The sequence below is a fragment of the Solanum verrucosum genome, unplaced genomic scaffold, assembly GCF_900185275.1.
Source record: "Solanum verrucosum unplaced genomic scaffold, falcon-dt-bn FXZP01000060.1, whole genome shotgun sequence".
Taxonomy (NCBI): Eukaryota; Viridiplantae; Streptophyta; class Magnoliopsida; order Solanales; family Solanaceae; genus Solanum; species Solanum verrucosum.
Genome location: NW_026020129.1, coordinates 5,281,674 through 5,353,762, shown reverse-complemented (window position 1 = coordinate 5,353,762; position 72,089 = coordinate 5,281,674). Strand labels below are relative to the sequence as shown.

General features: G+C 32.8%; 5 protein-coding genes across 8 annotated transcripts; 4 read left to right on the top strand and 1 right to left on the bottom strand.

The window, feature by feature from the left end:
• Nucleotides 1-15,257: 15,257 nt before the first annotated feature.
• LOC125826945 (uncharacterized protein At4g17910-like) lies at nucleotides 15,258-22,353 on the top strand. Its single transcript, XM_049506296.1, has 9 exons — nucleotides 15,258-15,439; nucleotides 16,200-16,273; nucleotides 16,978-17,065; nucleotides 19,941-20,067; nucleotides 20,152-20,244; nucleotides 21,502-21,631; nucleotides 21,741-21,792; nucleotides 21,890-21,934; nucleotides 22,129-22,353. Exons 2-9 carry the CDS (start codon nucleotides 16,200-16,202, stop codon nucleotides 22,264-22,266), a joined length of 747 nt encoding a protein of 248 aa, XP_049362253.1. The 5' UTR covers nucleotides 15,258-15,439; the 3' UTR covers nucleotides 22,267-22,353.
• Nucleotides 22,354-30,138: 7,785 nt separating this feature from the next.
• Nucleotides 30,139-31,814, top strand: LOC125826919 (nuatigenin 3-beta-glucosyltransferase-like). The gene has a single exon (XM_049506272.1). It carries the CDS (start codon nucleotides 30,167-30,169, stop codon nucleotides 31,634-31,636), a length of 1,470 nt encoding a protein of 489 aa, XP_049362229.1. The 5' UTR covers nucleotides 30,139-30,166; the 3' UTR covers nucleotides 31,637-31,814.
• An 11,725-nt stretch (nucleotides 31,815-43,539) lies between these two features.
• On the top strand, nucleotides 43,540-45,227 carry LOC125826918 (nuatigenin 3-beta-glucosyltransferase-like). Its single transcript, XM_049506270.1, has one exon. The coding sequence runs from the start codon at nucleotides 43,558-43,560 to the stop codon at nucleotides 45,025-45,027; it is 1,470 nt and encodes a 489-aa protein (XP_049362227.1). The 5' UTR covers nucleotides 43,540-43,557; the 3' UTR covers nucleotides 45,028-45,227.
• A 13,516-nt stretch (nucleotides 45,228-58,743) lies between these two features.
• Nucleotides 58,744-62,919, top strand: LOC125826953 (protein LOL1). 4 transcript variants are annotated; one of them, XM_049506307.1, is made up of 6 exons: nucleotides 58,744-58,880; nucleotides 59,142-59,297; nucleotides 59,738-59,851; nucleotides 60,825-60,938; nucleotides 61,043-61,152; nucleotides 62,613-62,919. In XM_049506307.1, exons 2-6 carry the CDS (start codon nucleotides 59,237-59,239, stop codon nucleotides 62,649-62,651), a joined length of 438 nt encoding a protein of 145 aa, XP_049362264.1. In that variant the 5' UTR covers nucleotides 58,744-58,880; nucleotides 59,142-59,236; the 3' UTR covers nucleotides 62,652-62,919. The 4 variants fall into 4 exon arrangements, with proteins under 4 accessions (XP_049362264.1, XP_049362261.1, XP_049362262.1 ...); XM_049506304.1 differs by having other exon boundaries at nucleotides 59,735-59,851; XM_049506305.1 differs by having other exon boundaries at nucleotides 58,757-58,964; nucleotides 59,735-59,851.
• A 2,355-nt stretch (nucleotides 62,920-65,274) lies between these two features.
• LOC125826951 (ferredoxin C 2, chloroplastic) lies at nucleotides 65,275-71,843 on the bottom strand. The gene is made up of 6 exons (XM_049506301.1): nucleotides 71,498-71,843; nucleotides 71,175-71,238; nucleotides 68,863-68,951; nucleotides 67,421-67,489; nucleotides 65,616-65,660; nucleotides 65,275-65,487 (listed from the first exon to the last, which is right to left on the bottom strand). The coding sequence occupies exons 1-6, from the start codon at nucleotides 71,759-71,761 to the stop codon at nucleotides 65,443-65,445; spliced, it is 576 nt and encodes a 191-aa protein (XP_049362258.1). The 5' UTR covers nucleotides 71,762-71,843; the 3' UTR covers nucleotides 65,275-65,442.
• Nucleotides 71,844-72,089: the final 246 nt, after the last annotated feature.

Sequence of the window (72,089 nt, the reverse complement as noted above, 5' to 3'; positions counted from 1 at the left end):
GTTAGGTAATTTTTCCAATATTTAATTGGGAAGAAAAAGAGAAGAGAAGGAGGTTCAGAATTTTCGTTGTGCTAAAATGAGATGAAGTCCCTCTATTTATAGAAAACAAAGAGTAGTGTGAACAAATGTTTATTGTGCCTTATCAAAAAGGTTACAACTATTTGGAAAAGTTGCAACCCTTCGGAAAGGGCACAACCTTTCATAAAAATCGCAACTCTTCATTAAAGTCGCAACTTTCCAAAAAAGTCACAACTTTTCATAAATGTCACAACTCTTTATTAAAGTCACAACTCTTCATAAAAGTCACAACTTTTCATAAAAGTCACAACTTGGCTAATTTTGTAAATAAATAAATTAAAAGAAAATTCTTGTTTGTGGTGGCGCCACGTAGGCAGGCCTAACTCTCTTTTATATATGATACTAGATGGGGGAGGCCCGTGGCAAGCACGGGCCCAATAGTCAAAATATTATACTTGTAAAAATATTAATACTAATGAATCAAGGGTGATAATTTTTGCAGAAGATGGATAATATCATATATTATATACTCTTAGAAATATTCTGAATATGTACAACAGACATCAGTATGATGCCGACTTGAACGATCTGCAAATACTAACTAATGTAATACAACCAAAATAATTACCCTTATTTAGAAGAGGGATGTAGAAGATGTTTCAGTTTTGATATATAAGATTAGCATGTCATTGTTTATCATATGTAGAGGATGCCGGAGTTCGCTTCTTAGTAGCTAATCTTCTTCATTCAAAAAACCATAGCATAGGAGTTGTTGGCACAACTCAAAAAAATTGCACCCAAACAAAAGAATCAAAAAGTAAGAAAAAAAGGGAGAATGCTCAAAGTTGTTAGGAACATTTTGCATTTACAGTTTATCATTCATATTCTATTGGTGTCGTAACTTCTGAACAATCCAATGTACCATGGAGAACATCAACTCACTATATGTTGTTCTTGAAAATTATTGAAAAGTGAATACACTAGAAATAGTCAACACAAGTTTCTGTTAAAGTCTATCAATTTCACTATTTACCCAAACAGAAGATTTAGATAGCGAAAAGTAAGTAATCATTTTAAGAATCAATTTCATCTTTATCTGCTTGAACAAGTCATGTTTTTGTGTAAACTACAAACACCTTTTAGAGTACACATTTGCTCAAGCCCTCTCTTGGGAAAATTGAGATAGAAGTTGTCACGCCCCGAGCCTACATCCTGGGCGGGACCGGCACCCGGAGACCATTTTTGACCCCAAGAGGACCCTTGGCCTGGCTTTCTTAACTCAGCGGAAACCTAACTCAAAAAAATAACTTAATGCAATGCAAGTTTACACAACAACTAAACTTATGAAAATCTAGCCACAAGGGCATCTCGAATCTCAAAATAGGATATTTACATATATACATAGATGAAAGACTCAAAAACTAGCTGACTGACTATCTATGAAGCCTCTAAATACTGAGATGGATATTGGGACAGACCCCGCAACACCCTAATGAAACAAAACTAAGAACACAAAATAATTGAGTCCTCCGGAATGCAAAGAGGCTCACCACTGATTCTGGAGTGCTCAGCTGGATCAACGACGTGCAGGATGTTGATCCGGGGTACCTGTATCTGCATCATAATAAGATGCAGGCCAACTGGCATCAGTACATGAAATGTACGAGTATGCGAGCTGGAAAGCTAAACCACGACTTAAGCTTGAAAGGAATACAAGAGAACACTTACCTTGACCCTGTACGACTCAAGAAATAACTTAACTGAACTCAATATATATATATATATATATATATATAAGGCAATAAGACACATGCAATAGATAATTAGCTTGTAAAACCATGTACACAACTTAGCTCGTTAGTGATAAAGCAATAATAAACTCAACTTTTCTTATTTAAAAGTAATACAACTTTTGTGGGAGGTTCTTTAACCGACAACCACCACTATGAGCCCTAGTGATGATACAACGTCTTACCTCACGTTGGCTGAGGACCATCCTATACCTTGCCGTGATATAGGACTTTACTTTTGCTTAGTGGATCCACTAGCCTAATCTTACGTGATCATCTAAAAAGAATGATACGTCAAGTCCCCATGTTGGCGCATGGTTCTTATGGAGAGTTGAGTTAATATGAACTCGCGTCCCCAATTCGGTGCTCAATACTACTCCCAAAATACTTTGGCTCATAAGTGCTTTAAAGACATCTTTCTTTAAATGAGATAATTACTCAAAACTTAGCCCAAAGGCTCTTTTGGAAAACATGGTTCCTTCCTTAAATGTAAAAACATTATAAACTTCTTTGGGAATACTTAGTTCCCTAATAACTTTTGAGAAAATGGACTCAACTTTAAACTCTTGACTTAACTTGAAACCCAAGACTCTTGCTCGACTTGAAACTTGAGACTCTTACTCAACTTGAAAATCTATACTCTTTGCTTGACTTGTAACTTGAACCTTAAAAGGACATTATAACGTTCAATAACGATTCTTGAAAAGCTTTAAAGACTTGCTTGGACCTACTTCTTAACTTTACTTGACTTGACTCTAACTTCACTTTGACTTTGATCCTAACTTGCCTCGGATTGAACTATGGATTCAAGGTATATGATCACATGTTTATGGATTAATTCGGGATGTCTAAATGTACCTTAGAGTGTGTCACACCCCAAAACCAGATGTGATGGCACGTGCCCAAACCCCACCGGACACGTCAGCCTAACACCCAAAAACCCGACGATATAGAATTTATAAAACAAGAATAAGATAGAAAGATAAGCGGAAGTCTTTAAATAAACTCAACATAACCCCAGAATTGGTTGTCACATGTACAAACCTCTAATACAGAATCTGAATAAAATATACAAGTCTCATAGTAAAGTTCTAGAATAGAACAGAACAATAAATATAGATAACTTGAGGGCACGTCTGGAATGAACCGCTACCTCTCAAGTAAGTCTGGAAGCTCTAATCTGAAGATGAGTAATAAGTCGGATCTGATAGAGCTGTCAACCTACACAATTGTGTAGAGGCAAGGGTGAGTACCAAAAGCAACAGGTACTCGCAAGTAACACTAAGCTAAGCTAAACTAGCAGCTACAAACAACTCCTTTCAATCCCAACCGAACCACCGAAACTTCATTCTAACAGCGAACCAACAACCTATACTACACAATTCATAATCAACAGATATATCTAACAGTGTCTCAACATCAATCTCATATCCTCATGTAAGAGCAAATAGATCATATATCACATGAAGAGGGGCAAATAGGAAAAATCCACACACCACAGACAAAGATGAAGTCAAATGCGATGCAAATGCAATAATGATGTCATGTAGTCGTGATGCATGTCTGTCCTAAGATACACATCTGTTGACGTAATCAGACCGCGCTGAATACTCAAATCAGAACCCATGGGGGCCACACATGGACCATGTATCACCGCCGGAACCAGATCCCATCGGCATCCAAATCGCTAGCCGGAGCTAGTCTCGACTGTGTCTCATATCCATCCGTCCTCATATCAGTGTCTCAGAACTCATGCAACAGATAGTTCATACTTGGGATGAATAATGAATATGCACATGTCATCAATCACAATCATATCACGATCACATCATAGTATTACACATTATCTGTCTCAATCACAACCATATCACGATCACATCATAGTATTACACATCATCTGTCTCAATCACAACCACATCATAGTATTACACATCGTCTGTATCAATCATAGCCTACTCATGCTCTTCTATCCCCTCAATATCAGTTATCACATGACTTATTCAACAAATTCAAGTCACATATAACACATTTAGCTCGTTTTATTCCCCATCTTTCAATTACAACAATTTCAATCAACAAATAAAACTCATCCTCAATCCCCATTACTCCCCAACACAATTAGGAAAGTAGTCATGTGTAGTCTAAGAGTTTAACAAAGTTTAGAAGCCACTTGCCTCAAAACACTTCAACTAGTAACTCAAATTTGAGTTTTACCCTTCCGAGCACGCTCCAAATCACCACAATCTATTCATAAATGGAATCTCACAATCAATACGAATCTAACAACACCAATATTGTGAAATTTGGAGAAAAGGGTAAAATGGTCAAAAAAATCTCGTTCCGAAAAATATTCTCGAAATCTGGAAATTTTTTGTGAAAAATGTTCCCCAAGAAATTTAGAATCCAATAGTGAAAACCGTTTCGAAAAAGGAGTTGAAATGAGTTCACAAACTCAAATTTTCTATTAAATTCGGATTAGGCAAAAACCCCCAAATTTTTCAGTTGAGATCTCAAATTTTGATGTTAAAATCCATAAATAATCGATGGAAATCAAAGATATAAGTTGGAAATAACTTACCTAATGAATTCCTTGCGAAAACCCACTTGAAATCACCTATTTTTGAGCTCTCAAAGTCTAAAAATGGAGAAATGGGTATTTTTCAAGTTGGGGGAAAATGACTACTGTTTTTGGCTTTTAAAAAAAGGGGAAGAAACTGCTGTTGCAGCTAAAATACACAGCAGCTGCACACAATTTTAAAACCAAAGTTTAAGTCCCCGTTGGACCCTCGGGATTCGTTCGGAATCTCGTGCACACAAACTAAATATGTACCCCCACTAAATTCGACGTTCCGGACTCAATGGAACCGTCGGAATTTGAATTCGAGGACTCCTTGACCCGAAATTCAATAAGATGCTAAGAAACTAGTTTAACGCCAAAAAAATTCGAAACTCAAACGGAGCGTCTAAAAATTCAACCAAGACTCATTCTAGACTTAGAATCGCCTCCTGAAACCAACGGTACTCTCGGAATTTCAATCTGAGCCTCGGAACCTCATATGTTGACCAAAGTCAACTCTTTATCAAAATTTCACAACTTTAGCAACTTAGGACCTCAATTCTTCGTTTCAACTCCAAATTCGACTCCGTAACTTCACACAGACCCGTTTCGACATTCTAAAACTGTCGGAATCGACGGAAATCCGATCCGAGTCCCGAAACTCCAAATGACTCGAAAAAGCACTTTTTAACCAACTTTAACTCATAAAAACTCAACTTCTCAAAAACTCAACTTTTTACCAACTTTTCCTCAAACCAACTTTACAACCACAAAACATGGGACTCGGGGCAACTACCGAAAGGGCAAAATAGTCATTTCCACGAAAAATTACCAAAATGACCTTTCGGGTCATTACAGAGTGTTGGAAACAACTAGGAACCATAGGTATAATACCTAGGAACATGCATGAAAAAGTAGGGGAGGAATGGGAAGACTTGGCGCTCTGAGAGGCGCGGAGCGCCAAACCCAAAACTTCAGAGAGGGCCTGCTGGCGTACTGAGTGGCGCGCCGCCCCAAGGGGGAAACTTCAGAACCCCCTTTGGGGCGCGCTGCCAGGCGCGACGCGCCAACCCCCTTGCCCAGAAACTCGACTTTTCTCCCTCTTTTCTTCAACTCTAAACCACCCTAACTTCAAGGGTTCCAATCCCAACCACTAAGGATCATAAAATCCCTCAACATACAAGAGATTTAACTTCAAACACACAACCAAATCATGTCCCACAACCAACAATAACTTCAACAACATAATCAACAACATCAACAACACAACCCAACAACTTCAACAACATATTCAATCTTTCTCAATAATGAAAATGAGCTTGGTGTGTGGGGGAAAGGATCAACCCACACTAAAGACTCACATACCTTGATAGGGATGACCCCCGACGAAAATCCACGATAATCTTGACGAAAACTCCTTGATCTCCTCTTCTTCTTTTCTTTTTTCTCTCTTCTTCTCTTCTTCACTCAAGAACCCTAACTCTAATTCTTTTAAAATGGGACAAAAAGGATCCACAATCAGCCTAACACAACAATATAACCTCAAAAGAAATAGCTAGGAAAAAGACCAAAATGCCCTTAAAATTTCCGGACGGATTCCCTGTGAACTGCCAACTTTCAAAGGGCATATCTTAGTCATACGAACTTAGAATCGAGCAAACTCGGTGGCGTTGGAAAGATCATTCTACAAGCTTCGCAACCATAATTGGAACTACTCCTATATCATTCTGAGCTAGGAGTTATTACTGCTCAAAGTTGGCCAAAAACTCCCTTTTTCCCATACTTAGCCAAATTTCCAGAATTTTAAATTCTTTCCAAAAATGACTATTTTCGATTTTTAAGCCTCTTCATAGTTATTTCAACTTACCGGATGTTACAGAAATGAGCCACAATCTCTATTAAAGTTAAATTCATAAGAAGGTGATTTATGGATAGATTTATTTTGGCTACCAGGAAGCCATCTTAAGATATTACAGATAGATTTTTTTTTCTTTTCCTCCTAAAGATCATGTACTTTATATTCTATTTGTTTTACAAAGCTCAACAAAGATGCTATTTAAATTACTGCACTTAGACATTGTAGCTTCTATATCTAACAAAACGATAAGAACCTTATAAGTTCAAGCAAATTAAAGATAATGATACAAAGGAACGGGTCAGACTTGCTTTGACATTATCCTTACCTCTAACATTAATAATTTGAGCGCCTGACTTAGATAAAAACATGTTATAGCTACGTTTTTATCCTTTCATTTCAGTTTACTACTCGTAACTTCAGATTTTCAATTCAATAAAGGAAAAGTTGAACAACAATTTTTTAAAGCAAAACCTATCCCACATGCATAATCACATAAAATGTGAAAACTTCTTCATAAAATATTATGTGTGTCAAAAATACAGATAATACCTCATTAAGGAAATGAATATTACCTAAATCATTTCCAAACATCATTAGTCTCCTACTGTATGATCATCCTCTCAATTCCAGAATTATAATTATGAATATGATAAACTATGGTGTTTTGGTATCGTCTGCGATTCTGCTAATATATTAGAAGTTGCAATTCAAACAATACAAAAATAACATAAAAAATTTAGATCATATTAAAAGCATAACTTCTATCTAAGAATAACTACTAAATACTAATACAACATCATCCAAAATAGAACACTATGGTTCCCTACAAATCTTAAAAGCTTGAAAAGGGTTTGAAATTGTACCTGAAGGCTTGAAATTAGAGAATCTGAAATCAATCATTTCCCTTGGTTTGACCTGCTTGTTGTTCTGTTTCTAGAAGTTGACTATTTTTCTCGGTCACTTACCTCACTCAGCAATACAATTGTTAAAGCGAGTAAGGATCCAAAAGTTCCAATTGGCGAGTGTATCAAACGTTTTTGAATCACAGAGGAGTCAAATAGTACTTATAGTATATATTAATACAAAGTCAAGGAAAATTACCAAGGATTTGGTAACTCTTCATCTTCCATGACACGGGAACAATTAGAGTAAATTCCTAAAGAAATGGTTCGACATATAAGTATGTCTACAAATAAAAAAAAGAGCATATATAAAATCTTTCCATCCATATCCACATTTTACATATAAAATAAAGATAATCACCAAAAAAGCAAAACTTACTTGATTGAAGTAGCACCGTATACATTCTTAATACCTTGCCCCTTTCTTTCATAATTAGTCAGCAAGGAAGTTAAAAGCATTTCATTAACATCCTAAAAATATATTATTTTAATATTAATTGGACAATCCGTTGTTGGTCATAATGTCTTTTGTGGATCTGGGGGATATGATTGACATGATTGTCAAAATGAAGCATCACAAGCTGCTAAATTATATATAAATGGACTCCAAAAATCTATTCGCAGATAAAATCATAACATCAAGTAGGCATTAGATAGTCAAAAGTAAGATATTTCAACTTACAAAATAAATTAAGCAAAGCTTGAAGAAACTGTTAAATTGGACCTCTGATCAAATAGAGAGAACTAACTGAAATGGGATAAGAAATGGATAAAACAATGTATTAAAAGAAGATTTCTTTGTTTGGTATGAAGTAATTTTATACAATACCCATTAAATGTTGTGGTGCTACAAAACAGAAGTATATGACTTCTTCAGTTGTCGTGCCATGCCGCCCCAATGCTATTTTTCTTCCATCACCTGAAACAAAACATAATTAGTTTAAAAGAATCCACATACCTTATATGTTATCCAAATTTCACTGTCATATGGCCCTGTAAAGTTGTATATAACCATTCACCTTTTTGAACCCACACTTTTGTAATCACCCTTTTAAAAATTACCTCTACTTCCACAATATATTTTCATAACGTGAGTAAATTATTTTTTTCCTTCATCTATTTATTTCTAAGGCTACTATTTTCTTGTCCAATGTGACATTGTCCCACTTTATTAGATGTATCGCCTTGTTCTCTCTGTTTCTTTGTCATTTTTCCACTTCTCATTATGTTTCTTTCATAAAACTTCTATGTCATATTTATAGCATGGGGGGAAGACATACATCAAATAAATACTACTATCAATTTGCCTTATATTTCTTTCCATAGTTTAAAATTATTATATCTCGCCTAAGTTAATATAGGATTAGGCAACATAATTAAAATGTCAATACCCAGTCTACTTGGCCAAAAAAGATAAATTCCGATTTAACAACAATGTCATCATATTGAATCATCACTTGAATCTGAATGGGAAATTCAGTAGACAAAACAATAAAGAGTTAAAATATGAAACTTATAGCACCACATGCTGCTACCATCAGTGCATTTCCTATAAATATGAAATGTCCAAAATAACATTGATACATAGCTTGTAATTTTATATCTCAAAAAAATGATAGAATTTACTCAAACAAATGGAGAAATATAATATGCGTCTTACAGTCAGCAGAGGGAATCATATCATTTGTATCATTCCTGACACAATCCAAATCGAAGGCATATTTTCATGCGGCCTGCAAGAAACAATAAAAAGAACATAGCAAAAAATCACTTTTACTTGATATATAATTGTGAAAAATAAATATCAATGCATAACATTAGAAGTGTTTTACAATCGTTTGTAACATTAATAATGCCATCCAACATGAGTCATACACTAACTTTCTTTTTCACATATATCCATCACCTCCTGGAGGAGCAAAAATAAGTAGTTTGGAAGACTATATTTCAAAAATTCGTATAGGTTCATGGGCATTATCTATTTCATTAACAGGGAATAACAAAAAATCATTCTGCGAGAAATGAGAAACAAAGAGTTGATGGTTAAAAGAACTCCTAAAGTGTCCTTATATTTTAGTTTCATTATTGAACTACACCGCCAACTATTTATCAAAACACCCATCAACCATCAAAAATTCACTTCTCCTATGTGAATCGATGATTGAATTTCAGGTAAGAAGCTTACACACACATGATAGTTTAGATAAAGTTTTCAAGCCTTCACACCAGAAACAAATAAGCAAAAAAGCAAAAATGACGAATTTTTCGAAGCGACAAATATGACTTCCCTGTTTTGAAATACCCAATTCCATTTGTTTCCAATATTCTTGTATAGTTGGTTGTGGAGATCAGCAAATCCACCCATTTGAGAAATTGTACATCTTTACAATATTTCAGCAATAAAGTTTAATACACATAATACCACAACTGATGTTGACGTTCAGTATGCATAAATTGACCCATATAAGGCAAACTCAATTTCACATCCTAGAATAAACTCAGTAAAACAAAGTAGGAGCTCTTCATACAATCAAGTGGTATTCGAACATAATCTAATGAAGCAAATCAAAGGCATGAGTTCTTCACTAGAGTTCCATGTAAGAGTTTGTAATAGTCACTTGTAACTCTTTATTTTTTAGGTTCTTTTTACAAAATTGCTCACAAGCGTGTAACGATCAGTTCGAACAAAGTTGTTGACTCTGATATGACAGGAACTCAATAGTAGATCTCTCACGTTTTCACTTTGTATATTAATCATCTAAACTCATTTAATAATTTTTACTCTCATAACTATCCACCAATTGAAATTGAGAGTACTGTCAATCCTCCTATATTTGCAAAATGGAAATTTAGGCAAGTGTTTTCCAAACATATGTATAAAAATACCAAAGGCTGCACCTGTCAGTACCGACTAGTGCAACTCTTTGTACATATTTGATTTACAATTGGCAAGCTTCACCATTTGTATTTTTATGAACATCAACCCCAACTTTTTGTAGTTCTATTCCACCTTAAAGCTATAAGCACTCAATCGATATTTTTTTAATGGCTGCTACACATTCAAATATGGAAGTTGGGTAGTTCTAAAACAAAAAAATCATTCTTACTTTGGGCCGCCCAGAGTTCACAATCAAATCAGACCTTAAGTTTGAATAACATAATATTACCTTGATGTTGTATAAACCACTAAGAAAATCCTTTTATTACATTTAACATATAATACAACAACTTAGTCTTCAAGAGCTCATGCTCTACCTATCCTTATGCTTCTTAATCTGGGGACATAAAAAGAGCGCATACTAAAAATGTTCTTCGTCTCACCTACATCTCATATACAAAATCGTCTCTCGTGAAATACAAAATAAATGTTTGTTTTACTTCTATTGAGGGACATGGAAAGAGTAAACATATTCAAAAAAATGTATGTGACAATAAATTAGCTAAAAATGTTTGCGAAAGATAATCACATACATTTTAGAGCTCATAGTTGGACCAAGCAAAACCTCCATTTTTTTCATCTATTTCATTGACAAACCTTCAAATGCAATAAGCAAAACAAGGAACTCATTAATGACCATGACAAAAAATTTTGATGAAAGAATATTATGCTACAAATAAAAGAGAAAACATGAAGTTGATATTTCTCTATAAGAAGCATATGACAGCACTCTTAACACAATATTATTATATTGCATACTCAAATTACTATTCCTATTTCACATATGATTAAAAAAAGGTTAGGAGTTAGTAGCTACTCTTGAGCAACAAACTCAAGATTAAAGAAAAGAGTTCGTTTCAGCGTTAAATTAATAGTCTTATAGGATTCTTCCATTACCCGGACATTTTATTACTCTCTCATTTCTCAAAAATTTTCTAGCGTCAACATTATTACTTATTTGCTACATTTCTTATGTTCATTTTTTTCTGGATTGATCAGATGAAAAATATTTTTAACATTATCAATTGTATCTAACTAATATGAACACATGAAACAAAAACTTTGACAAAGCATAATATCATATGACAGACTTCTAGAACTCAATCTAGTAACGAAATTTTCAATATTAAAGTTTCAGCTTTTATCCAAGAACAACTGCTAAAAATAAATGCAACACCAACATGACGGTCCATTGCCAAAAGTTTAAAGGTTCTTAAGAAAATGTGGAATGGTACCTTAAAGGACTTGGAAATTGGAGAGCCAGAAATCAACCTTTTCGCCTGATTCAACCTGCTTGTTATTTTGACTTTGTATTTAAATAATTTGTCTTTGAATACCACCTCAACTTACTATATTAGTAGCTGAATTTTTTCAAAAATGTAGTTCAAATAACAAAAAGATCAATACTGAAAACTTACCCTGAATTTTCAGCATTACGTTATCACTTCTAATTTCATGACAACATCAAAGAATTCGGCAACTCAAATTCTTTCTCAATATTTTTTGGGGAAAATACCATATGAAAAAAAGATATTATAAGGGAAAATGTCTATTCACCTAAGCCCACCATTCAACTTCATTAGCACCTTGAATCATCTGGCCAAAACAATCAACTCTTGTAACTAATCTCTCTTCATAACACACAAGTCTTACCTTCATGGGAAATTTCGTCAAACATGCCACCGCATCAAGCCATTAATTATCTGCAAAAAGTATCATATATTGATAAGAAAATACTACTAATATTTTAGTATTTTAGAGCTAGAAACTGCAAAATATTGAAAACAAAATTATGCATGTATTTCAAGAGGCATCTATAAGAACTCAAAAGAATCCAAGAAAAATTGTGAAAGACCTATAAATAAGATAAATCAGTAGAATAATAGGAAGCATAAACACAATAATGGAAAAAAAAGAGTAAAAATTCATAAGGGAAGAGGGCCAATACCACACAAGAATACTTACCAGGTAAACAATTGAAAGAACTTAAGAAGTTGGAGTGAGACTCTGAAGTAAAGTTTAACTCCGTTGAAGGTTTAAAATGGCTGTCAATGTTGTCAGGCAGAGAAGAAAGAGTAGAAGCAGAGGTGAGAGAGTGGATAAAGGGAATTTACTATTTTAACCCTACTCGTACAATTCAAATTTTGTTTGAAGTACACTGTACATTGCTTCTTGTACCTCATTTTGGTTCCCAACATGAGGAAAGGTTTCCAAATAATTGCTGAATTATCTTTTCAAACTACTTCCATAGGTGACCAAATATGTATATAGTGGAGTAAAAATCATTGTAGATTTGTTAAAATTGCCAATATTATGAAAAATAACTCAATACAATGAAAAACAATCAAGGATTGCAACTTGTGAATACAAATCAGAGACTTTACCATGTTTTGAAGTACACCATCTTCCAATTTCATTACATCAATAGCATCGTCTAATATCTCAAATTAGTTGAACAATGAACATCCCAACCTTTTTCTCAACCCCAAATTTCAAAGCCAAAATAAAAAGCACAATAAAACATAAGAGTTTAATAAATAATATACATTGTCAACGTAACATAAATAATTTTTTCATGTGGGTAGCACATTTTATCAAGAAGGTTAATGTAAATCTGCTAACCTGATAGTGCAAAAAATATTTACATTGATCATGTATAAAACTCAAATGTAAAGGTACATCATTTGCAATAAATGCATTATTTCATTTCGTGAGCATTCATAACCCAATACAACTAATGATGACCGCATATGGACAACTTAACTATTATGTGTTTTATTTTAATTTTGTTTTTGTGTTGTGATTCAGATGCTCCTCTTTCTACGTTCAGTATATTCCAGTTCCAAAAAAGGTGTGAAATAGCACAACATTGTATCATTTTTATCCTGTCATAACATTTTATTCATCTTTCTTATTAAGTTTTAGTTAATTGTTTTTTTTTTCTTCGGGTTTTTTCATTTTAGATGCTGTAAAGCTTGTATTTGAGCCCTAAATAGTTTGCCATCAGGCAAAATTGGAATGATACAGAAGAAAAAATTATGTATTCTCCTCCTTTTTATTAAGTATTTGTATTATTTTCTTACGATTAGCTAAATGTGACAAAGACCAAACTGTTTATATGGATATAGTTGGTTTGAAAACATTATTCGTTTACTTATTTATTTTTGTAATGAAGGTGTTTGGGTTAGCTTTGTTGCACTTTGACTAATCTACCAAGTACCTGTCACCTTCCACCACCACCGGTGAGGGACTGATTGGAAAAAAGAACCTAACTTTTCTTTCAATTTTTGTTTTGGTACTTGGTAGTTTATTTTTTTAATTTGGAGTCTGAGTATTTGTAGTCAGTTTGGAAAGAAAGAAGAGGAGAAGGTTATCATTTTGTTACATTTTGACTTATAGAAAGTAAAGAAAGGACTGTACAGTATTCTGAATTCATCATCCCACTTTGTTAATTTATGTTTTACATCAAATAATAGTTGAAGTCCTAGAATTTTATAGATCCATTTTTATTATCCTCCAAAAAAAACCTTCCATTGGTTCTTAATTTTTGGGCAGAAAAAGCTTAACTAAATCCACTGACAAGAAATAACTAAGTCAATGCAATTCTTCCGTCATGCAAAATACTTCTGGATAAGTTAGTAGTAGTAAAACAACAAATGTTGAAGAAGGGGAGGATCTGAACTAACTGAACCTCCTAGGCAAGATGTAATGAATGGTGTATTAGTGTGACTCCTACATGTTAACAGGTTATCAGTATGCTAAGCTACTACTATACTGAGGTCTATGAAAATTCTTTTTGAGGGTCTCTTGGTCTTTCAGAGGGTAAAGCTGAGGACATAATGTGGGACTAATGATTGGTTTGGGAAGAGTATGAAAACTTAAAGGAAGTAGACCGAACGTTCTAGAATTCCGTTTGGAGTAAAGTGAACGGGACTTGGGATATATTTGAAGCTATAAAACTGGGAGCTAGAGTTTTGGGATAATCTTTGGTCTATTTCTCACGTAAAAGGTTCTGAGTAAAACTAATTGACAATAAATGCACTTTATTGAGGAGATACTATCATTGAGACCTTTCTCAAGAGATCATGAAGAACTATTATAGTGGTATCATCCTACTTGCTGTCTAAATTTAATACTCATTGCACCTAAAATAGAAATTGCTAGACTTTCTCTTGTCCAAAAGAAGGTCCAGTTTTGAAGTTGGGCGTGAAACTCGTAATACTGTTAAGTGAAAAAAAAAGTTTTTCTTGGATATAACAACAGATACATTAGGCCTTTTTTCAAATTTATCAACAACTAAAATCTTTTGCTAATGTGTTGATCCTGTAGTGGTCAATGAACTTCCTGAAGACCCGTTTATTTTAGTCTGGTCACTGTTGCCCAAACTCAGAATTGCTTGATTAGTTGTATTGTTTGACGAAAGAAGTCCTAACACTTTGTTTGTGACGTTAGTTGTACTTTATTTCCATTTCCTTTTCTTGTTTCACCATTTTATGTGGCAAATAACTGTATTCACTTCACCCCTTTGTGAGGCATCTGATCCTAATTTTGCAGAGACCTTGTCAAAGAAAGATGATAACGTTAATGCAGTTGTTTGTAAGAAGAACATGGGATCATATCTTGCTTCAGGGACTCTTGATGTCCTCTGCATTGTATTTCCAGTCATTTTATGTTTAACTCTTAAGTGTTCTCTGTCCGTTCTATAATACCAACAATACTTGTGATTCATTTTAACAAGTTGAATAAATGGATGAAAAGATCTCTATTATATTAACATCTGAATGAAAAGGAAAGAGAAAGAAGATTTAGTTATAAACTGGTTGTCGTTTCTAGTCATTTGTTGATGAAGTAGTTGTTTCCTGCGTGCTAGATGATCTCAAGTTTTGAGAACTTGATTTAATGCTTGATATTCTTAATCAAATGAGTAACTATTCAATCTCAGATTCTGGCAGATTGGACATATACTAATGCAGTTGGGATGACCTAATTGGTGACATTCTTTATTTTAGCTAGAAGGTAATCTAATCATAGAATTCTACAGCTATTCCATGAAGCTGTTTACATGTATTTCATGTAGCTTATTGTATGTAACGGTATTTCATGTTCAATGCAGATCTGGATTTTCTGTTTCTCAGGAAGAGGGGGTCCGATCTCTTAGGACAAATATCTGCATACAGGGTTGCTATGGTATGCAGAATAACCATTATTTACATTATGCTTTCATCTACTTTTGTTTCCTTTTATTGCTGGAGTTACTATTTATGATTTTAGGTATGATTGCTGCAGAATTTTCTGGCATGCATATGTATTCTGGCTGTTGACTTCAAGATATTTCCTAGGAGATATGCTAAAACAGAGACCTACGGTACTGGCTTGGTAAACAACTATCTGTATTCTATTGCCATATTTGTGCTAATACCTTAATGTGTGCACTGAAGCGCCGGCTGAGCTATTGGGAACATCCCAATCTGCAGTTGCTCAGTTATAAGGCGAAACGGAAGTTCTAACGACCCTTTAACAACATTGTTGGCTAGGATTTAGGTTGTATCAGTTCAAAAATTTCTTAACGCAAAGTTTTCTTTGAGATGTAGAGATTAAGGATTGTGACAGTAAATAATTGTAATATTAAGGGTTATTTCTGGAAAGGAAACAAATGGAATATAAGAGATGATTTGATGGTATTGTTTTCTAGTTAACGAATGGAATAGAAGAGATGATTTATTGGTATTGTTTTCTAGAGTAGACCGGGGTTGTTCTATGTGATTGATTAGTATTACTGTGTGTACTCTCTTGTTGTTCCAAACACAGCAAAATTCCTTGTATAGTTCTTAAAATTACATTTTCTATCTCATTTTAGGCATTGACATGTTAAATAAATCCTAGGGTAGCTTTTTTCGCTAGCATATGCTTATTTGCAAGTTGTCATTATGAAAGTTCTTCTCTCTATTTTTCCTTCACTTTTATGTCGTCCTACTATAGTCAGTTCCATTGTATTGAGCTCAACTTCATTGATTCATCTTTTTGTTTAGGTTTTTCATCCTGGTTCTGTCAACTGACTACTTCTGATAAACCTTTTGCCGAAATGTAAACTGGAGTTAGAATTAGGTACCTTATGCTTACCTTGTGGTTGTATCAGATGGACATTGGAGTAGGTTCGTTTATTGTGGCAAATGCATTGGTTTCACGACAAGCACGTGGAATTGCAAAAACGTAAGTGATGATTCTCGATTTGAACTTTTATCATGACCATTGTTGAGATTTTACCTCTTGTAGATGACTGGATGGTGCTATATAGTTTGACTGACATGTTTCTCTTTAGGGGTCGTTTAGTAGGGTGTATATGAATAGTACTGATTAGGGTGTCTTAGTAATTCTGAGAGTAGTTATGTTGGAATTAAAGATATCATATATTGCATAATTTCTAATACTAGTATTGTTTTCTCTAATACTTCAAACCAAATGGCCCGTAAGAAATTTTGGCTATCATTTATATATACTTCTGTAGAAACCCTACTATTTGATTCTTTGGGCTGGTCAATGTATCTCTCAAACCAATCATTAGTCCACATAATGTTGATGAAGACAGAATTTTTTTCTCCTGGAATCCATATAGCTATTTATAATTGATTCCCCTGTACTAGGGCTTTCAATCAAAACATACAGTCAGATGATGTTTTTTCAATATGAGAGTCAGAACTCTGTTCCATTACTATTATAATTGATTCTCTTCTTGATTCATTTGACAAAGGAATATATTCCTCTGTACTAGGTCTACAAAAGTACAAGTCAGATTATATTGCTTGATTAGAACTGTTATTTAATTTCTGGTCTGTAATTATCTAATCAATTCTCTTCTTTTATTCATTTGATAAATAAAATTTTGCACTTTCTTAATTGGCACTTTACATTTCCAGGAATTTGAGAAATGCAATTTCTTCAACTTGTCTACTCATAGTCCTGGGATTTGCTCGAATCTTTTTCACTTCAAGTGTTGATTATCAGGTTAATGGAATCTTAATTCTTCTACATTACCAATGTTATTCTTTTTCTTTGACCCTGGTTGTGGGGGACAAAATTTGGAGATTTAAATCCAAGAAACATTCACGAGGGGGGACACTTCTGCCCGTGAGAATGATTTGGTGAGTGGATAACTTGAATGTGCAGTGTATCCACCTCCACCCTATATAATGCATTCCCGAAATAGCGAAGACGATTTTGAGAATGTCTTGTGATAGGGTGTCTTAATCATGAGCTTTTTGGCTTATTTTTTTGTTTGTATTTCTGATTATGTCCAACACATCCACAAGATGAGTGCCATAGAAATGCAGATGCCAAGCTGGATGTGCGATTTACAAGATTAGACAAGATTAAAAATGATCACATTAGAAGAAGCAAGTAGCATATTGAGGATAATATAAGAGAAGGTCGCTTGAGATCGTTTGGTCATATCCTGCATCAATCTCCAGATATGTCGCTCTATTGGTGTGAAACTAAGGTAGTATGTGATAACATGGGACGAGGTAGGCCGAGAGAAGTATAGTTTCTTGAAAGTGAAAGATATGGTACATGAAAATGCAAGTAGCATTTGTAAAAGCTCTATATAGGCAATTAGACGGGAATATATTTAGGCTGCATTTGTTCTTATTAAGACTAAGACGTCTGAATTTGGATACACATCTGAATATTAAGATATGCATTCAGATTAGATGTTTGAATTCGAATGCATATCTGAATATTAAGATATTGTTTAAGAGCTGAAAACTAAATAATTGAATTTGCCTTTAAACTTAATAAATATAGAAGTTAATAAAATATATATCAACAAAATATTTTAAAAGAATTATTGGCGGTTGGTGGTAATGGCTAGTGGTGGAGGTTGTGGGAGCCGATTAGAATAGTGTTGTCTAATGATGTTGTTGTGGGTAGTAGCTAGTGGTGATGGTGACTGACAGTACTGGTTGATTGTGGATAATAATGATAGCTAATGGTAGTTGTAAATAATGACAGTGGTTTGCGATACATAGTGGTGACGATGATGATGATTGTGTGTAGTGATAGGTGGTTGTTGTGGTAATGGTGGTGATGATGTTAAATAGTGGGTAGTGGTGACAACAACTGATTGTAGTGATTGGCAATAATGGTGGTTGTGGTTGAGGATGGTAGTTGTGGGTGGGTGGTGGTGGTAGATAATGATGGGTGACAATGGTGGTAATCAATAATGGTGAGTGATGGTGACAATAGCGAATGGATGGAATTGGTGAACCATCTTTGTAGAAATTTTTAAATTTACACCCTTCGGAGTGGCCCAATGGTTTGAGCTCGTCGCACTGGGCTTGTCTAGTGCGGGTTACCTCTCTTGTGTGGTTTGCAGGCTATTGCATAGGAGCAGAGTTTTTACCTTATCCACACCCCCTTAAGGATAGCGGCTGCAGGTTTCCCTTGTCATAAAAAAAGGAATTTTTAAATATACATCTTAATGATATTAAGTCTTTGTTGCATATCTTAATCATTCAAGTCTATTCAAACCCATTAAGAGGTTGTAATATAAAAATGCTCTTAATGGTTAAGATCCAATTAATTAAGATTCATACCTAAAAAATAAACGGACTTAATGACTGAATTAAGACCTTTTGTGATGACTGTCGTAACTGGCCAGTTGGTACACCTCGACTAATTTACGGGATACCTACTACCTCCTATCAGCATAGGTATCGGGTAACTCTAACCACCCAGCCTGGACAAAAAAGAAGAAACCACCTAAGTTTTTGCCTTCGCCGGGAATTGAACCTTAGATCTCATGGTTCTCAACTCACTTCAAACCACTTGGGTGCGGCCTAGAAGAATTTAATTGTAGAAACATGGTTAATGAGGAATTATATAGCCGACTGCAACTAGTTTCAGACTGAAGCGTAGTATAGTTGTATCATTTCTGATTATGGTCAAATTTATCTCAACTTTGAAATTATGCACGGCAAGTTTATATCTTAATGCAAGCAAGACAACTTGTTGAATTAATCTTTTCTGCCACATCATGTGTAACGAGAATTAAACCCCTCCACTGTTGGGGAAAATGTATAATGTACTACTTTGATCCAACAAGTTGTTAGAAGTAGGTTTTGGCTTGGATCTACCAAAGGAAGAGTACTTCTAGGCTTTCCACGAATTGGAATTATTGAAGAAGCTCTTTATACTGAATTTGTTTATGAATGGTCCCTTCCTCATTCAGTACAGTATGGATAGCATGCTCAATGATTAGTTATAACCTGAATTTTCTTTTAGTTGCATATTAAGTTCTTAAAAATGACGTGTTACTTTCTTAACTAGTAAACTGTGAAATTTGGAGACACGATTGCCCAATGTTTTACTGGCAAGGTGTGTACTCCCTTTCATTGATTAGTGAAGCCAGGACAATAGTAGTGTCAAAATTAAAATGCATAATTATGTTGCAGGAAAGGAGACCTTTGTGCAACACCTTAGCAAAAAAGGAAAAGAGAAGGGGAGATCTTTGTGTAATGTTTTTCCATTCCTATTTCTCAAAAGTCAAAATGTTCTTATTTTCCTATGTTTGACTGCAGCAATCATTGTTAACTTTTCTCATCATATTGTTGTGTCAAAATGGTACTTTTAGAAGGGTCCTCAACAAGCGTCATAGTCGTCTAGCTTTAAACTTCCTTTCTGAGTACTGCGTACCTATGGCTATGTGTGTTTCTGTTTGTATGAACAATTAAATGTATCGTATATCTGTACCAGTGTTTACAGATGTTTTTCATGTAGTTTTCCTGCATAGCTACTATGATCCTTTCTTCATCTGCATTTGCTAGGCATTTCTTCAAACTGTCATTCTTAATACTGATAGAAGTCATTTCCTTCGTCATAGGTTCGCGTTGGTGAATATGGTGTGCACTGGAATTTCTTTTTCATTCTTGCTGGTGTAGCAATTTTGACATCGATAATTAATCTTCCACCAAGTTATTGTGGAATTCTGGGGTGGTTTATTCTAGTAGGTATTATTGTAATCTTGGCCCATCTCAGAATTTTGGTACCTTCTCATATGCTTGGTAAGCCTATAATGTTGTTTGTCCTTTCAGTATATGAGGTCATCCTGTTGCTTGGGCTAAATGAATATCTTCTTTCAAATGACATCATCAGTCAAAACAAAGAAGGGATTTTTAGCATTTTTGGTAAGGTGAAGTGAAATTAGAGCAGTCTCTCTCTCTCTCTCTCTCTCTCTCTTTGACACCGTGCATTTGCTTACTGGCTTGTTCAGTTTTATGGTCGTTGTGTCTTTTTGGAAATTCTTTGAAGAAGAGATCGGCTGGTTCCCCGTTTCGTTTTGACTTGGATATGAAACTTTCCCCTTAATTTTTTCTGGACTTGAGACTAGCTCATATAGGTGGAGTTAAGTAAATGGTTCCAATATATGTACACTTTTTAAAGTTCTGTGTCACAATGCTTGTAAATCAAAATAAACTTTTAGATATAAGTGTCGTAATTAGTTGTTAATATAGTAGTAATCAGATTAAGGGCAGTTCATCATTGAAACTTTATTTTAGCAAGAAGTGGGGGTTTTATTTAGTTTTTTTGTGGGGTATTTCTTTGGTCAGTCTAGCATACACGTGTAAACTGCTTCCTAACATGGCATACAGGGGTTTGCTAATTTGTTTAAATGGAAGAATTATGTGACTAATGCGTGGACTTAGGTGAATGTTTCTGATGTGGGTTGGGAGAACTGCAGAAAAGGTACCTATGTGTAGAAAAAATTGCAAACATTGGATTCCAAATGCTTATCAATCAAAATAAAATATTATGCTAAGGACAAGTTCAGTATGTTCAGAATATAACAGTAATCAATATAGCAGTAATCACATATTCACATCTTGCAAGCTGGTCCATGTAATATAGCTTCATTATAGTAAGAACTGGGGATCCATTGGGTCTGTTCTTTGTTGAATCTAACACATGTATCAAGTATTGCCAATAGTGGAATACAAAGGGGTCAGGTAAGTTTGTAGATTTTGGGACAAATGAACATCCAGATCAACACACACACGCCCGCCAGACTCAATGAAGAAAAATAGTTCTTTTCCAGATGGAAAAAATAAGTTAATGTTGTGCAAGTTTTGAAGTTCTTCCCCAAATTTCTGGAACAAGGAAAGAAAGCTAAATTCTTACGATGACTTCTCTTTTCAAGGCAGAACAAAACATGTTAACTGAAGAATTAATTAGCTATTTCTATTTTACTCATCTTTTCTCAGAAGGTATTTGGGAGTCATCTTAAACCAAATGTGATATTTAATTTCATTGTATGAGCATTATCGACTTTAGCTGGGTCGATGGTGGTTATCATAATATTTTCAGTACTTCTTGTCACAATCTTCTTACATTTTTATTTGATGATTGGTTATTTTGGTTTAGCAAATTATTTCTTTTGATATCAGGTTATTGGGGGTTGTACCTTGTTTGTGTCCAACTAGGCAACTATCTTTTCTTTGGAAAACCTGGAGATGATGTGTTGAGGACAAACGATTGGGCAAGGATTAGAGTCTGGATTATCTGTCTTCTATTCTGGTCTGATTTCCGGCAATGGAGTATTTTGTTGTCCACTTCCTGAATGTTTGCTTTCTTGCTATTTAAATGCTGATATTTCTAAGCTTGTTGCTTCCTCTTCATGTTGCAGGTTGTTGACCGTTTTGCTAGATAGGCATGTTGAGAGGGTTTCTCGCAGAATGGTATAGTGTATTACTCTGGGAGTTTTCCTCTTTTAATTTCAATAGCAAATCTTAGTTTTCAGTCTAGTTTTATGTGACTAATAATCTCTTTTAACAGTGCAACCTGGCTTATGTTACTGTAGTATTGGCTATGAACCTTCAGGTAAGATTCATAGAAATTGGCTCTGTTTCCAAATGGTTCTGGACTTCCTCTTCTGCATTGTGTTCAAGAATGTTCTGAGCTGTTTTCGTGCACTCTTCCTTCAAGTCTGTTTCTTTCATACCACTAAAGACCATAATTCACTCTGTTATTCTATCTACTTATACGCTGATTAAAGTTCTTTTTGTCATAGTTAGAATGTGGAATTGTCTATTCCCTGTGGCTCCTTTTGTTTGCTTGACTGTGGTAGCTACTCATTCCATCTATCCATGATTCTTCTTCCGAACAGTTCTACACTTGTAAATGGAGTTTGCGCTTGCAGAAATACATGTTAGTCTTATCGGATGGATGTACTTTTGTGTCTTTAAGTTCATGGGTTTTCTGACGTCAGCTCTCATCAGTTATTTCAAGACTGAGTGCAAAGGCAGAAAAACTTAGATCAAGGGTATTAAGAATGATTTTGGACAAGATTTGAAAGTAGATAGTGAGACTAAAGCCAGATGAGAGGTTATTTCAGTCAATTGCTCAATACAAATTACTAGGATGACTTAGTAGATATTCATACATGTGTGACAGATAGAAACCTTAGCTGAATTTATAGATAAACCTATGTTGAAGTAAAGGATATGATGAGGATAGACTAGTTTTGAAGTGCCTTGGTGAGGTTAAGTGATGGCTAACCATGCTATTCAATGTTATATTAAGGAGTGAAAGATAATAAATGAGTGGAAAAGGGTACCTTGGTTCCAATATATAAGAACAAAGGAGATAAAGATGTTCGAACTATTATTGTATGAAACTTATATAAAATATATATATGTATTTTAAGCTAAACTTATATAATATAACATTCGAATAGTGATGAGGATAGAGTAGGGACATTAAGTAAGGCTAAGTCAGTTCATGACTGGTAGTCTTGTAACAGCGGAGTATTCATGTTGAGATTTGTAGAAATTCTTACAGAGAGAAGGAAATCTACATGATATTCGGTGAACTAAAGAAAGCATATGGTAGTGCCAGTAAAGTAGTTCGAAAATAAAGAATCCATATCAAATATAAATACGATAAACTTATTATTATTATTATTATTATTATTATTATTATTATATTATATTGTTTCGTAGTTTGGTGGAATTCATACGACCCCCTTATAGTTTATGTAATTGTATTATACACCTTAATTTTGTAACAATCATTTCACGCACCTTTTTTTAGTATATATATGTTTGGGTCTTTGGCAGATATCATAAATTGTTGAAATAAAAGGAATAAATAAATATTGAGACAAGGGTGTGTTTGGTACGAAGGAAAATGTTTTCCATGGAAAATGTTTTCCTAGAAAATGTTTTCCTGGAAAACAAGTTGATTTTTGACTTATTTTCTCATGTTTGGTTGGTGAGTAGAAAATATTTTCCAGAAAAGATTTTTAGTGTTTGATTTATGAATGAAAAATATTTTTGAGAAATATCTTTTATTTTTACTAGAGTAGAAAATATTTTTTGAAATTGAAAATAGTTTTTAAAAACAAACTTAAATTTTTTTTGGGGGGTGGGGGTGGTAGGGAGTGGGTGAAAGGGGGGGGGGGGCGAGGGTAGGGGTGAAAAATTGAAATTTTGAAGTTGAAAATATTTTTGAAAAACAAACTTAAAATTATTTTTTGGGGGTGGGGGGGGGGGGGCTGGTAGGGGGGTGGGTGGGTGGGGGTCGAGGGTAGGGGTGAAAAAATGAAATTTTGAAATTGAAAATATTTTTTAAAAACAAACTTTAAATTTTTTATTTTTTTTTGGGGAGGGGGGGTGGGGGGCTGGTAGGGGGTGGGTGGGTGGGGGTTCTAGGGGTGAAAAAATGAAATTTTGAAATTAAAAATATTTTTTAAAAAAAACTTAAATTTTTTGTGGGGGGGGGGGGGGGCTGGTGGGGGGTGGGTGGGTGGGGGGCTGCGTGGGGGGGTCAAGGGTAGGATGAAAAAAATGAAATTTTGAAGTTGAGAATATTTTTTAAAAACAAACTTAAATTTTTTTTTTGGGGGGGTGGGGGGGGGGGGTTAGGGGTGGGTGGGTGGGGGGCTGCGTAGGAGGTGGGTGGGGGGTCGAGGGTAGGGTGAAAAAATGAAATTTTGAATTTGTAAATATTTTTTAAAAACAAACTCAATTTTTTTTGGGGGGTGGGGGGGGGGGGTGACCCGAGAAGGGGGTGGGTGATCGAGGATCGGGATGAAAAAATAAAAATTTGAAGTTGAAAATATTTTTTAAAAACAAACTTAAATTTTTTCTTTTTGAAGGGGGTTGGGGGCTGATAGGGGGGTTGATGTGGGGGGGGGGGTGAAGGGCGAGGGTAGTGGGTGAGGGGTGAAAAAATAAAAAAATGAAATTAGAAATATATTTTAAAAACAATTTTAAATATTTTTTTGGGAAGGGGTGGGGGTAGGGTAAAAAAATTGAATTTAAAAACAATCTTTAAATTATTATTTTTTTAGGGGGGGGGTGGTGGTTAGGGGGTGATTTGAGGGTAGGGACAAAATAAATTAATTTTTTCAACAAAAAAATAATTGTAATTTGAAGTTGGAAGAGACTTTTGGAAAATGTTTTCCTTAAGTTTAGAAGGGAAGTCATTTTCCTTAAATTTGAGGAAAATGAGTTGATTTGGAAAACATTTTCCAAAACATTTAGCCCAACCAAACATGAGAAAATTGGAAAACATTTTCCGGAAAATGTTTTCCTTCATACCAAACACACCCTAAGACACAATTTTTTTTCGCTCATTTTTAAGAGTTTACTGCTGTATAATCTACATTAATCCAGTACTATTACTCTTGATATGTCTCTTTTAGGATATAATAGTCCAACAATGTCATATAACTCAAAATTGAGTTACTTAATTAACAATGAAAATAAAGACATTTTGAACTAAAAATGTAACATATGATAAATATTCATCAATTTAAAATATCTCACAGACAAAACCAGCCCTTTTCCCCAAATGATAATTTGGAAAGAAGATAGTGAAAAGCCATTGGCTCATCAACTTGTAAAAGTTGTTGTTGTGATGTTAATTAACAAGAAGTATCTTCTTTTTCTACTAGTAATATACTCCTCCCGTCTCTATTTAGTTGTCCATATTTCCTCTTTTAGTTGTCCCTATTTAGTTGTCCATTTTGACAAATCAAGAAAGGACAACAAAATTTTTCCTATTATACCCTTATTTAAATAAAGTTGTCATAAATAATTAAATATTATACTTTGGTTATATATTATTACTTGATATTTTAATTATAGTGTTCAATTAATGTATAAATTTTTAAGGGATTAAATATTATTACTTTGGTTATATCTGTTACTCCCCCTGTCCCAATTTATATGACTTACTTTTTTCTTTAGTCAGTCTAAAAAAGAATGACATATTTCTATATAAAGTAACTATTTTACTGTAAAATATCTATTTTAATGATATATCTATTTTGTCTGAAATTCTTGCTACTGACTTAAATTCAAATAAAACGTTTAATTTCTTTAAATCGTGTGTAATTTGAGAGAGACATTTTATCAACACCTTAGGAAAAAATCTACATTTAGGAGAAGATTATTGAATTATTTCAAATATATCCTTTTCAAATTTGATAATATTAATTTTGTAATGTAATGAGACAAAGAAGGCAATTTCTGAAAATTTTCTTACTTATTTAATTTCTCCATCAAGTTGCAGAATAAGATAGCTTTTTCATTTTCCAATTACAAATTATTTGTTATTTTATTCAACTCTCTAATTATATTTAAGATAAGCATCATAACTTGTCTAATTAATATTTAACAATTTATTACTTGACTTCCCTCTCCAAACATAATTAATTTAAGTCCAGAAAACTTAATCTAACCCCCACAGCCAAAAAATTCCACAAGAAATAGATCACAGTGTGTGACTTTTTGCCAATAAATATAGTCATTTCGTATCGAATTCAAGATTTTAAATTTATAATTTCTGATTTTTAGGATAGAATAACTTATAACGTCAAAATAGATAATTTGTACATAATATGTAATTTTTTAATGCAATATAAAGTTTAAAGCTAAAGTTAATTACCTACTTGTATTTAGCACGATAACGATAACTATTTATCAAAAGCCAACTTATAAAATAACCGTGAACACTATTTATTTATATTCTAGTACTAAATGCCAAGTTTCAAATAATTTCTTTTAAAAAAAAACACTCTTTTTATAATAGCTAGATATTTTAATAATATGGTCCAAATATCAAAATAGAACAAAACTATGTTTACTATCACTTCACTCCAAACCGCCCATGTCTGATGACTTTTTATAGTAAATTAAACAAACGACAAAAATGTTTATTAGCTAAATTAAAATATCTATTAAAAATTAGCATGGCCATCTAATTGACAGTTATTTTTTATTTATTTATATAATAACTTTGTCTGATTAATATTATTATTTAGCATATATATATATATATATATATATATATATATATATATATATATATATATATATATATATATATATAATATAATATGAAAAATGATTTTAAATCTTTTTTTTGGTGATTAAATTGAAATATTATTATAGAGGATCTGTTTGTATTAATTAGGTTTAACTAATTTAAAACTTGTACTCCTAGCAAGAGAGGAGCTCTTTTGATCGGGTACGGATTTCAAGAAATAAATAGGAGATTTTTGAATCTTATAATATTAAATTAATTATATTTGTGATCTTAAACTTGTCACGTTATATAACATATTGAAATTGAAAAACTTATATTTAATATAAGAACGATTTATTTTTTGAGGTAGACCAAAAAAAAAAAAAGCAAGACATCTAAAGTGAGAGTATCGAATAAGTACTATATACTTGAATTCACTTTCAATTTCACTCTATAAATATCGAGAATTCAACAATTTGATTTTACGCATAAACTGTCATATAAGTAAACAAATATAAGTTTCATTATCTAAAGTATGGAGTGCTGGTCACATTGAGGAAAGAACCATAAACAAATAGCAGAAGTAACAAGGTGCATCGGTATTTATCAATTTGTGGCCTTAAGTTATCGAATCTAATTTTGCCTTTTATGACCTAACGTTTGACATTTAAATCAATTATTGAACCTAATCACTATAATTTGTTGCATTAGTTTTTTCCTTATATCCTAGTTTTTTTTTTCTTGTTTCTCATTCGGTGTTGCATTGGAGCTCCAATTAAATTTGGATCACGCATAACAGAGTTCATTTAAAAGTGATGCTTCTAACATGATTTTCTCTATACTCAGAACTCGATCCACCAGTGCACCACAAACCCATGTTGATTCCTTATATCTTAGTTAATTAGGGGTGTGCCTTCAATTTTTCGGTTTGGATTTTCGGTTTTTGGTTTTGTAAAAGTGTAACCCAATTCGATCCAAAATAAATTTGGTTTGGTTTGGTTTTCCTCTATTCGGTTCGGCTATTTTCAGTTTGGTTATTCGGTTATGTCAATAATTAATACTCCCTCCGTCCCATTTTATCTGAGGTACTTTGACTCGGCACGAAGTTTAAGAAAGGAAGGAAGACTTTTAAAACTTGTGGTCTAAAATGAATGATAGAAATTTATGTGGCTGTAAATCATTTCATTAAGGGTAAAATAGATATTTTACAGTAAAATTGTTACTTTATATAGAAATGTGTCATTCTTTTTGGGACTGACTAAAAAAGAAAGTAAGTAATATAAATTGGGATAGGAGGAGTAACATATATAACCAAAGTAATAATATTTAATCCCAGGATATAATTAATTTATAACATATGTAACCAAAGTAATGGAGTATATGGATATAATTAAAATATATACATTGGTTTTTATCTTAAACTTTTAAGGTATCATTTATTTTGAGTTTTTGCTAAGTGTAACACCAGGAAGACAGTCATTTGATAGAATAAACAAGTATAAATAGACGTGAAGAATACATCTTGTAAGATTAAAGACATGAGAGCCACAAGAAAAAAAAAGAAAGGTATAGAAAGGCAAAAAATTATACATGTATCATCTAGGGAATTGAGTTTTATAGTGGGTAGAAAATAAAAAAATTCCCAATTTTCAAAGGAAAAATGAAAAAATAAATAAAGTAAGAACGTGAAGGGTGTCTTTTGCAGAGCTTGTTACTTGTTAGTATATTGTTTTTGTGCATATCTGATATCTCAATCTATACCATGGGCCCCCTACACTTGGGACTCCCCCCCTCTGGCAGTATGTTTTGACATCTTGTATAAAATAAATTGGGAACCAAAACATTACAACCATTATATAACTTAACGTTATGTGTCTATGATGAATTAAAATGTAGACATTTTTTTTGTTTGTTTGTGTGTGAGAAGGAGAAGCAATAATTAACAAGATAAGATTGAGAAAACGAAAGATGTAGTCTGCTTGGGTTAAAATTTTTATAGTCGTAGAGATTCTATTAATAAATTCGAGTCGGTAAGATTTATAGGGCATTTGGTCAATAATTTTGTGGGAGCTAGCATTTAGATGTGTCGTGTGTGGATGATAGTGATTTCGTGATGGTGGTGCAAAATAAAGAGTTCTTCATGTATAATATCAGTCGTATTTAAGACACTAAAAAACAATATGGGATCCCAATACTTCTATGTATATACACATACTGTATTTTGAACTTGTGATTGATGTGAAGCTGTTATACATGTCCTAAAAAGAAGACCACAAACCTCCAAATTAGTGAGGTCACAAGTTCATATCCACCTTGTAAAGTGAATCACTACACATAGTGAGTGCATAGCCAGCTCAGAAACGAATCAAATCTCCAGTAAAACTGTTTCATTTGGTGCATCTATCTGATATGACCACCAATGCCACAAGATAAGATTTGGCCAAACACATATACAATCCCTCTAGCTTGTACTCATTTTTCATTTTGACACTTCAACTTAGCCTTGTTTCATTTAACCCTTAAACTCTATTTTTTATGTACCATTTTAACACGAAATACTATTTTTAAGATTTCTTTATTTTTATATATATTCTTCAATTGCAACTTCTTATTTTAAATCGACATGTGTCAGTTAATTTTAGTTAAAAAAATAAAAATTAACAAAAAGTAATTCTTTTTAAAAAATAATTTCTTTTTAAGAGTTTTATGTATTTTTATGTGAAAAATAACCGACGAAATTGTGTTGGTTTTCTTTCTTAAAAATCATTGACAATCTAACAAATTAAAGTCAGTTGAGTTTTAACATTTTTAGTAGTGTTATTAGAAATGAACATACTCGTATTGAATATGAGTTTTTTTATTCGTATTGATTTATATTAAAAATAAAAAGTGAGTATTTGCGCTAAATTTAGATAGCCTAGATGACAAGAAATAATAAATAAGTAGTGTTATTTAATTTAATTAAATGTTTAAGAAAGGAAATCGAAGAACTTTCGTCAATTTACTTTCATGCAAAAATATAGAGAAATCTCAAAAAATAATATTATTGTTTGAAAATTTTAATTGAATGTTTAATTTTTTTTACGAAATTAACAGACGCACGTCTATTTTTTTAAAATAAAAAATTGCAATTGAAGAACATAAATAAAAAAAAATCATAAAAATTAGTATTAGTGTTTAAGCGGTACAAAAAAAAATGGAATTTAAAGATTACAATAGAACAAGGCTAAGTTGGAGTGTCAAAATGAAAAATGAAGGCGAGTTTGAGGAGTTGCGTATGTGTTTGGCCATAAGATTTTGATAAAAGTCAATGAATGGTTGGTTACCTAACTGGGTACTCCCTGAATCTCATACCATCATGAAAACTGGGTTGCTTTGCAAATCTGTGTGCGCCGAAAATACTAGTACTATTTATTTTTTGGTTTATGCTGGGACACCAAAGTAAACTCCGCTTGAATTACGTGGCCCAATGCCCCAGAAGAAAGGAATACCTGCATCATGTGACTCACATGCATGCAGTGAGTTGTACTAAATGTATGAGAGAGAAAGAGAAACTAAGATAGAGAAGAGGGAGGGGCCAAGAGCTTATAATAAATAAACTATATATTTTATTTAAAGTAATTCCTTAGTGAACTTGATGTTTCATAAATTGTCATTTAACTCAATTGACTGTTCACCTACCCTAAATAAAACTGGGGTGCTCGATGAAAATCACGTGTGCTCCCAAAATACTACTCTCTCAATTAATTGGCTATATTTATGAATTCAAAATCAACTTCATTTTCTAGTGTGGTAGCCATGGATAACGGGAGCAAGCAACTACATGTCCTCTTCCTTCCTTACTTCGCCACTGGTCATATCATTCCATTAGTTAACGCTGCCAGGCTATTCGCCTCCCGTGACGGTGTCAAAGTTACCATCCTCACTACCCACCACAATGCTTCCCTCTTCCGATCTTCTATTGACAATTCCCTAATCTCTATCGTTACTCTTAAGTTCCCTTCCACTGAAGTTGGGTTGCCTGAAGGGATCGAAAATTTCAGCTCCGCCTCTTCAACTGAAATCGCGGGCAAAGTATTTGGCGGCACATATCTTCTGCAGAAACCAATGGAAGATAAAATTCGTGAAATCCATCCTGATTGTATCTTCTCTGATATGTATTTCCCATGGACTGTCGATATTGCCCTGGAGCTCAAAATCCCCAGGCTATTGTTCAACCAATCTAGCTACATGTACAATTCCATTCTGTATAATCTTAGGCTTTACAAACCTCATGAAAAACTCATCAATCAGATGGAATATTCCAAAAGTACTAATTTCTCGGTTCCGGATTTACCTGATAAGATCGAGTTCAAGCTATCGCAACTTACAGACGATCTGGTAAGGCCTGCGGATGAGAGGAATGCTTTTGATGAATTGCTCGATCGAACCAGAGAATCTGAGGATCTAAGCTACGGTATCGTTCATGATACTTTTTACGAGCTAGAACCTGCCTACGCTGACTACTATCAGAAGATGAAGAAAACCAAATGTTGGCAAATTGGTCCCATTTCCTATTTTTCTTCCAAATTATCCCCAAGAAAAGAACTGATTAATTCTTCTGATGAAAGTAACTCATCTGCCGTTGTTGTAGAGTGGTTGAATAAACATAAGCACAAATCGGTCCTCTACGTCTCTTTTGGGAGCACAATTAGATTCCCAGAGGAGCAACTCGCTGAAATCGCAAAAGCTCTAGAAGCTTCTACCGTCCCTTTCATTTGGGTAGTAAACAAAGACCAATTAGCAAAAACCACGTGGTTACCGGAGAGTTTGTTCGATGAGAAAAAATGTCTGATTATTAAAGGGTGGGCACCGCAACTATCCATCTTAGATCATTCAGCAGTCGGAGGATTCATGACACACTGTGGTTGGAATTCAGTGCTTGAAGCCATCATCGCTGGGGTGCCGTTGGTGACGTGGCCAGTGTTCGCTGAACAATTCTACAATGAAAAACTAGTGGAGGTTATGGGGCTAGGAGTGAAAGTAGGGGCAGAAGTATATAACACCAACGGAGGTGCTGAGATATCGACCCCTGTGTTAAGGAGCGAAAAGATAAAAGAAGCAATTGAGAGGTTAATGGAAAGTCAGAAAATAAGAGAGAAAGCAGTGAGTATGAGTAAGATGGCTAAAAATGCAGTGGAAGAAGGTGGATCTTCATGGAAAAATCTTACCGCACTTATAGATGATATCAAGAATTTTACTTCTTCTTCATTGAAGATCATGGATTAACAGCTTAAAGTTTCGACTAGGGCTGGGAATAAACACTGAGAAATCGAAACACCAAATCTAATTGAATTTTTTTGATTTCGATATTTCGATATTCGATATATATTTTCGTATTTTTTGGTATTTCGATTCAAGTTTCGGTATGTAATTTTATATTATTCGGTATTTCAGTTTACCAAAAGATATTATATTGTATTTATAATATTATTAATATTAAATAATAAATAGGCAAATTAGGTCAAGCTTTTCACTTTTCTTAGCAGCCACACATCACTCATCAGTCACTTCCCATGTTAGGTTTCACTTTTCAGCTTCCAACTTTCCAGTTCGGCAGTTCCACTTCCCACGTCTTCCGGTGACCGGCCGATCAGCTACAAGCCAACGATCGGCCAACCAGCACGCAGGCAGCGCGCAACACTGCAGCATGCCAGCACGCAGGCAACATGCAGCGGCAGCAGGCCAGCACGCACCATGCAGTAGAGACCAACATCACGCAGCAGCCGACTGCCGACCACCACCGACCGACTGACGACCATAACAAAAAATAGACCAAACAAAAACCTAATCGAAATAAAAAAAAACAAACCGAACCGAAATAATTCGGTTCGATGTTCGGTACACGTGGTACAAGAACCAAAAATTGAAAAAAAAATCAAAACCGAACCGAATGCCCAGCCCTAGTTTCGACTTAGTAATATGCATGCAAGAATGATATATAGTCTATCTCATATGTACGTACTAGCACAACTTAAATGAGCTATTTTTGTCTTTGGCGGTAGACGGATAATACTACCTCCATCCACTTTTAATTATCATAGTTTTCTTTTTTTAGAGTCAAACGATAATAACTTTGACTAACATTTTATGATGTATTTTTTCATCATATTGATAAACAAAAAATTGGAATTTATAGTACTTTTCGTATAGTTTCTGGATATCTATTTTTTTTTGTTTAAAATATCAAATTAATGTAATATAATTTAACTTTAAAAATTAGTCAAAATTGACTTTTGAAAAACGCAACATAACAATTAAAAGTGGACAGAGAGAGAGTATGTACTAGAGTTGTAAGCAGAATATTATTGTTGGTGGTTTGGGAACAATTGATTTAAAGATTATTTGGTAGAGTGTATAAAATAATGTTGAATAAGAAGTATTAGTAATATTGGTAAAAGTTACGATAATGTTATTAATTATATATTGTTTGATTTATTGTATTAACAACAAGTCTCGCGGAATTTTTATTAAAAAAATGTTAATTTATAAAAGTACCTCCCACACTTTTTAGCTTTGGGAATTGAGACATATTTTGAGAGGTATTTGAGGGATAGTTATGTCGTAAATATCCTTTGTATTACTATAACATGAGAAATTCATAGTATTAGTAATACATACCTCAATACACGATAAAATGTATAATTAATTTGAAAATTTAAATATCCAAACAACTATTCTTAGAAGTTAATTGTTCATTTGTTTCTTTAAGCTCCATTAGTGATTGGACCAAAATCACTCATATAGATTAATTAAAGATTAATTGTGCTTAGTAAAATATCATGAGGATTAAAATCGAAATAAGGTAATAAAACAGAGACCAAAATATGTTTTTTTTCCTTTACAAAAACATCCTCCATAGATGAAAAGGATGTATCAAAAGAGTTTAAGGAGTTATTTTTTTATCATTTTAATTTTATTCCAGAATAAACTATCTCAGGATTATTATTGAACAAACAACAGAAATCTCACTAATTTAGGACCTAATTACGTATCTTTCCTTGTGTTATCAAAATTACAGTTTGTACCATATTTAGTCTGTCAGATACATGTATCTCGGATACAAAGTAGATACATGTAAATTGTAATTATATGTACTTAAAAATGGAATATAACTTAAATGCTAAATTTTAGAAGTAAATCACACGTCTAACAACTTACCCTTTTTTTGGTAAATCACCATTTTTAAGTTATATCTTTTATTGAAAGATAATAATTTTTTGATAATGTATCCTATCAATTTTTTTTGATATTATTGTATCTGGACTAGATTTTTATAAAAATGTATATGGATAAAAATTTATAAGTACAATTACATAGTAAAAATAAAGTCTAAATCTTACATTACAATTTTTTAGTTCGAAACACAATCCGATATACAATAATATACATTCGTATACCATGATATACAAACTTTCATTTTAGTCTTTTATAAAAATATTTTGAAAAATTGATATACAATATTATACACCCAATATACAAGATTATACAAATGTATAAGAGATATTTATACACGCATATATAATAATTACAATGTTATATACACTATTATACAAATCAGAATTTAGTCAAACTTCAACCGTTGATTTCTCTAAACAAACAACAAGATGGAATCTTCTGAAAAAGTGTGGAGACGTAATGCTAATGATGACCTATCATCCATAATTGGTGAGATCTCATGAATTACAACAGAATTTGATTGAGAAATATTTTTAAAATTACTGGCAGTTGCTCTTTGTGATTTTTGCTACATTGATTGCATCTGTAATTTACAATTTTTCAAAGTTGTGATTGAAATTTTGAGTCAATTTTTGTTGTATTGAATTCGTCTCGTCGAGATATATTATTTTGCTATGAGTTTGAATTTTTGGGAGGTTTGGAGGCGATTCTGGCCCCATGACAACTCTCTGGCCTTAAAGTCTCCCTTAGGGCTTTCTTAGGGCCAATCGTAACCATTGAAAATCTTGACTAAATTATATACTTATATTAAAACTATGTGATTCCTAAAATTTATACTTATATAAAGTAATTTTATGAATTACAGAAGAGTGTAGTTATCTCAGTTAAATTTATGAAGCTATCTTTAATAATATTCACTAAATATATTATGTAAAATATGCTAGAATAATTTATGTTGTCAAAGCGTGCATGCACGTTATGATGAAAACAAATTAGTCAAATTAATTAAAATAAATAATAATTCAAATATCTAAATAAAATTTACGACTAAGAAATATCTCTTGGGATGGACTTGACTTGGTTAACCCAAAGATAAAATGTGGGATGACTTTACAAGAAGTGGGATAAGAATATCCAATTGAAAATTGGGATCTAAAAATAAAAACAAAAGAGACAAAGAAAAAGTAGGGTATGGTCCCTTTGGAAATCAATATGAATCAAAGTAATGGGCTCTTCTAGGGTGTTTGCAGCTTAGGTCTGAATAAAGTTCCATTACCCATTCCTTAGGCTATAGTCTTTCTTTTAGGCATTCAACATCGAAAATTATCAGTTTGATTAATTTGAATTTTGTCACGCTTCGAGCCTACACCTTGGGTGGGACTGGCACTCGAAGACCATTACTGGCCTCAAGCGAACCCTTGACCTTGCTTACTGACTCAGCGGAAGACTCTAAGCATTTTTACAATGATCAAATGAACTTACTCAAATAGCTTAGCATAATAACTTAGAATGTTTAAAAGCCAACATTCAACTTGGCCAAATGGCAACTCTATTCTTAACATATGAAATAATAATGTAAAGACATCCGACTACTAACTATCTATGAAGCCTCTAAAACAAAGAGGGATGTCGGGACAGGAACCCCGATCATCCTAACATCTGAAAGACTAGAAAGCAAATAAAGGAGTCCTCCGGAATGCAAGGAGGCTCACTAACAAACTTTGAATGATCAAGTTGGATCAACGAGGCGCTGGATGCTGATCCTGCTTACCTGTGTCTGCATCATAATAAGATGCAGGCCAACTAGCATCAGTACATTGAATGTACGAGTACGCGAGTTGGAAAACTAAAACAAGATATAGGCTTGAAAGGATTCTGAAAGAAACACCTACCTGGATCTTCTCAACTTCTGAATAACTTAACTCAAATATAAAGCAATAAAGCACATGCAATACATATAAAGCTTATAAAATAGTTGCAACCAACTTAGTTCGTTAAAGATAAAGCAATAACAAACTCAACTTTACTCATATAAGAAAATAATATGATTTTTGTGGGAGATTCTCTAACTGACAACCACCACTATAAGCGTAAGTGGTGATAGAACGTTCTTACCATCACGTTGCCAGACTGTCATATACTTTGCCGTCATATAGAACTACTTAACTTAGTGGATCCACTAGCTTAACTTATGTGATCATCTAAAAAGTATGATCCATTAATACCCATGATGGCTACATGGTTTATGGAGACTTAAGTTAATATGAACTCGCATCCCCATATCGGTGTTCAATACTACTCCCAAAAAATATACTTAGCTCATATGTTTTTAAAACAACTTATTTCTTTGGTTTGAGATAATTATTCAAAACTTAGCTTAAAAGCTCTCTTGGAATCAATGTTCCCTTTCTTTCTCAAAATGTGAAAACATTTTCAAACTTCTTGGGAATACTTAGTTCTCATATACTTCTTTGAAGAAATGAAACTTCAAATCTTTACTCTTTGCTTAACTTGAACTTAAGCCTTAAAACAAAGTTAAATGTTTGTGAAAGACTTTTGAAAACTTTAAGAACTTATTCTAACTTAACTCTTGACTTCTTGACTTGATTCTTAACTGATTCTTGAATTGAATTATGGATTCAAGAATTGTGATTTGTGATAGGAAAGATCTCATGATGTTTAGGAATGATTTTAGATAGCTAAACATAAGAAAAGACCGAAATATCAAAATATGAGGGTGGGTCCGCGATGCGGAGACATGATTAAATTTTGGTTTCGAAAACGTCTTTTGAGGCAGAACACTTCGTGTCAACTCCGCGACGCGGAGCAGAATTTTCAAAACTGGGCACTAGGCGCGCGATGCGCGGCCACCCCCTAATTTCGTCCGACGAAATTTCTTCTTCGCTTTCTAATCCCAATTAACCCAAACTCGATTTTTTTTCTCAAATTACTTTTAGATACAGATACCTAGCAAATGTACCTAAGAACCTAACTCGAAACGACTCTATGATGCGACGTAACGAACTCTGAAACCTGCCAACTCAGTCAAATTCAAAAACAATATATGAATTCAAGAATAGATATCAAGATCATCAATATTCAAACTCTTTTAGGTCGAATGCAAACTGAAATTAATATGGTTGGCACGTGGGAGAACGATCCCAACGTTATGAGAGCCTCACATACCTGATAGAAGTAAATCCTTGGCGAAACACCAACTTTCTTGATCGATCTTGATGAATTTGCCATTTTTTTCTACTTCTTCTATTCTCTTCTCCTTTCTCCTTAGCCCTAGCGTGAAATCCCAAATTCTAAAACTGACTAAAATCTGACTTGACCCATATTAAACTCCTAAAAATGGATTAAAATAATAGGGCAATGAAAAGACTAAAATACCCCTTAAAATTCAGGATTGAACATTTCCTTAATCCAACAGCCCAACTTCCAAAGGGGATAACTCACTCATACGAACTCGGAATCGTGAAACTTGGCGGCGTTGGAAAGATCATTCCAAGACATTTCCAACCATATCTGGAGCTACACCTAAATCATCCTGATCTAGGAGTTATGATCGTTCAAAGTTGGCCAAAACTCAGTTTTTCCTAACTATAGACAAATTTCCAGATTTTCATTATTTCCTAAAATGACTATTTCCAATTCTTAGCTTCTTCCTAGCTATTTCAAATTGCGAGATGTTACAAATTCATATCAAATAAATATTTTAAAGGAGATATATAAAACGCTCCTTATTAATTGTGTAGCTTTTTATTTTCAGTAATTAATGTTAATCTTTGAGATAATTATTTGAAAGTATAATTGATCCAACCAAATTTAGCCACCAACATATTGATATCTTTTTTTCATCTCTCTTCCCTACACATTCAAAACACACACACATAACCTTTCTTTGCACATTTTATTCTTTGTCCATCTTTGACATTCTCAAATGTGATTTTATTATTATAGAAATTTGGTGATAGCTAAGTCACAACTAGATCTTTACATTCTTTTGCACAAAAAGTATCATTGTATGAAATTTTACGATATTTTCTTAAAAGTTCTAAATTCTTAAATAATGTGCATAATTTTTTATGAAAGAAACTACATATACAACTTGATTTTATATTTATTTACTTATACCATTTTATAAAAAGAGCTCCCTTATAAAAACTAGATGTGGAAAGGTCTGTTTAGGGCACAACATAACATAGTTGAAAATTGAAAACACTACTAATTAGACAAATATTTCTATCATATTTACTAATTCTCCCTATGTTTGAAAATATTGTTTCACTAGTTAATATTTTAGCATATTTCAAATTAGATATACCTAGGCGAGCGAGATCCCCAGATACATGCGAATCAAATGTATCTAGGATACAAAAAGCAACGAGAAAGGCAAGCGATAAAGTCAGATACACATGAATCCGGTTGATTACAATGTATCTAGAACAAACTACACCTAATTTTGACCTTATGTGGATACATGCATTTGAGTGCATCTGATTGCGTCAAATACATGTATATGAAGTCCAAATTTTGATAAAATTCATAATATTATAAATTAACGTAAATTTAAGTAATTAGCTCCTAATTCTAGCCGGTGAAACTTCAGTAAGTTACCCTTAGAAGTTACTCATGGAAGAATGAAGCAATGAATTTAAGTCACGCTTGTAAAAAAAAAATTATGACTACAGATCTAGTACAAATATGGGCCAGGGAATTCAGGTACAAATAAATAATAAAAAATATGTCTAAATTACGAGACTCATTTTAATACTATAAGAAATAACTTTTACATCAAATTAGTTTGTTAAGATCTTCCTTCTATTTTTTCATTCTTACTACTTTTCCTGAAAGATTAAAATTATTTTACCTCCATAGATCAAGCAATTTTAATGGTAATTTTAGTTTTTAGAAATATATAAAAGTGTCGTGAGTTTTAGGGGTCGATTGGTAGGAGTATTAGGAGAAATATTTCATGTATTATGTATGATACTATTTAGTATTATGTTTGGTATGAATTTTGGGTCTATGTATAATTAATTCATGGATTAGTTATATACTCTACACGATATTATAAGATGTATTACTAATACCTTTTATTTGGTGTTATTAGTAATACATAGAATTTAATACCATTGAATTAATCTATGTAAAGATAAAAATATCCCTCAAATCATTTTGTTTATATCTTGATTTTATGTTTTATATTTTGTACTGATAAATTTATTTAAATAAATTAACTTACAAATTTTATTCTTTAGAAAGAGTTGTTTTTTGTTAAATAAATCCAATACAATATTTGAAATGTGAGATGTTTAACATTTCCTGATTGAAAAGGCAAATATATCACCACACAACGTTTGCCATCTTAATTGAATGTATGAAAAATGGCCAAAAATACCCTTGGATTATTCTAAAAGGTTTAAATATACCCCTCATTCACCTATTTGGCTAAAAATATCCTCAATTTACCTTTTTGGTCCATTTTTACTCTTAAAACTAATGATTTTTCTTTTATTATTATTATTATTATTATTATTATTATTATTATATATTACGTGACATCTTCCTATTGGATAAAATTAAATTCCAACCAATTAGATTTTCTCATACCCATATCCATAACCCCATGCCCAAACCCGACTCATTACAAATAAAAGATAATTGATGATCTTTCTTTATCCCTGAATCCTAATACCTCTTTTCTTTTACAAAGAATGCTTAAGTCAAGACACTCATCTTAGGCTTGTTCCAATTGAACACTTTTATTAGTAAAATTTTTTTACCTATTGAACATTTTTTTATAATCAACTATAAATATAAATTGTGTGTCATACCCTCGCGATGATGTGACATAATAACTAATCAAAAAAAGACATGTGGCATTGAACCCATAATAACAATTAAAAAATTAAATAAAATAAAAATTATATTATCAACCAAAAAGAAAAAGAAAAACCTTTCTCTCCATTTTCTTTTTCGCCGGAACACGCACAATCACTTTCGGCTAAAATTGTACACTCCGATAATGGTACACCTATCTCCTCTCCTTTATTCTAATTCAATATTGTAGTTGTTATTTTTTCCAATCTCATTCTCTTTTTTGAACAACAATCAAGATATGTTGATATTTCTTCTTCTTTATGTTTCGTGTTCTTCAGAATTTGAATTCTTTAACGACTTCAAAGAAAATAGTTTTAAATTCGTATTAGTCTTGTCGAAATAATGGAGTTTCGCCGGAATTATTTTTTACTCAATTTAATTTTTATTTCTTTAATTGATACTTTTCTGATGAAGAAAACAACGACGATTTTTATAAGGGAAAAGGGTCTGATATACCCCTCAACTTTGTCATTTAGAGCTGATATACCCCTCGTTATGAAAGTGGCTCATATATACCCCTACTTATATACAAATGGCTCACATATACCCTTTTCCTCTAATGGAAATGAAAAAAATTAATTTTAGGTTAATTTTTTATTATTTTTTAAAAAAAATATAATCCCATATGAGTATATTTAATCCTCCTCAAACATATATTTTTTTTTAACTTTTTTTTTTGTTTCAATGACTAATTTAGATTTATTATTTTGATGGTCAAATTTATTTATGTTTCACTAATATTCTTATAAAACTTATTATAGATGACCAAATTGTTTTCTTCAAATACAAAAATTAAATTACAATATAGACCAAAAAAATAAAATTTTAAATTATAATATAGCCATAAAAAAATAGTTTTAAATTTTTTTCTTTACACTAAGGAATGAAAGAAAAAAATAAAATAAGAATAAGAAACTCAAATAATTATAACAAAAGAAGTCACAAAATAATTTATGTATAAAAAAGATTAAAATATACCTTGAACTTTGCTAGAAGAATCATATATACCCCTAATTAATTTTTAAGAAAATTAAAAGTCAAAAATATAAATTTAAAACTAACTTTTTCACTTCCGTTAAATAAAGGGTATATGTGAGCTCATTTTGTAACTGTAGGGGTATATGTGAGCCGTTTGTATAACGGTAAGGGTATATATGAGCCACTTTCATAACGAGGGGCATATCAGCTCCAAATGACAAAGTTGAGGGGTATATCAGGCCCTTTTCCCTTTTTATAATGACGGAATGATGCTAGAAAGAAAGAATACAAGAATAGATGGAAAAGGGGTGTGTCAAGGGATGGTGGCAAAGGAAATTGTCAGATGTCAATATTAGATTGTGAAGTCCATTGGGAAAGATGACTACATGAATTTTTTTTTAAAACTTTTTTTATAGGTTCAAAAATTATGATTTTTCTAATGGTGACATGTCCAATTTTGATTTGTCTGCAAAAAAGAAAATTGGCTTCACTCGCTTTATGGGATGTGTACTACACTCATGATGCTATATCACCAAAAAGTATTCAATAGGTACATGTTTTGAACGGTAAAAGTGTGTAATAGGTACAACTCTTAATTAAGGTGTCTAAGTGAATTATACGAACAACTTGAAGGGGCCGCAGATGACTTAAGATCATCAATTATCTTATATTTGTAATGGGTCAAGTTTGGGCATGGGATATGGATATGGATATAGGAAAATCTAATGGGTTGGAATTTAATTTTATCCAATAGGAAGATGCCACGTAATATATAAAAATAATAATAATTAAAAAGAAAAAGTTGTTAGTTTAAAGGGTAAAAATGGACCAAAAAGGCGGATTGAAGGGTATTTTTAGCCCAATAGGTGAATGAGGAGTATATTTAAACATTTTTGGACTGTTCAAGGGTATTTTTGATCATTTTCCGTTGAATGTATTATTTGTTGATATATATGAGTTTTCTAATTATGTGTATTTTGAATAATTTATAAAGTTGCAAATATATTAAAGGCTTAAGTCATCTGCAACCTTTAATTTTAGTTTTTAGAAATATAGAAAAGTGTCGTGAGTTTTAGGGGTCGATTGGTAGGAGTATTAGGAGAAATATTTCATGTATTATGTGTGATACTATTTAGTATTATGTTTGGTATGAATTTTGGGTCTATGTATAATTAATTGATGGATTAGTTATATATTCTACACGATATTATAGGATGAATTACTAATACCTTTTATTTGGTGTTATTAGTAATAAATAGAATTTAATACGATTGAATTAATCTATGTAAAGACAAAAATATCCCTCAAATCATCTTGTTTATATCTTGATTTTATGTTTTATATTTTTTACTGGTAAATTTATTTAAATAAATTAACTTACAAATTTTATTATTTAGAAAAAATTGTTTTTTATTAAATAAATCCAATACAATATTTGAAGTGTGAGTTGTTTAATATTTACTAATTGAAAAGGCAAATATATCACCACACAACATTTGTCATCTTAATTAATTGAATGTATGAAAAATGGCCAAACCCGACTCATTACAAATAAAAAATAATTGATGATCTTTCTTTATCCCTTAATCCTAATACCTCTTTTCTTTTACAAAGAAAATCTTTAATCTCGGTACCAAACAATCTCTAAATGTGTTACCAAATAATGTTTGGCTCATCATAGCCACGTGGATAACTATGTTCAATGATGAGATAAATGGACCCAACATACACCGAAGTCATTGGAAAATATCTAAAATGTCATTATGTGGAGTTGTGAAATTATGATTATATCTTAGGTCTTCCTTAACTTCTTCTTTTTTCTATCAGGTGTGTCTGAGAGTTCGATTATTTTAAATTCTCATCACGTAGAATTCTATTGGGAAAGCGCTCCCTTCAAAGGATTTTATATATTCAGAATTCAAATTTGAAACATTTAATTAAGTAAGGAACAAATGTTGCATACATGCTGCGCGCACCACATCCGTTGATGGTCCTTAACTTCATACTTCTATGTAATGGAAAAAATAATGGAAAATAATTAATTTAATAATATAATATTAAAATATATCAATCTTATTTATGCTTGAAAGTAAAAAAAACAAATCCAAACCAGAACATGCTTAGTTAAATTCCAACCATACCTGCAAAAAGGTTCATTGCCCATACCCCATAGTCTTTAAAGTCTTTAGACTTGATAGACTCCTTCACATTACTGCATAAGTATTGCCCTTTTCCTCTCTACTTCTCCACAAACTTGAAATTGTCGGTATGTTTCTAAATACATCTATATAACAAAGCAAGTCTAGTTTTAGAATCTTCTATTTTACTTCACAACACTTCTAATATCTATTTTGTGCTTTTTTTTCACCCTATGTTCAATATTTGTTTTTTTTTGGAATTTAACTAATCTAGATTTACATAGAAAAGTTCTGCTTCAGGAATAAAGCGCTCTATACACTTCGTCTACACTTTGCTTTCTATGGCAACCATTTTTTGGAATTTGTAAGAACTTTGCGGAGACAAAATTTAATATAAACTAGCTTAAAATGCAACTCATCTCCTAATGAAAAAAATACAAATGATCTTCTTTTTTTAATTACCATCAAAATAGGAAAATTAAAATGATATTTGTAAAAGTTGGCCCATAGAAAATTTCAGTATTTCTCACATACGGAGGATGCTGAAGAATATTTTTAATGAAACTTCTGGACTGCAGGTATTGGTAATTGGATACACTATAATGTTTCAATTATCAAGATTTTCTTCTATTTCTTTATTATATTGTGTAATACAACAACATATGGTTCTCCAATTTTAACTAATATTTCAATTCTTCTAGCCAAGGAGTTCTTGATTTCCTAGACAATAATTATTTAAAGAAACGTTTCTAAGAAGCAACCTTCTGATTTTTCAGATTGGCTAGATTCGGTAAAGTGGACCACATTCTCTTGTTTTGTTATCATAAAGATTGGCTAGATTAGGTAAAGTGGACCACATTGATGTTTGATAAATTGTCTGTTATCTTAACAAAAAATCTTAATTGACTCTTCACCAACCCTGTAAACCCAAAATCTCAAACAACTTCATTTTCTAGTGTGGTAGCCATGGATAACGGGAGCAAGCAACTGCACGTCCTCTTCCTTCCTTACTTCGCCACTGGTCATATCATTCCATTAGTTAACGCCGCCAGGCTATTCGCCTCTCACGGCGGCGTCAAAGTTACCATTCTCACTACCCACCACAATGCTTCCCTCTTCCGATCTTCTATTGACAATTCCCTAATCTCTATCGATACTCTTAAGTTCCCCTCCACTGAAGTTGGGTTGCCTGAAGGGATTGAAAATTTCAGCTCCACCTCTTCAAATGAAATCGGGGGTAAAGTATTTCACGGAATTTATCTTCTGCAGAAACCAATGGAAGATAAAATTCGTGAAATCCATCCTGATTGTATCTTCTCTGATATGTATTTCCCATGGACTGTCGATATTGCCCTGGAGCTCAAAATCCCCAGGCTATTGTTCAACCAATCTAGCTACATGTACAATTCCATTCTGTATAATCTTAGGCTTTACAAACCTCATGAAAAACTCATCAATCAGATGGAATATTCCAAAAGTACTAATTTCTCGGTTCCGGATTTACCTGATAAGATCGAGTTCAAGCTATCGCAACTTACAGACGATCTGGTAAGGCCTGCGGATGAGAGGAATGCTTTTGATGAATTGCTCGATCGAACCAGAGAATCTGAGGATCTAAGCTACGGTATCGTTCATGATACTTTTTACGAGCTAGAACCTGCCTACGCTGACTACTATCAGAAGATGAAGAAAACCAAATGTTGGCAAATTGGTCCCATTTCCTATTTTTCTTCCAAATTATCCCCAAGAAAAGAACTGATTAATTCTTCTGATGAAAGTAACTCATCTGCCGTTGTTGTAGAGTGGTTGAATAAACATAAGCACAAATCGGTCCTCTACGTCTCTTTCGGGAGCATAGTTAGATTCCCAGAGGAGCAACTCGCTGAAATCGCAAAAGCTTTAGAAGCTTCTACCGTCCCTTTCATTTGGGTAGTGAAGGAGGACAAATCAGCAAAAACCACGTGGTTACCGGAGAGTTTGTTCGATGAGAAAAAAGGTCTGATTATTAATGGGTGGGCGCCGCAACTAACCATCTTAGATCATTCAGCAGTAGGAGGATTCATGACACACTGTGGATGGAATTCGGTGCTTGAAGCTATCATCGCTGGGGTGCCGTTGGTGACGTGGCCAGTGTTCGCTGAACAATTCTACAATGAAAAACTTGTGGACGTTATGGGGCTAGGAGTGAAAGTAGGGGCAGAAGTACATAGCTCCGACGGAGGTGTTGAGATATCGAGCCCTGTGTTAAGAAGCGAAAAGATAAAAGAAGCAATTGAGAGGTTAATGGAAAGTCAGAAAATAAGAGAGAAAGCAGTGAGTATGAGTAAGATGGCTAAAAATGCAGTGGAAGAAGGTGGATCTTCATGGAACAATCTTACTGCACTTATAGATGATATCAAAAATTTTACTTCTTCTTCATTGAAGATCATGGATTAACAGCTTAAAGTTTTGATTAGGGCTTGGCATAAACATCGAGAAATCGAAACACCAAACTGAATCGAATTATTTTGGTTTCCATATTTCGGTATTCGATATATATTTTCATAACTTTTGGTATTTTGGTTCGATTTTCGGTATGTAATTTTGTATTATTCGGTTTTCCGAAATATATTATATTGTATTATTAATATTATTAATATTAAATAATAAATAGGCAAAATTAGGTCAAACTTTTCATTTTTCAGTTTTTACTTTTCAAAGTTTTCACTTTTCTTAGTAGCCACTAAGGTTGGCAATTGGACAGGATTTTTTCCAGTCCGGTTCGATTCCGATCCGGTTTTCGTACCGATAAGTCCAGTACCGATTGAACCGCTAAGAAACCGGTCTTATAGGTACCGGAACCGGTTTGACTACTACTACTTTCAACCCAAATTACAAATTAAAAGGTGTTGAAAGAATGGTTAAAAAGATTTATGCAAATTTAGAAATTAAAGATGATGAAACTCCTAATGTTGAAGATTGTAAAAGTAGCATATATATAAAAGCTAGAGAGTTATATAATACATATAAATCTATGGAAAAAAACATTCCAATAGTTGAACCTACATCTTGTAGGCCTAGAAGTGATGATACGGATGATTGGAAGGATGATTATCTTGAGCTTGAATCATCTACTAATAATAATTTTGATTTATATTTCAATCAGGCATGGGAAAAGATTAAGCATGAAGAAGGACAACTTCAAGCTCCAATATTAGTATGGTGGAAGAATCGTGAAAATTAATTTCCGACCCTTGCTAGGATTGTTCGAGATGTGCTAGCAATTCAAGCATCATCGGTTGCTTCGGAACAAGCCTTTAGTGCGGCGGGATTTATGATTGGAGATCATCGATATTCATTAGCAAATGATAGTTTGAAAATATCAGTGTTGTTTCGAGATTGGGTCAATGCCGAAAGAAGAAATATCGGACTACCACAATTAAATAGCCAAATAGAAGAGGAAATAGATGAAATATTTGGTGATAATAGTGATGATGACATGGAAGCAATAGAAGAAGAACGACAAATACAAGTTCCAAAAAATGTTTCTTTTGAAATGATACAAAAGTTATGAAAAGTTTTTAAAAAAAGTTTCAATTGTTAGTAGTTAGTAGTTAGTACAATAATTAATATTCAATACCTAGATTATGTACTCTTTGTCCCTTTCTAATATTTGTATTGTACAATTTATTTATTTGAATAAATATACAGCTATTGGCCTTGATTTTCTTTTTAAATAGTCTTTTATATTTAATCCAACTATCCAAGGCATTTTACAAATTTAATTTTCAATTATTTTAATATTAGTTTAAACTTTAAACTTTAATATAAAATTGAATTTTAAGGTTTAAACTTTAAATTCTATATAAACTTTAAACTTTAAATTCAAATTTTCAATATAAACTTTAAACTTTAAAGTTTAAACTTAAATTCAATTGAAACTTTAAAGTTTAAAGTTTTAATTGAAGTTTTTTAATAATATAATATTATTAATTAATAATATAATATTATATAATAATTAAAATTAATAAAAAAATAAATAATAAAAATCGGTACACAATGATCCGGTAAGAACCAGTTTCGGTTCGATCCAAATCGGTTCCTATCTGGTAACTAAGGGACCGGGCGGAACCTTTGGGAATTTCCGGTAAAATCAGTTCCGGTAAGATCCGGTTTCGATAAATAAATCCGGTAACGTGTTTCGATTCAGATATCGGTTTCGGTAAAACTGGTCTTGTTGATTCGGTTCTGTCCAATTGTCAGCCTTAGCAGCCACATATCACTCACCAGTCACTTCCCATGTTAGTTTTCACTTTTCAGCTTCCAACGTTCCAGTTTGGCCTATCCATTTCCCAGTCTTCCAGCGACCGACAAATCAGTAACAAGCCAAAATGCTGTGGAAGAAGGTGGATCTTCATGGAACAATCTTACCTCACTTATAGATGATATCAAGAATTTTACTTCTTCTTCATTGAAGATCATGGATTAACAGCTTAAAGTTTTGACTAGGGCTTGGCATATCGAAACACCAAATCGAACCAAATTATTTTGGTTTTGATATTTCGATCTTCGGTATATATTTTCATATTTTTTGGTATTTCGGTTCAATTTTCGGTATGTAATTTTGTATTGTTCGATTTATCGAAATATATTATATTGTATTATTGATATTAAATAATAAATAGGCAAATTAGGTCAAACTTTTCACTTTTCAGTTTTTACTTTTCAAATTTTTCACTTTTTTTAGCAGCCACACATCACTCATCAGTCACTTTTCGTGTTAGTTTTCACTTTTCAGCTTCCAACGTTCTAGTTTGGCCTATCCATTTCCCAGTCTTCCGGCAATCAACAGATCATCAACAAGCCAAAAATGTAATAGAAGAAGGTGGATCTTCATGGAACAACCTTACCGCACTTATAGATGATATCAAAAATTTTACTTCTTCTTCATTAAAGATCATGGATTAACAGCTTAAAGTTTCGACTAGGGCTTGGCATAAACACCGAGAAATCGAAACACCAAACCGAATCGAATTATTTTGGTTTCGAGATTTTGGTATTCGGTATATATTTTCATATTTTTTGGTATTTCAGTTTAATTTTCGGTATGTAATTTTGTTTTATTCGATTTACCGAAATATATTATATTGTATTATTAATATTAAATAATAAATAGGAAAAATTAGGTCAAACTTTTCACTTTTCAGTTTTTACTTTTCAAAATTTTTACTTTTCTTAGCAGCCACACATCATTCATCAGTCACTTCCCACGTTAATTTTCACTTTTCAGTTTGGCCTATCCACTCCCCACGTCTTCCGGCGATCGATCGATCAGCAACAAGCCAAAAATGCAGTGGAAGAAGGTAGATCTTCATGGAACAATCTTACCGCACTTATAGATGATATCAAGAATTTTACTTCTTCTTCATTGAAGATCATGAATTAACAGTTTAAAGCTTCGACTTAGTAATATGCATGCAAGAATGATACTCTATCTCAAATGTACGTACTAGCACAACTTAAATGAGCTATTTTTGTCTTTGGCGGTAGACGGATAATACTATCTCCATTCACTTTTAATTGTCATAGTTTTCTTTTTTTTTTAGAGTCAAACGATAATAGCTTTGACTAACATTTTATGATGTATTATTCCATCATATTGATATACAAAAAAATGGAATTTATAGTACTTTTCGTATAGTTTTTGAATATCTAATTTTTTTGTTTAAAATATCGAATTAATATAATCTAATTTAACTTTGAATATTAGTCAAATTGACTTTTGAAAAACGCAACATAACAATTAAAAGTAGACAGAGAGAGTATGTACTAGAGTTGTAAGAAGAATATTATTGTTGGTGGTTTGGGAACAATTGATTTAAAGATTATTTGGTAGAGTGTATAATATAATGTTGAATAAGAAGTATTAGTAATATTGGTAATAGTTACGATAATGTTATTAATTATATATTGTTTGATTCTTTGTATTAACAATAAGTCTCGTGGAATTTTTATTAAAAAAATGTTAATTTATAAAAGTACCTCCCACACTTTTTAGCTTTGGGAAATGAGACATATTTTGAGAGGTATTTGAGGGATAGTTATGTCGTAAATATCCTTTGTATTACTATTACATGAAAAATTCATAGTATTGGTAATACATACCTCAATACACAATAAAATGTATAATTAATTTGAAAATTTAAATATTCAAACAACTATTCTTTGAAGTTAATTGTTCATTTGTTTCTTTAAGCTCCGTTAGTGATTGGACCAAAATCACTCATATAGATTAATTAAAGGTTAAATGTGCTTAGTAAAATATCATGAGGATTAAATTCGAAATAAGGTAATAAAACAGAGACCAAAAAATGTTATTTTTCCTTTACAAAAACATCCCCCATAGATGAAAAGGATGTATCAAAAGAGTTTAAGGAGTTATTTTTTTATCATTTTAATTTTATCCCAGAATTGGCTATCTCAGAATTATTATTGAACAAACAACACAAATCTCACTAATTTAGGACCTAATTACGTATCTTTCCTTGTGTTAACAAAATTACAGTTTGTACCATATTTAATTTGTCAGATACATGTAAATTGTAATTATATGTACTTAAAAATGGAATGTAACTTAAATGCTAAATTTTAGAAGTAAATCATGCGTCTAACAACTTTCCCCCCCCCCCCCCCCCCTTTTTTTTTTTACTAAATCACCATTTTTGAGTTATATCTTTTATTGAAAGATAATAATTTTTCGGTAATATATCCTATAAAAAAATTTGATATTATTGTATGTAGAATAGATTTTTATAAAAATGTATATAGATATTTTTTTTTAATCATGTATCTGAAATTGATATAATATATCTTAATGTTTCCGATCATTAAAAGAGATATTTGCATTAGACTTTATCAAAAAAAAATTATCGCACTTCTGATTCACACCAACAGAGTAGGTTAAAAACTAAGTAGTTTAATTAATTTGCTTGCAAATTGTATCTAAACAGTACTGTACTTTCACATTTTTGAAGTCTTGAAAAATTAATTATGAAAAAATTGAAACTATAAATATTTATTTAAATTCATAACTTTTAAAGTAGATTTATGTTTATTATTTGTATAGTACCCACTAAAATTGTTGAAGATATTTAACTATGAACCCATAATTTAAATAAGGCGATGAGCTCAATTATTGGAATATAGTCATGAATTCATGAAATTAAAATGAGAAAAATTTATAAGTGCAATTACATATTAAAAATAAAGTCTAAATCTTACATTACAAATTTTTAGTTCGAAACACAATCCGATATACACTAATATACATTCGTATACCATGATATACAAACTTTCATTTTAGTCTTTTATAAAAATATTTTGAAAAATTGATATACAATATTATACACACAATATACAAGATTATACAAATGTATAAGAGATATTTATACACTCATATATAATAATTACAATGTTATATACACTATTATACAAATCAGAATTTAGTCAAACTTCAGCCGTTGATTTCTCTAAAAAAACAACAAGATGGAATCTTCTGAAAAATTGTGGAGACGTAGGTTTAATGCTGACCTATCATCCATAATAGGTGAGATCTCATGAATTAATTACAACATAATTTGATTGAGCAGTTGCTCTTTGTGATTTTTGCTACATTGATTGCATCTGGAATTTACAATTTTTTCAAAATTGTGAATGAAATTTTGAACCAATTTTTGTTGTATTGAATTAGTCTCATCGAGATATATTATTTTGGTATGAGTTTGAATTCTTGGGAGGTTTGGAGGGGATTGTTGCCCCATGACAACTCTCTGGCCTTAAAGTCTCCCTTAGGGATTTCTTAGGGCCAATTGTAACCATTGAAAATCTTGACTAAATTATATAAGGTAATTTTATGAATTACAAAAGAGTGTAGTTATCTCAATTAAATTTATGAATCTATCTTTAATATTATTGACTAGATATATCTATACTACATTAAAAGTATGAACTCCCAACATGAATGTTGAATTACTATAATATCTCTCACTTAGGTTGTGACTTTTTTAATGAGTTGTGACTTTTCCGATATGCTGTGACTTTTTTCAAAGGGTTGTGATTTTTCGATGAGTCGTGACTTTTTCAATAGGTTGTGATTTTTCCAAAGGATTGTGACTTCTAGGAAATGTCATTTTTTCGATGAGTTGTGACTTTTTTCAAAGAGTTGTGATTTTTCGGTGAGTTGTGACTTTCAAAAGAGTTGTGACTTTTTCAATATGTTGTTACTTTTCCAAAGGGTTGTGACTTCTCGAAAAGATCATGATTTTTCAGATAAGACACAAAAAATACTTATTCGTACAACTCTTTGTTGACTATAAATAGATGGGCTTCCTCTCATTTTCAACTACAATTTTTTTAATCTCCTATTCTTCTTCTTGCATTTTAAAAAATTTCATGTGATTTATTGCCGTTGAGTGAGTTCAAAGTTTAACGGAATATGAGGTACCACTATTCTGATGAAGTAAATCGTTCTATCCGAAGAGGGTACATTCCATAACCTCGAGTATTTGAGGAAAATAATGCTGATGATATAGTAATTATTTTTTTGCTTAAAATATATCTGTATGTAATGTTCCAATATCTAAAGTTAACATGATGTAGTCTAAATTCATTTGTTTTTGTTAACAATTTTTCTTGTGATGTAAATATATGTTTCTGAACATCTTTTTCCAAAATTATTAATCTTTTCAAGAGTGAAAATATGTGAGTATATATGAATCATTTAAAAATTTATCAATTACAAAATAAATTTTATATTTTGTAATATGGAATAAACATTTTCATTTTGTCCCTACACTACATCTATTGCACATTAATCCTTTCGTTATACCATTATAAATTCTCATAGTTATTATTATTGCAAATGTTATTCACACTCTTTAACATTCTTTAGTTATAATATTATGAATTCTCATAGTTATTGCATTAATTATTTCTATCTTTCATCTTTTCTTGTATTAACCTTTGACCAATAATTTTTCATATTATTACACCGCCCCTATATATGTGATAACACAATGTTGTTATTTTTTCTGGGATGAATCATGCTTGATTATATAAATTGAAAATTGTTTACAAGTATATGAACTACATATTTGTTGGGTGTAAGATAAACATGTGATTATACATATGATTTCACAAATAGAATATATTCTTTAATTTTAATTTTTAATTTTTTGGGTAAAAAAAAGGAAACATTTCTCAGTTAACTATGGACAGTCGAATAACTATTTTTGATTTATGTATACAACCAATCGAGAAGTCAAATATGAGAGTTAACAACAAGAACGTCATTTATTATGTTATTATTGATAAAATAAAAATTAATATACAAAGATTAGTTCTAAAAAATAAAATATAGTTGTTCTTTTTACATGTTCATATGACATTTAAACAGATTAACGTGGAATACACGTGCAAAGCACATCTGGTTAGATGACAAGAAAAATACACAACAAATATCGTCTATAAGGTAATATTACTGAGATACGACTAATTACATGATTAAACCTCATCAAATTGAAATAAATATATGCATTATTGCATTTAACTAATACATTTTTTAATTGATCATCTTTATAGATTCGCGTGAATAAGAGATATATATGACAATCTATATTGAACATTCAAAAAAAAATCTGCAATATTATTTTGGGCAAAGTTTATTATTCAAATCTTCACTTAAATAAACAATACTATTTACTATAACATATATTTTCTGAATTGATAATCACGTGCAACGCAAGTATCGAAAAACTAGTTATGTAAAATGAGCTAGAATAATTTATGTTGTCAAAGCCTGCATGCACGTTCTGATGAAAACAAATTAGTTAAATTAATTAAAATAAATAATAATTCAAATGTCTAAGTAAAATTTACGACTAAGAAATATCTCTTGGCATGACTTGGTTAACCCAAAGAGAAAATGTGGGATGACTTTACAAGAAGTGGGATAAGAATATCCAATTGAAAATTGGGATCTAAAAATAAAAACAAAGTAGACAAACAAAAAGTAGGAGGTGGTCCCTTTGGAAATCAATATGTGATCATCTATCAATCCAAAGTAATGGAACTTCTAGGGGTTTTGCAGCTTAGGTCTGAATAAGTTTCATTACCCATTCCTTAGGCTATAGTCTTTCTTTTAGGCATTCAACATTGAAAATTAGTAGTTCGATTAATTTGAATTCATATCAAATAAATACATTAAAGGAGATAAATCGCTCTTTATTAATTACATAGCATTTTATTTTTAATATATATTAATTTATAAGATAAATATTTGAAAGTATAATTGATCCAAGCACATTGTCAAAATGTGCAAGTTTTTAAATTTAGACTTTACCAAATTTAGCCACAAACATATTGATATCTCTTTTTCATCTCTCTTCCCTACACACTCAAAACACACACACACGCCTTTTCTTTGCACATTTTATTCTTTGTTCATCTTTGGCATTCTTAAATGTGATTTTATTACTATAGAAATTTGGTGATAGCTAAGTCATTGGTTGTTTCTCAGATGAGGGTGATTATTGAAGCAATTGGTGCTAGCGACAGTCTAATTTGTTTGCTTGGGTTGTTCAGAGTGAAATAAATGGTCACTTATGTATACTGAGTGTATAATATGGTACATCAAGTTTTTAAATATTTTGTAGAAAATAAAATATGAAAGCTTTATATATTTATTGTATATCGAATATTTGATATTGTATACCAATTATGTTGTGGCCTATATTCTTGCGATGTAAGTTAGGTAATTGTATATTTTTGAAAAATTTTCATAATCTTTTGTATTCTTGTTTTGTAATCTGGGTGTTAGCCTCTATAATTATACGAAAAAGGATCATATTTGCTTTTGTACTATTCAAAAAAGGTTATTTTAACCCCCCCAAAAAGTATATTTTTCCTTTATCATTTAACTTTGAGTACATATTTTTCTTTAGACGATTAACTCTCATGTTCTTACCCTTATTATCTTATGTGGCGTCTACAATCTATATGGATATGTTTTTATCTTAATTAAATTTTTCCCTCATATCCACCCCAACTAACTCAATAAATTCATTTCCCTTGAGATGATTAAGCTCAAGTTTATCGACACTTCTTCAATGGTCTACATGTTTTTAGTGCATGCCTTCAGAGTCTTGCATTTATTTTGGGTATTTATTTTGAGCAACTTTCACCAAACATAAAAATCATATTTGTATGTTATAGTTGTAGTTTGCATAATTGCGCTCCATAACAAATTTTATGTTTGCTATGGAGTTTTTGATTTGTATAATTCACTAGATACATCTAATTTTATATAAATTGTTCAATTTTGTATAAATTCATTTATACATTGTAATTTGTATAATAAGATTTGTATTTGTATAATTATAAGTGTATAGGACAAAAATATATGTATTTGTATTTGTATATACACTTTTTTCTTGCTTTATACAAACACAAACGCATTTTATACATTTGTATACCGAATGGGTAATTGTATACCGAAAATGGTTAATCGTATACCGAACCAGATAGAAAAAAATGGGATGTTTGTTGCGAATTACAAATAAAATAAACTATGACTATAGCATTTAATTTGAATTAATAGTTTGTTATTTCATACAATTCTCCCATAAAAGAAACTATGGCTATAGCATTTAATTTGAATTAATAGTTTGTTATATCATACAATTTTTCCTTTTAAAAACTATATGTGGAAAGACCTGTTTACAGCCCATAACACAGTTGAAAAATGAAAAAAATAGTAATTAGACAAATATTTCTACAATATTTACTAATTTTCTCCATGTTTGGAAATATTATCTCACTAGTTAATAATTTCATATCAAATTTCAAATCAAATACACCTAAATACATGTATTTTTGCTATCAGATACACTAAAATAGAGAGAGGCGAGCGAGATCCCCAGATACATGCAAATCAAACTAGAACATATATCTGGATACAAGAAGCAGGGAGAGAGGCAAGCGAAAAAGTCAGCTACATGTGAATCTACTTGGATACAATGTATCTAGAACAAATGACACATAATTTTGACTTCATGTATCCAAGACATATGCATTTGAACACATCTGAATACGTCAAATACATGTATCTGAAATCCAAAAATTGATAAGATTCGTAATATTACAAACTAACCTGAATCTAAGTAATTAGCTCATAAGCTAGCTAGTAAAACTTCTGTAAGTTACCCTTGAAAATTACTCATGGAAGGATGAAGCAATGAATTGAAGTCACGTGTTTTTTGAACAATTTATAAAGCTGCATATATACTAAAATTACACCTTGCCATTTTTACGTGTAAATGTAGATGGTTTATTCGATTTTACTATTGTTTACCATCTTTTCAATTTTAAAAGTAGATGGTCTATCTTTTTTAAATAGAAAATTGACAATTTTGTGAGAGATCAATTTATTAAGACGGCAATTATTTACCGTCAAATAATTCAAGTAAGCAAATAGCAAACATGACAATAAAATTGTTCTTTCTCCTAACTAGTTAGAAGGCCATAAAAAATATATTGTCCATCAATTATCTACCCAATTACATGAAATAGAAAATCTCATAATAATCCAATAGTATAATTGGAAAGAAGCTTTTTGTAGAATTTTAATTCAAACACAAGATGAGATAGGAAACAATGAACCAAACAATTGATAAAAAGTAATTTTTATACTACTAACCCCAACGTTACTAATCTTTATGTTATTAAGTACCAAACAATCCCTAAATGTGTTACCAAAGGCTATAACTTGTCTAGAATGATGAGATAAATGGACCCAACATACATCGAAGTCATAGGAAAATATCTAAAATGTCATTAGGTTAGTTGTGAAATTATGATTATATCCTAGGTCGTCCTTTTTCTTCATTCTCTTTTTTTTCCTATATTTGGTGTGAGTATCGCATTAGAGTTTGATTATTTTGAATTCTCGTCACATAGGGTCACATTTGGGGAAGTGTTTCCTTCAAAGAATTTTACATATTTAGGACTTAAACTCAAGACCTCTAATTAAGGAAGGAACAAATGATGCATACCTGCTGCACCACATCCGTTGGTGGTCCTTAACTTCATACTTCTATGTAATGGAAAAAATAATGGAAAATAATTAATTTAATAATATAATATTAAAATATATCAATCTTATTTATGCTTGAAAGTAAAAAAAACAAATCCAAACCAGAACATGCTTAGTTAAATTCCAACCATACCTGCAAAAAGGTTCATTGCCCATACCCCATAGTCTTTAAAGTCTTTAGACTTGATAGACTCCTTCACATTACTGCATAAGTATTGTCCTTTTCCTCTCTACTTCTCCACAAACTTGAAATTGTCGGTATGTTTCTAAAGACATCTATATAACAAAGCAAGTCTAGTTTTAGAATCTTCTATTTTACTTCACAACACTTCTAATATCTATTTTGTGCTTTTTTTCACCCTATGTTCAATATTATTATTTTTCTTGGAATTTAACTAATCTAAATTTACATCGAAAAGTTCTGCTACAAGAATAAAACGCTTTATATAAATGACTTTCATTATCTAAATTCAAACTTAAAATCTCTAATTAAAAATTTACAGGTACTTAGCACCCCACCACTACCTCATGAGTGGTCCATTTTTATCTTCGAACACCTCCCCACAATTCCCACCCACCAAAGAAAAAATGAAGCTAAAAATCAGCACACATTCAAATTTTAATTTATTGTAATTTGTATACACTTCGTCTACACTTTGCTTTCTATGGCAACCATTTTTTTGGAATTTGCAAGAACTTATACATCATTTGCGGAGACAATTTAATATAAACTAGCTTAAAATGCAACTCATCTCCTAATGAAAAAAAATACAAATGATCTTTTTTTTTGTTTATTACCATCAAAATAGGAAAATTAAAATGATATTTTTAGAAGTCGTCCCATAGAAAATTTCAGTATTTCTCACATACGGAGGATGCCGAAGAATATTTTTAATGAAACTTCTGGACTGCAGGTATTGGTAATTGGATACACTATAATGTTTCAATTATCAAGTTTTTCTTCTTTTTCTTTATTATATTGTGTAATACAACAACATATGGTTCTCCAATTTTAACTAATATTTTAATTCTTCTAGCCACGTTGTTCTTGATTCCCTAGACAATAATTATTTAAAGAAAAGTTTCTAAGAAGCAACCTTCTGATTTTTCAGATTGGCTAGATTCGGTAAAGTGGACCACATTCTCTTGTTGTTATAATAAAGAAAATGACTAATAAACTCCCATACCTTGAGGGGTAGGGGTAGGGGTAGGGGTGGGGGTGGGGGTGGGGGATAATACATATTGTTTTTATTTATAGAAATAACCAAACTCAACCTTTCTTATGTAATGAAACGTCACAGTTTGAGAAAAAAGATAGATTTTCTTTCGTTTTTTTCCCACTTTACACAGACATTCTATAACTAGAAGAAATGAATTTGAAGATATATGATGTTGCTACTTAAGTTGGGAAATTTTCTAAGTGTGGAATAGTGGAATTTACTTGCAAGAGTTCTATTCCTTTTCATGCGTATCGAATAAATCAAAATTCATTAAATGTCTAACACTCCTTTGTGACTTTATTACACATGTAGATGAAATATGTGTGCATCATATAGTTGCCCTACACTTCACTCAAAATATCTTTCTCTATGCTTATCTTAAAATTTATTTATCCATTAGGTTAATTAAACAAGGGGCAAGCCTGGTTTTTATGTTTCTAGTTGTCTATTCAACAGATATGATTTGATAAAGCTTTATCTAGCTAAGATGTTTGAGATATAGTATTCTTACCCGTGTATCAACTACCGCCTTTAGCTCTTTGCTGAAATTCGAACATTAATCTTTTATGATTTTCATCCCACATCATTAACTGGTGGACCATACCCTGGTGTGCCATAGAGGGAGATAACGAAAACCACTAAGCTGTACAAACCTGTGCAAAATAAAGAGTTCTTCATGTATAATGTCAGTCGTATTTAAGACACTAAAAAACAATATGGGACCCCAATACTTCTATGTATATACACATAATGAGGTATCGTACTGTATTTTGAACTTGTGATTGATGTGAAGCTGTTGTACATGTCCTAAAAAGAAGACCACCAACCTCCAAATTAGTGAGGTCACAAGTTCATATCCACCTTGTAAAGTGAATCACTACACATAGTGAGTGCATTCCCAGCTAAGAAACGAATCAAATCTCCAGTAAAACTGATTCATTTGGTGCATCTATCTGACCACCAAAACCACAAGATAAGATTTTGATAAAAGTTAATGAATGGTTATCTAACTGGGTACCACCTGAATCTCATACCATCATGAAAACTGGTTGCTTGCAAATCTGTGTGCTCCCAAAATACTACTCTTCGAGGGGGCCAATCGATAATGTGCAGTCACTTATCAATGGCCCTACTCCAAGACCATATTAGAGGAAATTCAAGGGGAATTGATAACAAAATTTGAGCTTACTACAATTACCATTTTAGCATCTCAAAGGCAGTAATCATTCATTCATTTTAGCTTACTACAATTACCATAGTTAAAAAAAAAAGGGAATGAGAAGAGGTGGAAAATGGAAAGTTGAGAGGGACAAGCACACTGGAATGACAGCACAAATTGGACCACCACCTACAAAAAGTATCACAATTCTTTCTATCCTTTGCACCCTGTCTATTTCACCGGGTACTTTTACCTCCCATCAAGACAATTATCAAATAACTTTGTCCATAAAAACAAAACTTAGACGGATAGGAAGAAACCACCTACTATTTATTTTTTTGTTTATGCTGGGACACCAAAGTAAACGCCGCTTGAATTACGTGGTCCAATCTGAGTTGTCCAATGCCCCAGAAGAAAGGAATACCTGGCAAAAACTCATCACTCACATGCATGCAGTGAGTTGCACTAAATGTATGAGAGAGAAAGAGAAACTAAGATAGAGAAGAGGGAAGGGGCCCAAAAATTTCCTGACAAAACTGATCTTGATATACCAGCAAGAGAATAGAAAATTCACCATAATCTAGCCAACCATAAAAGAAAATGAAAGCTGCACTGCACCTTACAAGAAAAAAAAAGTATGCAAGGGAACATGGTAAAAAACTACTAACTTTTAACACCACTATTTCTTCTTACTCTTTGAATCATCTATCCCCCGCATCCTCCTATCAGTCCCCACCCCTACCCCCACGCTCCCTCTCTCTTTACATCTGCATATGTAAAGGTCTGTGTCTGCCTCACTCCATAATGCTTGACTAAGCTCCTCTTAAGTTTCAAATGCTCAGTGGATGAACCAGTAACAAATCATGTATACTAAATATGCTACTAGATGAATATGCAAAGTTCTTCGTTATAGCTTTCACCATCTATTTCCCTTTTTCCTAATCCTATTTCATACTTTGCATTCAAATCCATCTTTCATCACAGAAATTTAAGGTCCTTCAGTTGCTAGCTCAATCATGTATAATTTTCCGTGTATTTTCAGGAAACAGTAAAGATGGAAGCAGCTGCTCTGTTAGAAGTTTTTGAAGCAGTAGGCTTTTGAGATCTCAGGAGAGGACTACCTCTGTTAGCTTCACAATGCCAGTTCCGCTTGCTCCATATCCTACACCACCAACACCATTTACACCACCTGCTAGCGGTACAGCATTTTTCCTTAACTATTTTCTGCCTGATAATAATACATAGAAAGAAATGAAAAGGATGGTCATGCATAACAATGAGCTAAGATTGATGGTTACGGCCGGAAGATCAAAGAGTTCATATCTTAAATCTCCAGTCCTAAAATCCAAATCAAAGTTCAATTTAGTATTTGTAGATGAAGTGTAAAAAATAAATCAAACAGTATTTATTAAATAGATCAAATCAATTAAGACAAGGTCAGGGACACCAATACTTTATTTACAGCCATGACTAGTAACTTGTTAGTTGCTCAATAAATCTGAATTCAACTTCAGCTTTCTAGTGAAACAGCCTCACAGTCCAGGAGGATCAAGCCACTTGACAAAATAGTGTAACAATGCCATACCACAATTACCTTGTTTTACAATATATCTTAAGAAGAAATATGGTGGCTAGCAGGTACGCAGAGCCAGCTTGTGTGCTCTGGATGCAGAAATCTTTTACTCTATCCAGTTGGAGCAACATCTGTTTGCTGTGCAGTTTGCAATGCAGTAACAGCAGTACCACCTCCGGGTATGCACGTTATTAGACAGCCTCAACATTTTGGAACTTTTTTGTTTTGAGAATGGTAAAACAGTATTATCAATATAAGATGCCTACACAAATTGTGTAGTCACCCAGACCAACAGTGATTACAATTGGAAGACCCAAATAGCTTTCTATGACCATGTTTAGATTGGCTTTTGGCTTTTGACTTATAAGCCACAAGCCATATGTTAGAAATTCTAACTCATGGCTTTTGGCTTATTTTTACCATTTTAGCTTAAAACTAAGTGCTTATAAGCACTTTTTTAAGTTATCCAAACACTTCAAAAGTGCTTAAAAGCTGTTTTGGCTTAAAAGCACTTAAAATAAGCCAATCCAACGGGTAATCTACTAAAACATCAAAAATTGATTCTGCTTCTTCTAAACCTTCTTGTTTACACCAAAATAGTAAAGAACTAAAGAATTCATCTTTAACTTCTATAAGGGATTTCCTATGTCTTCAAAGCATCTCTGATTTCTTTCCTCAAATATGTCCACCAAATACATGTTGGGACAATCTTCCATCTCTCCTTTTGACTGAATAATCTTCCTTCCCTGTTCCAGCTAACTAGAACATCAGTTAATCCTTGAGGCATCACATGCCTCTTAGATTAATGAAAATTTTCCAAAGCTGATCAGCCCATTTACAGTGTAAAAAGATATGATTGATTGTCTAAGCTTGCTCACTACAAAAGTAACATCTGGAACATAATTGGAAACCCCTCCAGGCTAAGTTGTCCTGAGTAAGGACTGCCCCTTTAGCTAGTATCCATACAAAAGCATGGAATCTTGACTCTCCATATCAGCTTCCATGGCCAGCATTCCACTAAATTGTTCGATCTGTTCAGCTCTCTGTAAGCTGACTTGACTGAGAATATTTTCAACTCTTTATTTAAGCTCCTTAAGTTGTATTAGGCTTAATTAAGCAACAGCCCCTTTACATGTTACGGACCTTAAACAGGCACTGAGATGGCTCAGTTGGTTTGCGGAGGCTGCCACACATTACTAATGTACATTCGTGGAGCAACAAGCGTGCAATGTTCATGCTGTCACACAGTCAATTTAGCTATGGAAGGTAAAGTGACACTACAGCCTTTTGAAATGTATGGAGATATTTCATATAATCCACCTAGTTACACATCCTTACTAGTCAAAGTAAGAATAATGGTATTGTCACAGCAAATCAGGTAGCACATGTGAATTGTGGCAACTGCCGCATGCTGCTGATGTACCAATATGGAGCACGATCAGTGAAATGTGCAGTGTGCAATTTTGTGACATCGGTAGGGGTAAGTATAAAATCCTCTTTAGTATTAAGCCTTCAATATTTCATGTTGCGGTCAATGATGAACCGGTATTCCGACACTAAAAAAAATCTGCAGTTCAAATACTAAATTACCAGGATTTAATCCTACTTCAACAGTAACAGTATCATTGTTCATCTTGGAACATAGCACAGAAGATATTGAATTGTAACATTCAATAGTAGTGTGAATTTCTAATAAAATCTTATACTACTTCCCTTTTCAAATTAGAACATCAACCAGGACCTGCATATGGCATGTAAGCTTACAAAAACAACCAAAAAGAATGAAAATGTAACCTGTTAAGCTTTGATCCACAAGAGCAGGACTTGACGACCAAACAAATTATTCTAAGACAGCCTGCCCTGTATTTTCTTTATGCAAGAATCATATAGTGAAGGTTAGCACAAAGACTAGTATTCTTACTGAGCCTAAACACCTTAAACCTTCCAAGCAAATTTACTTAAAAGAGGCACCACAGGTTCATTCTCTTTGCTCCCTTCTCTCGAATATTCAGAATATGGTATAACAAATCTCCAACGGAGCCACTACAAACATGTTTACCTTAATGGACCACATGCCGATTGAAAAATCTTAAGCAGTTAAGAGGCTAAAAGTATGTCCAATTTAGCACTTGGTATAAAGGCCTACAAATGTAAACAAATGTAAAATGCCTGCAAAAGGTTCCTGCAAGTTAAATCAAGACAATATCATTTGCTAAAGCAGTCTTTGTTTTCTGTTGATTTCCAATAATACTACATGGACCAGTATAACCTGATGCTCATAAGGAAATGTGTCATTTTCTCTTCTTCTTCCTTGAAAAGGTTACAGAAATAGCACTAGTCATAGTCTCAGCTGTGATAGTAGCAAAGTGCATATTAGTGCTCCTTCCTCTAACACAACTCATGTCTGTTACACTACAAAAGATTAAGGCTCCATAGTATTAAGTCCAATACGTCACTATCAATTATCAATCAATCAACTATGCCTCAATCCCAAATTAGTTAGGACTGGCTATATGAATCCTCTGTGTTCAAGCGGCTCTATCATTCCACTCTATCAACATGTCACTGTGATGAAATTTAATAAAACCTATCAGTACAACTACTATGCAACGAAACCAGTAATGATTTAGTTCCACAAATTTCTTCTCCTCCCTTCAAATCGGGTCCAGTTACACTTGTCCAAGTTGACTCCATAGTGATACGATCAGCTAAGCCTTATTTGGCCACCCCTGGAGCATTGAAGTATAGTGTTAGGAGACCCACAGTTAGTAATTATTATTGTTCCAACTTTGTCAAAAAAATTATTATTGTTCCAACTTTGTCAAAAAAATTATTATTGTTCCAATCACTGTATAAATCATACAAAAAATTCTGAGGCCTTTATAGCATTCCTACTTCATTTTTAATCATACTTGACAAAATGTTCTCTGGACAATACAGGTTTCAACGAGCACAGCTGAGCAAAAGTTTAACAGCTAACTTTAAAGCAGCTGAGCCAGTGCTAGAAACTTCTATGACTAAAGTTGTCGTGTTATGTGTCAGCGGCATTGCAGCTGCATCAACCGGAGGAAATTTCTACTTGCTACTAGTATAGAGCTATTACAGAGCTTTTTTTCCCTCGTGCATCTGTAATAGAATAAGCAGTTTTGCAGGTTGAGCCTACAAAAGGTATTGTATATAATGGTATTGCGTTTGTAAGTCTGGTTGAAAAATCCTGGATAGCAAAGACTCCTTTTCACCTACCATATTATTGTTTTCATCTTGGGATGCCATAAATACAACTTTAAAATGTCTTGATTGAAGCAATTTCAAGTTGGAAGGATAAGAGCACACCCCCGCACTGCCCCTGAATTAATCAACCAAGTAAAAGTTGAAGTTCAGTTGGAATCCATATAGTCTAGTAGTTTTTTACTATGAATAACCCCCTATTGTTGATAGAGAGCTTACCTCCCCCCCCCCCACACACACACACACACCGCCCCCAAAAAAAAAACATCCAGAGGAAGGTGAAATAATGACTGTCAAATGAACTTTCTGGACTAGATTCATATCTACCATAAAACAAAACAAATGGGAGACATCAACATCTCATTCAGTCATTTGGTCAAGAATTAAAAATTGACTCTTTCAGATACGACTGTTGAATTATGAGACCTGAATGTCAATGTCAGATATTTAAGTTTAACAGAAGTAGATCAATGCCTCAACCAAACCACAAAAATGCTGAGGGCTAAAGGAGGTATAGTTCTTACTATTAGATAGGTAATCCAGCCTGGTTTCTCTCTGCCACTAGTTCCTTTGCCAGAACCCCCAGAAGAGAGGAGGGTATAATGGTCTCATCCCCTCTACCCTTCTCCAGTTAAATACCCCACTTCTCTCTGTGGCATTCTCGAACTAGTAATCTGTGCTTAATCCATGCATCACATGTTGCGCTCTTACCACTTAGACCAAAGGCTGTGGGCTATAGAGAGGAGTAAATCTCATGTTTCATCGTCCCATGAACTGAAGCAAGCATGTCAATTCAATATGCACATGTGTTCGAAAATTAGATACTTCAACCACATTGTTTAGTTTTTGTATGAGTTCCCTTGCTCATATCAGTAACCACAAGCTTTGGAAAGTATATTCTTTTCTTAGTAACTATGACCACAGACAATATACAGGACATGCCCGGAACCGCTGATCAATTCATCTCACCATTGCAGAAATTAGCTAACAAATTATGTAGCCTATGGATGTACAGTAACATTCGGTCTCTGTCCAAATGAAGATATTGAAGAAAGAAATCTACTAAATACATGGTTTCCACATGAATGGGAACTTTCATTAAATTCAGGAATCAGGACCAGTTAGATGAAAAAGATGCGCTTGATTTTACATCACATGATAGGATAACAGGAAAAACCTTAATTTGTTCATAATAAGGTCCTTTCACATGGGTGATTGTGCTCCGACAACTACACCGTTGATTTAAAAGAGAATCAAACTAAGCAGAAAATACCTTTACCTCAAAATGAAAATGATATGTTGACATATGATGGAATTGAAATGGTCTTTAAAAGGTTCTTCAGTTTTCCTTCAAGTAGGCTATGTATTCGACCTTTTCTGAATGAGAAAAGATTAGGGTCATATTTTCATCATTGAAAGAAGTCTTGATTGTTTAGTTTTTGCTTATTCTTATCTACTTCACGAAGTTGTCACCATCTTCCTATCGGATGAGTATGCAACATAGGACATATGCAATTTGGGGTCACATAACTATATTCTCTATTTCCTGCTTACCTTTCCTATCCCTTCTGAATGGAAGAATAAGTACTAGTAGATCTTCCTAATTTTCCACCCTTGACATTGCAAGATGAACTTAAAAAGAAAGAATCAATATCTAAAGTTAGTATACTATGCAATCTACAAAATCTGAGAAAAGGAAGAGATTCCATACAGTGGAATGTAATTCTATACTATTTTCCACATCATCTAACTAGCAGGATGGTGTATAGGTTACAATTTAACATCTTGCACCAGTAAGGAATCTAGCTGAATAATCTAGAGTATTTCAGCCTTGAATTTATGCAGTAGAGTAATGGCCATTTTCATTACTTTCTGAGGAGAATGACGGGGTCACTAAACTCACCGAACATGCTATCCTAAATGCTAATTATGTTTTTATCATAAAAAAAAAATGTTAATTATGTTTAACTTTCTGCTGCAAATATAGTTTAGTTTCATTTAATTTTCCAGATCAAATACTATTAGACAACATGTATTCGTAAGAAAAGGTCAGTCTTTGGCATGCATCAGAGATTACTTTACTTTTGCATAATATATGCTGTGTTCACATGAGTGGTATATTCAAGAAGTTGGTTCGCCGGTCAAAGGGAAGAACAACATAGAGCTTCTGTAGTGAGACAATATCCAATTCCAAAAGATTTTCATCCATTAATTGATCAGAGTTAGAAGTTTTGTGAGTGTTCAATAATGTTCAATAACTAGAAAGTTCTCATTAATTGAGATGAAAGTGCACCACACGCTGATGTGATCTTCAAGACTATAAAGTATATTAAGGCATAACAAGATGTCATTAAGAAGGCACCTATCTGACAAGAAAAGAGTATAATATTTTATTCAATATGATAATGGTACAAGAGAAAAGCCAATCCACTAAGGAAAAGGCACGGAGAGCATATTACACACAGATATAGCAAGAGAGGCAAGAAAATTGTACATATTGCTTTTGATTCCATATTGTCTTCTCAAATTAACTCTTGACAGGTTACTCATCTCCCATAGCTAATTCCAAGGCATAGTCATCCCTCTCCTGCAACAGGGAAAGAAAAGTTAACCTTTAGGAACTTGACTTGATTATTATCCTTCCTTACATCATCAGTATCCCCTCTCCAACTTCTTTTCTAAATTAATAGGAGATTACAGGAACATAAGACTTACAATAGGTCCTCGAGCAAAATATCTCCCAAATTGAAGCCAATATACCTGAATATATCATGCTGTCAGGTTTCCGAGGTGGCATACTAGATCAAAACTACAAGACTGTTCATTTAGATAAAAGTTCATAAGGGAGTTCCGAAAATTGCTTTCAGTAACTTTTCTGTAAACCCCACCCTTTCATCTAACAAATTATGAGCAAAGCTTCATTTTCCACTTATTAAGAAAATACTGCAGGTAATTCATTAGCTACATTTTCTTTAAAGTTCAATGAGGAAATATAAATTACATCTGGTACTTGGAATACAATACTCACAACTTCAGTGCTCCACATAAAATAAAGCAGTTGGAAAGGTTATTATAATAATTGAATTATGAAAAGTTTGATGCAAGCTCACCTGAACATCACATCTCTCAAAGAAATTATGTGAAGCAACACACTATTAAAGAAACTGAAAGGCCAAAGAACAAGCATGTCTCTGCCTTTTTCCTAACCCTATTGGAACTCTATATTTTACTGGTTTCTTGTCCTGTAGGACCAGAGTCACAAACATGTTTCTGCTTCTTGACTAGTCCTCTAAGAGGACTATTTTGTCTTTCTGACCATTCAGAAGAAGAAGAATTATATTATCCTGTGGCCTATTTTTTGCCATTTGCTCATCATGGCATCAGCTTAGTATAAGCAATTAATTAGTATAAACATATAAATATATCATAAGAAGTATAAAAATTGGAAGTCATTTCCTCCGCAACTCTTATGTATTACCATTTCCCTGGTCAAATTTCGTGTGTCGTAACTAGCTATCTACCATATTTATTGTGCATAATTTGGGGTATAGATTTGAGAGGCCAGGCTCGATTGACCGATGCGCAGGTTGAGCAGGAATGTCATGAGATGAAACCAAAACAACTCAAAAGGGATTTTCTTTTAAAAAAAGACCTATTGTTTAGGCTAAAAGGGCCAGGCATTTCATTAACTCCATTTTAACCAATCTCTTTCCAAATACAGCAGCACTTTCTCTATATATGTTTGCATGCTGTGTATTGAGAAACCTTTCACTTCATTTTCTTTTTTGAGGAATCTTCTTAATCAAAGGAACCATGTACGTCCTGGTTCCACGAAAGCAAGGATAATTGTCTATAATAGAACATGAGAAAGAAGTTTAGAAAAGTAAAGAATGTACATTACACATAATGTCTTTGTGGTAGTGTGTGAGCTGCATGGATATGGCAATATTTTTTTTTTTGAGAAAAGAATAACTTTATATTCATAGAAAAAAATCATCATCCAAGAAATGATGAATTGGAAACTTACATCCCATAGTGTGATGGGCCCACCCCTATACAGTTAATCAGATTACAAGCTTCCTAAGAACTCAACTACTTCTACCACCTCCGGCGCCAAATCTTGTTTACACCAAAAGAATAGAAGACTATAATACAGTTTGTTTTAATCCACTGACAAGTAATTTTCTGTCCTTCAAAGCACCTAGTGAAGGGTGTGATGTTGTAAAGACAAACATATTAAGAAAATTGGGACATATCAGTAAGTATCCAAAGATTGTCGTCAAATATTGATACCTAACACAAGTATGATACTAGTATGCGGCCATATTTCATACCCATGCTTCATAGCCCAAACTGAACCCATGAAAAGTGGGTGTCAAGTAGACCAAATAGTTTGCAAACCGCTAGCATTTGATTCACCACCAAGTTCATGATTATTTAGATGGTGATGGGTGGTTAAGTAGCCGCGATCTTTATTGCCACCCAAAGTCAAACTTTTGCAATTCAAAGTTGTTACTTACCTCATCTTCATCCTGTGTTTCAACTTCAAGGTCCGATGACGGAAATCCCACACAAAGAAGTGCATAACCCTATAAATTAAAACACACTCGATTAATCAAGGTGAAAAAATAACATAGAATAGAATAAGAACGCATAAATAAAGATCATCACTTCACTTATATCTAGTATTCAAGATACAGGGAAAAAAATAGTTTTTTTTACGTATCAGTAAGGAGGACCTCTGTAAACACCTTGTGTCCTCATCTTTTGACCTTAACTAATTGGTATAAATCATCGTGATCTGAGCCTATACTCTGGCTCATAGGATTTAACAGAGTATGCCTCCCATCAGATCTCATAAACGTCTAAAGAAAGAAGGATCAAGGATAAGATCAGTTATTTAGTCGAGACAATAGGAGATGAGCATGGAAACTACAGTAATGCTCCAAATCATGGCCAAAGACTTGCAAAAGTGGCATTATTAACAAACTGACGAAACAATTTGTGAATTTTCTTGTCATTATCACTTATACATAGCTGTTTGCATTAGCTGATTAAAAGTAGATGGTAAGAATCAAGTGTCGAGAAACACTTTTAAGTTCTATAGTTGATTTTATACCTGAGAAGTGACGAGTTCGGATAAAAGTATTGAACTGTTAACAAACATTGGTGTTTGGTAAATAAGCAATTTTTCTATTAAATTGATTGAAATGTCCTAAAAAATATTTATAAAAAGTAATACTTAAAAATATTTGCACATGAAAAGGACGAATGGCAAAATTGTAATTGAGATGGGGCTGGGGATTTTGTTTTGAGAAGGGTGTTTGGGGAAGCACGAAAAAAAAATTAAGAATAAAATAGTAAAACACTTGGTCAAATCGAAAGTGCTTAAAAGCTGAAAAACATAACTGATGGCTTTGGCTAATTTTAGCGTATAAGCACTTTTGGTGTTTGATGCGTCGATAAGACAAAAAGTGCTTATAAGCTTATCCAAACACCCTCATAGTCGCTAGCTTGAGATGGAAGTTCATAAATTCCATCTTCCAAGATCTTTTAGAATAACATATAGTGATTGTTTTGTGGACAATAACATGCAAACGAAGTTTGCATGCTTCATCAGTTTCAAGACCAAATCCCCCAGTCACATCACATATATGATGTGCATAGGAATTCATAACATTCCAAAACCTTTTGGAACAACTTCTCAACATTGTTTTGTGGACAAATAAAAAGCAGACGAGGTTTGCAGGCTTCATCAGTCTGAGACCAAGAAATCCCTGGTCACGTCATATATATGATTTATCATTTTTGTTAATTTCTCACATATATGAGCATAAAAAGAAGAAAATCACATTAAGAGGTCTAAAAAAGGAGAAACAATTAAAGCTCCCACAAGTCAATAGTCTAAAAATAAAGGCCAATAAGGATTGCATCTACAGAAACACTACACAACTTAAAATACCTTGGACTTCAACTCTGCAGATATCCCTAATGCCTCGGGTTGTCTAAGTTCCCCAGATTTAACACGAACAGCACAGCTTGTGCAACATCCTTCAACATAGTGGATTGTTAAATTAGAGAAATGTAATAAAACAGAACCTTCATATGGAGAAAATCTGATGAAAAAGTCAATGGTGAAAAGTTAAAGAAAAACAACCAAAGCCGAATATGTTCGACCCTAGATCAAAAAGAAGGTTCATTTGTTAGAAATAAAGAAAGAGAACCTTAAGGTTAAAACAAACAACAAAGGAAGTGCATTGTGCTCCTTAGTGAAAATTAAGGCCTCTCCTTATCTTGAAGTTCTTAGAGAGAGATGACAGCTTCATTAATATCTTAAAGTGTGCAAAACCCCTGATATATACAAGTAAAAAGTGATGGAATATATAATCCTACAATATCTTTCAAAGTGTGGATATAGAAGACTTGATCCATCTTCTCTACGTAATCTTTAATGAGCTGAAATTGTTCCACATATTCCTCAATGGATTGAACTTTCTCTACTTTATTGGACATAATTCTCAATGAACTGAAATTACTCCACCTTGTTCAAAGAAGCTCCAATTGGCTGAATTATTTAAATGTTCTCCACAAAACTTTCCATCTTAAATTGCCACAATTCGAAATTGCGGCAATGTTCATATTTTTCAACACGGAGGTTTATTACTACTGTTAGATGTTAGAACTGAACTTGGGTTAAGACACAAAGATCATAAGGTTCAATCACTAGATATAGGTCCCCGATGAAAAGCGAGAAATTCACTAGATCAGATGCTGTACAAAGAGAAAGAATATTCAAATAACATTCCTAATAAACCTGGAAATAAAATCACAATACCCTGAATAAGGTCCATAAAGTGATTTCGAAACACTACTGAAATTTCTGTTGCAAAACTCTTAACTTTGAATGACTACAATTTCAGTGGATGTGACACACAAAGAAAGAAACCTCAGACATTAAAATGAAACTTCAGACCCAAGAGAAGGAGGATTGTGACCAAATATTGTAAGCAAAGGTAGCGCTTTCTCCTTCATTTCAAAAGTGGCCTAAATCACTAAGCTAACAGTGAGAAAATGGTCCCATCCCATCATGTGACATATGAAATATGTAGCTTTGGGTTTGTGTCATTGTATACCTTAGATAAATTTAAATTTTATTTTTTGGGGGGTGGGGAGAGTGACAGCGGGTTTACAACACTAAAAAAATGTCTAGGAGCCTCCACTTTTTTCTTTAAGTTTCTCTTATAAAAGCCCCAGTTCTGTGATAAACTATGCCTTCAAAATTCAACTTTTGGAATTACGGCTTGCACCTATAAACAGTTGTTGCTAACATGTAACACCTATACTTTTCTTAAGGAATCATCTCTTTATTGAAAAGTTCAAGAAATAATTATAGAATATATCTTCTAAAGAACCACTGGAAGAAATTTAAGTAAGGAGATGGAAGGGAAGAGTATGGAGTATAGTTAGATGAATGATCAAGCTTTTACTTTTGACTGCCTTCTCTTGAGTCTTGACTCCTCCTAACTTACTTGTAGATCTTAGTCAGACCATTGGAAAAGCTCTGATGATCTATTTCAAGATTCTTAGTACTCTTTAGTCTTTCTAGTCTTTGTTGCATAAGTAGTTGTACAGCATAATAGATAGGGTAAGTTCCTTTTTTGCTGCATGATCAAAGGGATGGGAAACAAAATTGCAGAATCATTTTGCTGATGAAATGTAGCAGGAGGTGGACACAGAGATAGAGTGGAAACAGGGTTGTGGAGTGGGGCAGGAAGCTGGTTTAATTCATGTAACTTCTCTTCAATGTTATCTTCCAGTAAAAAAGCTTGTGTAATTTCCTTAGCTTTTTACTACTCAAGGGAGTATAGCATGACACAAGAAAATATAGAGGTTAATATGCCATTAGCAGATTTTATTTTATATTGGACAGGGGTCGTTAGGAGCATGGATTAAGGAGTAAAATGCAATATGCTTCAAAATATTTCCCCATTTCAAATCTCTAAGATGCTGAAGTGCAAAAATATTGTCCAGTTCTCCTTGTGTTGTCACGACTAATTTCAAAATGGTCACACCTTTGAGATGAATGTTCAATTTGACATCACTTCTTTGCCAAGATTCTGGATTTCAAGATAGTAACAATTTCACACTTCCAAAAAAGAAGTCTCATTAATCCAGTTAGATCACGCAAGAGCAGCTTAAAATGTAAGAACAAATAGACAAACATATAAATAAGAAAAACAAAAGTTTGGTTATCTAATGTATATGAATTAATACCATGCCTGCAAGCGAAGGGTAGCGTAATGTTCTGAGCCTCTGCTGTATGAAGTATATATTGGTCCTGCATCCAAAATCAACTCTTTATAAACTTGTCAATATACAGATACTAATAATTAACGGAAGTGGCTGCATCACCAAAGCAATAAGTGCACAACTAGTGTCCTCAACATCAACTTTATCAGTTAGCCATGGCTAATTTAATTGTATAAATACATCAGTTTTTTACTTAATCATAGTACAATTTAACATGATTGTACATTTACAAACACATATTAAAACAGAAATTTAGCAGAAATGGAAAATCAATCAGGAATTAATACCTCGGGAACGAGGAATTCGTGAACGACGCCACGTTGGCGGTCGAGAACAGTGACTTTGTGAGTAGGAACTGAGGGAGAATAGCTGCTACCGTTTTGGCCTGAGACGGCGACAGCGACAGGAGTTTGAACCTTCGGTGTAGTTTTCCAGCGGCATTTGACGGAATTCAAAGGGAAGTTGACGGAATTGAGAGAAGATAGTCGCCGGACAAGAGGAGGTTTCCGGTGAAGGGAAGTGCAAGCGCTACAAGGAGATTGAAGATCCATTGAGCGAGAAATGTTCCGTTGTTTGTGTTTCAGGGTACAACTGGATAATGCTACAAGTCGTTAACTAATACTCTGTTTGGATGGTTTACAAATGGTGTAAACATTGTATTTCAGGGTACAACTGGATAATGGCACCCTACGTGGCAATTTTGTGTCATACGTGGCGTTTTATGTGAATTATGTCACGTATGACACGTGTGTCTACTTGTTTAATTTTATATAAGTTTAAGTGTTTACTTGTGCACATTAAAAAAATATATATATATCACATACATTTGACAACACTACAGAAAAACTATTTTTTTTAAATTTTAAAAATTAAATTTAA

Coding starts and splice junctions, on each gene's coding strand:
- LOC125826945 (XM_049506296.1), top strand. CDS start 16,200: ATGGACATTGGAGTAGGTTCGTTTATTGTGGCAAATGCATTGGTTTCA. Junction 17,066..19,940: donor CTTCAAGTGTTGATTATCAG/GTTAATGGAATC, acceptor CCTTCGTCATAG/GTTCGCGTTGGTGAATATGG. Junction 20,068..20,151: donor GGGGTGGTTTATTCTAGTAG/GTATTATTGTAA, acceptor TTGTCCTTTCAG/TATATGAGGTCATCCTGTTG.
- LOC125826953 (XM_049506304.1), top strand. CDS start 59,237: ATGCCAGTTCCGCTTGCTCCATATCCTACACCACCAACACCATTTACA. Junction 59,298..59,734: donor ATTTACACCACCTGCTAGCG/GTACAGCATTTT, acceptor TATGGTGGCTAG/CAGGTACGCAGAGCCAGCTT. Junction 59,852..60,824: donor AACAGCAGTACCACCTCCGG/GTATGCACGTTA, acceptor GACCTTAAACAG/GCACTGAGATGGCTCAGTTG.
- LOC125826919 (XM_049506272.1), top strand. CDS start 30,167: ATGGATAACGGGAGCAAGCAACTACATGTCCTCTTCCTTCCTTACTTC.
- LOC125826951 (XM_049506301.1), bottom strand. CDS start 71,761: ATGGATCTTCAATCTCCTTGTAGCGCTTGCACTTCCCTTCACCGGAAA. Junction 68,952..71,174: donor ACCCTTCGCTTGCAGGCATG/GTATTAATTCAT, acceptor ACTATGTTGAAG/GATGTTGCACAAGCTGTGCT. Junction 65,488..65,615: donor ATTTTGCTCGAGGACCTATT/GTAAGTCTTATG, acceptor TCCCTGTTGCAG/GAGAGGGATGACTATGCCTT.
- LOC125826918 (XM_049506270.1), top strand. CDS start 43,558: ATGGATAACGGGAGCAAGCAACTGCACGTCCTCTTCCTTCCTTACTTC.